Here is a 72,089-nt window from a genome sequence, read left to right as displayed (position 1 = left end):
AGATGTTTGATTGGGTTCATGTCCGGGCTCTGGCTCGGCTACTCAAGGACATTCAGAGACTTGTCGGGAAGCCACTCCTGCGTTGTCTTGGCTGTGTGCTTATGGGGGGTGGCAGGAGGCCTAGCGGTTAGAGGCAGGTAGCCTAGCGGTTAGAGGCAGGTAGCCTAGTGGATAGTGTTGGACTAGTAACTGGAAGGTTGCAAGATCGAATCCCAGAGCTGACAAGGTCAAAATCTGTCGTTCTGCCCCTGAACAAGGCGTTAACCCACTAAGCCGTCATTAAAAATAAGATTTTTTCTTAACCTTTTTGGGATAGGGGGCAGCATTTTCACTTTTGGATGAATAGTTTGCCCAGAGTGAACTGCCTCCTACTCAGTCCCAGATGCTGATATATGCATATTATGATTAGTATTGGATAGAAAACACTCTGAAGTTTCTAAAACTGTTTGAATGATGTCTGTGAGTATAACAGAACTCATATGGCAGTCGAAAACCGGAGAAAAATCCAACCAGGAAGTGGGACACACTTCCTACAGCTTCCACTAGATGTCAACCGTCTTTAGAACCTGGTTTGAGAATTCTACTATAAAGGAGGGGCTCATAAGAGCTCTTTGAGTCAGTGGTCTGGCAGAGAGCCTTGGTCTCATGACGCGCACTCCCGACAGAGTTACCTCTCGTTCCAGTGCTTTTCTGAAGACAAAGGAATTCTCCAGTTGGAACATTATTGATGTTTTATGTTAAAAACATCCTAAAGATTGATTCCATACATTGTTTGACATGTTTTGAAAGGACTGTAACAGAACTTTTTGAGTTTTTGTCTGGATGGAGTGTCTGCGCCTCATAAAGATGGATTACTGGCCTGAACACGCTAACAGCAAGTGGCTATTTGGATATAAATAATGGAACTTTATGGAACATATCAGTCATTTATTGTTGAACTGGGATTCCTGGGAGTGCCTTCTGATGAAGATCATGAAAGGTAAGGGAATATGTATGGTGTTGTTTCTAATATATTCCTCTTGCTGTTTTGGGTTCTGAGCTCCGTTCTCAGATGATGCTTTTTCCGTAAAGTTTTTTTTTTAAATCTGACATCTGTGAATAACACTTGTATCTTTTATCAATGTTTATTATGAGTATTTCTGCAAAATCACCTGATGTTTTGGAATCAAAACATTACTGCACGTAAGGCGCCAATGTAAACTGAGATTTTTTGATATAAATATGCACATTATCGAACAAAACATATATGTATTGTGTAACATGATGTCCTATGAGTGTCATCTGATAAAGATCATCAAAGGTTAGTGATTAGTTTTACCTATATTTCTGCTTTTTGTGACTCCTATTTTTGGCTGGAAAAATGGCTGTTTTTTTTTTGACTTGGCTATGACCTAACATAATCATATGTTGTGCTTTAGCTGTAAAGCATTTTTGAAATCGGACACAATGCGTAGATTAACAAGATGTTTATCTTTCATTTGCTGTATTCTGCGGAATGTTGTCGAGGGGTTCCCACTAGAAAGGTTAACTGACTTGCCCAGTTAAATAAATAAATAACAAATTATGGTCATTCTACTGCTGGAAGGTGAACCTTCGCCCCAGTATGAGGTCCTGAACGCTCTGGAGCAGGTTTTCATCAAGGATCTCTCTGTACTTTGCTCCATTCATATTTCCCTCGACCCTGACTATTCTCCCAGTCCCTGCCGCTGATAAACATCTCCACAGCATGATGCTGCCACTACCTTGCATCACCATAGGGATGGTGCCAGATTTCCTCCAGAATTCAGGCCAAAGAGTTCAATTTTAGTTTCATCAGACCAGAGAATCTTGTTTCTCATAGTCAGAGTCCTTTAGGTGCCTTTTGGCAAACTCCAAGCGCACTGTCATGTGCCTTTTACTGAGGAGTGGCGTCCGTCTGGACACTTTATGGGCTCCCGAGTAGTGCAGCGGTCTAAGGCACTGCATCTCAGTGCTAGAGGCATCACTACAGATCCTGGTTCGATTCCAGGCTGTATCACAACTGGCCATGATTGGGAGTCTCATAGGCCGGTGCACAACTGGCCCGGCGTCGTTAGGGTATTTAAAAAAATAAAATGATTGTTTAAATTTAACTGACTTGCTCAGTTAAATAAGGTTCAATCAAATAAATAAAAATTGGTGGAGTTCTGCAGAGATGGTTGTCCTTCTGGAAGGTTCTTCCATCTCCACAGAGGAACTCTGGAGCTCTGTCAGAGTGACCAAGGCCCATCTCCCCCGACTGCTCAGTTTAGCTGTGCGGCCAGCTCTAGGAAGAGTGTTGGTTGTTCCAAACTTCTTCTGTTTAAGAATGATGGAGGCCACTGTGTTCTTGGGGACCTTCAATACTGCATAAATGTTTTGGTACCCTTCCCCCAGATATGTGCCGCGACACTACCCTGTCGTCTCGGAGCTCTACGAACAACTCCTTCATCCTCATGGCTTGGTTTTTGCTCTGACATGCCCTATCAACTGTGGGACCTTATATAGACAGGTGTGCATTTCCAAATCATGTCCAATCAATTTAATTTACCACAGGTGGACTCCAATCAAGTTGTAGAAACATCTCAAGGGTGATCAACCGAAACGGGATGAACTTGAGTCTCAAAGAAAATACTGATGTAATACTTATGTAAATGTGATATTTCCCGAAATTGTTTTTATTTTTATACATTTGAAATAAAATAAAACATTTAAACTGTTTTGCATTGTCATTATGGGGTATTGTGATGTCATTATGGGGTATTGTGATGTCATTATGGGTTATTGTGTGTAATTTTAGAATAAGGCTGTAACGTAACAAAATGTGGAAAGAGTCCGTGTCTGAATATTCTCTGAATGCACTGTACACACAAATTGCAGCCAAAACAAAAAAATAAGGTTATTTGCATCAGATGTGGTAGTCTATTTATTTGTTTGTGTTTGTGTGTTTTTTTTCTCCCCAGGGTGGACGGTACTCCTCTAAAGCCAAGACTCTGCTGGGTCCTGATGGTGTAGTATGGTACAGCTGGAAAGATTCAGACTACTACTCTCTCAGGAAGACCTCTATGATGATACGACCTAGAACCTTCAGACCGCGCCTGTCACCGTGACGACAGCCCGTCGGGACCGTGGGAGACCTGCTGAGGTTGCTTCTGACGTCACCTTGGGATGAGACGAAGGACTGGAGAAGACACGAGGAGAACGCTGCAATGGGATTGTGTCCAACTGTTCATGGAGTCTAAGAGAGAGTGTATGTGCTTTCTTTCTACTTTTGAAATACTGTTCCCAGGAGCCCTCAGACAAACTGTCCTGCTCTTCCACTGGAGGGACTTACACAAACTGTCACTCTCTCCCACTGGAGGGACTTACACAAACTGTCACTCTCTCCCACTGGAGGGGCTTACACAAACTGTCCTCCTCTCCCACTGGAGGGGCTTACACAAACTGTCCTCCTCTCCCACTGGAGGGGCTTACACAAACTGTCCTCCTCTCCCACTAGAGGGACTTACACAAACTGTCCTCCTCTCCCACTGGAGGGGCTTACACAAACTGTCCTCCTCTCCCACTGGAGGGGCTTACACAAACTGTCCTCCTGTCCCACTGGAGGGACTTACACAAACTGTCCTCCTCTCCCACTGGAGGGACTTACACAAACTGTCCTCCTGTCCCACTGGAGGGACTTACACAAACTGTCCTCCTCTCCCACTGGAGGGACCTACACAAACTGTCCTCCTCTCCCACTGGAGGGACCTACACAAACTGTCCTCCTCTCCCACTGGAGGGACTTACACAAACTGTCCTCCTCTCCCACTGGAGGGACCTACACAAACTGTCCTCCTGTCCCACTGGAGGGACTTACACAAACTATCCTCCTGTACCACTGGAGGGACTTACACAAACTGTCCTCCTCTCTCACTGGAGGGACTTACACAAACTGTCATTCTCTCCCACTGGAGGGACTTACACAAACTGTCCTCCTCTCCCACTGGAGGGACTTACACAAACTGTCACTCTCTCCCACTGGAGGGACTTACACAAACTGTCACTCTCTCCCACTGGAGGGACTTACACAAACTGTCCTCCTCTCCCACTGGAGGGACTTACACAAACTGTCCTCCTCTCCCACTGGAGGGACTTACACAAACTGTCACTCTCTCCCACTGGAGGGACCTACACAAACTGTCCTCTCTCACTGGAGGGACTTACACAAACTGCCCTCTCTCACTGGAGGGACTTACACAAACTGTCCTCCTCTCCCACTAGAGGGACTTACACAAACTGTCCTCCTCTCCCACTGGAGGGACTTACACAAACTGTCCTGCTCTCCCACTGGAGGGACTTACACAAACTGTCCTCCTCTCCCACTGGAGGGACTTACACAAACTGTCCTCCTCTCCCACTGGAGGGACTTACACAAACTGTCATTCTCTCCCACTGGAGGGACTTACACAAACTGTCCTCCTCTCCCACTGGAGGGACTTACACAAACTGTCCTCCTGTCCCACTGGAGGGACTTACAAACTGTCCTCCTGTCCCACTGGAGGGACTTACAAACTGTCCTCCTGTCCCACTGGAGGGACTTACACAAACTGTCACTCTCTCCCACTGGAGGGACTTACACAAACTGTCCTCCTCTCCCACTGGAGGGACTTACACAAACTGTCCTCCTCTCCCACTGGGGGGACTTACACAAACTGTCACTCTCTCCCACTGGAGGGACCTACACAAACTGTCCTCTCTCACTGGAGGGGCTTACACAAACTGTCCTCTCTCACTGGAGGGACTTACACAAACTGTCCTCCTCTCCCACTAGAGGGACTTACACAAACTGTCCTCCTCTCCCACTGGAGGGACTTACACAAACTGTCCTGCTCTCCCACTGGAGGGACTTACACAAACTGTCCTCCTCTCCCACTGGAGGGACTTACACAAACTGTCCTCCTCTCCCACTGGAGGGACTTACACAAACTGTCATTCTCTCCCACTGGAGGGACTTACACAAACTGTCCTCCTCTCCCACTGGAGGGACTTACATAAACTGTCCTCCTGTCCCACTGGAGGGACTTACAAACTGTCCTCCTGTCCCACTGGAGGGACATACAAACTGTCCTCCTCTCCCACTGGAGGGACTTACACAAACTGTCCTCCTCTCCCACTGGAGGGACTTACACAAACTGTCCTGCTCTCCCACTAGAGGGACTTACACAAACTGTCCTCCTGTCCCACTGGAGGGACTTACACAAACTGTCCTCCTCTCCCACTGGAGGGACTTAGACAAACTGTCCTCCTCTCCCACTGGAGGGACTTACACAAACTGTCCTCCTCTCCCACTAGAGGGACCTACACAAACTGTCCTCCTCTCCCACTAGAGGGACCTACACAAACTGTCCTCCTCTCCCACTAGAGGGACTTACACAAACTGTCCTCCTCTCCCACTAGAGGGACCTACACAAACCGTCCTGCTCTCCCACTAGAGGGACTTACACAAACTGTCCTCCTCTCCCACTGGAGGGACTTACACAAACTGTCCTCTTGTCCCACTGGAGGGACTTACACAAACTGTCTTCCTCTCCCACTGATTTGCAACACTGTAAATACATACGTACTGTACATTCTGCCCTGATATTCCTCTGTCTATTATGTGAATACTTCCGTACATCTGTGAATGTCCGTTTCTGTCAACTGTCTTGTTACTGATTCATTCGATATGAGAACTACAGTCATGTGATAAGTCCTCCCTCATATTTGGAGCTAAATTCACACCACATTCATTGATAAAGGTAACCCAATTGAACAAATAACCCCCCCCCCCCAAAAAAAAAAAAATGTACTACGTAAATGTTGTAATTAAAATAAATTATATTTTCTTATGTGGAAAAAGTTAGTACACTCCTTCCTTTACCATCAAATAACGTGTCTCAAATTGGAATCAGGTGCACCAAAAAAGGTGACAAAGATTAGAACACCAAATCAAAATCAAATCAAATTGTATTTGTCACATACACATGGTTAGCAGATGTTAAATGCGAGTGTAGCGAAATGCTTGTGCTTCTAGTTCCGACAATGCAGTGATAACCAGCAAGTAATCTAACTAACAATTCCAAAACTACTGTCTTATACACAGTGTAAGGGGATAAGGAATATGTACATAAGGATATATGAATGAGTGATGGTACAGAGCAGCATACAGTAGATGGTATCGAGTACAGTATATACATATGAGATGAGTGTGTAGACAAAGTAAACAAAGTGGCATAGTTAAAGTGGCTAGTGATACATGTGTTACATAAGGATGCAGTCGATGATGTAGAGTACAGTATATTCATATGCATATGAGATGAATAATGTAGGGTAAGTAACATTATATAAGGTAGCATTGTTTAAAGTGGCTAGTGATATATTTACATCATTTCCCATCAATTCCCATTATTAAAATGGCTGGAGTTGGGTCAGTGTCAATGACAGTGTGTTGGCAGCAGCCACTCAATGTTAGTGGTGGCTGTTTAACAGTCTGATGGCCTTGAGATAGAAGCTGTTTTTCAGTCTCTCGGTCTCAGCTTTGATGCACCTGTACTGACCTCGCCTTCTGGATGATAGCGGGGTGAACAGGCAGTGGTTCGGGTGGTTGATGTCCTTGATGATCTTTATGGCCTTCCTGTAACAACGGGTGGTGTAGGTGTCCACCCTCCCAAGAGAACCTTGGGAGGGTCCAGCCTTCCATAAAGATTAGAACATCATTAGAGAACCTTGGGAGGGTCCAGCCTTCCATAAAGATTAGAACATCCTTAGAGAACCTTGAGAGGGTCCAGCCTTCCATAAAGATTAGAACACCATTAGAGAGAACCTTGGGAGGGTCCAGCCTTCAATAACGATTAGAACACCATTCGAGAACCTTGGGAGGGTCCAGCCTTCCATAAAGATTAGAACACCATTAGAGAGAATCTTGGGAGGGTCCAGCCTTCCATAAAGATTAGAACACCATTAGAGAACCTTGGGAGGGTCCAGCCTTCCATAAAGATTAGAACACCATTAGAGAGAACCTTGGTAGGGTCCAGCCTTCCATAAAGATGAGAACACCATTAGAGAGAACCTTGGGAGGGTCCAGCCTTCCATAAAGATGAGAAGACCATTAGAGAGAACCTTGGGAGGGTCCAGCCTTCCATAAAGATTAGAACACCATTAGAGAACCTTGGGAGGGTCCAGCCTTCCATAAAGATTAGAACACCATTAGAGAACCTTGGGAGGGTCCAGCCTTCCATAAAGATTAGAACACCATTAGAGAACCTTGGGAGGGTCCAGCCTTCCATAAAGATTAGAACACCATTAGAGAGAACCTTGGTAGGGTCCAGCCTTCCATAAAGATTAGAACACCATTAGAGAGAACCTTGGGAGGGTCCAGCCTTCCATAAAGATTAGAACACCATTAGAGAACCTTGGGAGGGTACAGAATCCTGGCTATGCTGTGGAGGGGGACTTGAATCCTGGCTATGCTGTGGAGGGGGGTGACTTGAATCCTGGCTATGCTGTGGAGGGGGGACTTGAATCCTGGCTATGCTGTGGAGGGGGTGACTTGAATCCTGGCTATGCTGTGGAGGGGGGTGACTTGAATCCTGGCTATGCTGTGGAGGGGGTGACTTGAATCCTGGCTATGCTGTGGAGGGGACTTGAATCCTGGCTATGCTGTGGAGGGGACTTGAATCCTGGCTATGCTGTGGAGGGAGGGGACTTGAATCCTGGCTATGCTGTGGAGGGAGGGGACTTGAATCCTGGCTATGCTGTGGAGGGGATTTCAATCCTGGCTATGCTGTGGAGGGGACTTGAATCCTGACTATGCTGTGGAGGGGACTTGAATCCCGCAAGAAAGCTCTTCAAACATGACACAGTTGAAGCAGTACTGTAAAGGAAAGTGGGAAAACATCCCTCCCAGTCGATGTAAGAGACTGATAGAGACTTACAAGAAACCGCAACATGAAGTTATTTCAGCCAAACGGCGGAAACACCAGCTGACGAAGGGTGTACTATTTTCCGTCTTAAGCTCCATGCTAAGCAGAAACTGCTCAACTTAAAACCCACGGCTTTAAAGAAACACAATACATACTGGGTATATTTAGTATTTAGCTATTTACCTTCTTCAACCATGAGGGCTAATAACATTGCATGTGTGTATGTATAAACAGTGATGTTTATGTACATTTGTCAGGGTAGGCCTATTGTACAGTATTTGACTTGTTGCTTTTACATTTCTATTCAAATTGACCTTTTAAACTATAAAGAGGTGGTTCACTTAAATGTTGATTGGACAGACACACACTACTGCATTGTGTGAGCTCTGATGACCCAGTTCCTACCTGACTTGAAGGCTTAGACACGGGGGTAAAGATATGCGTATGTGAGAGAGTATGTGTGTGTATACAGTTTGTGTTGTTCAGTCCTTAAGCTCTCTTCCCCTGATAACTTTATCTCCTCTGGCTTATCATAAGCCTCTATGTCAATGACATGGCGAGGGAGGGAGGGAGGGAGGATATGCACTGAGTATACAAAACATTAGGAACACCTGCTCTTTCCATGACAGGTCAAATCAAATCAAATTTTATTTGTCACATACACATGGTTAGCAGATGTTAATGCGAGTGTAGCGAAATGCTTGAATCCAGTGAATCCAGGTTAAAGCTATGATCTCTTATTGATGTCACCTTTTAAATCCACTTCAATCAGTGAAGTGGAGGAGACAGGTTAAATAAGGAGTTTTAAGCCTTGAGACATGAATTGTGTATGTGTGCCATTCAGAGGGTGAAGAACGGCAATGCTGCTGTTTTTTTTGTGTTTAAAAAAAACAAAAATGACCCCTTTGTCTCCCCAATTTCATGGTATCCAATTACTATCTTGTCTCATCGCTACAACTCCCGTACGGGCTCGGGAGAGATGAAGGTTGAAAGTCATGTGTCCTCCGATACAACCAAGCCGCACTGCTTCTTAACACAGCGCCATCCAACCCGGAAGCCAGCCGCACCAATGTGTCGGAGGAAACACCGTGCACCTGGCAACCTTGTGCCCGGCCCGCCATAGGAGTGCGCGATGCTGGTGCGCGATGAGACAAGGATTTCCCTACCGGCCAAATCCTCCCTAACCCGGACGACGCTAGGCCAATTGTGCATCGCCCCACGGACCGAGCCTGGGCGCGAACGAAGTCTCTGGTGGCGCAGCAAGCGCCCTTAACCACTGCGCCACCAGGGAGGCCTCTCTGCTGAGTTTTTCATGCTCAACAGTTTCCAGTGTATATCAACAATGGTCCACCGCCCAACGGACATCCAGCCAACTTGACACAACTGTGGGAAGCATAAATACCCATAAAACCTAGCGGTCAAACAGAAAAATGGTTCCAATTGTTTTTCCACCCTTCATAGGGGATTTTAGAAACACCTAAAACAAGGGTTGTGCTTTGTGTAGGCTTACGTGTTGATAGACGTGTACATTTCTTTAGGACAAGTTGGCTTTTATCAATATATTCGCCTGTAATTACCCTGCAGAAAATGTAACGCTAATTAGCTGCTAATGTGGCTATCATAAAGAACTACAAATACCATGATGATTTGGACGAGACTGCCGAACCGTGGCAAAGGTAAGAATCTATGGGTTAACTACTGTATCTAATATTAGCTAAATGTAGTAATGAATAAATTGGCTAAATGTATTTTTAAATGGTCAATTCTGTGAACTGTCTTGTGCAATTGTTAAATTGACACCTGTTAGCAAAGGTGTCAGCTGGAGATGATGTGCAGGAGCTTGCAGAGATTTGTAGTGTTTCATGATGTCTACTTTGATGCTAATTAGCATTTTTGAATCTGAGAGTAAATAGAGCCGAATATATTGATCAGAGAGTCTCCTTGTCCTAAAGAGATTTACATGGTTATTAAAACCTCACGCCAGGGTAAGCCTACACAAAACACAGCCCTTATTTCAAGTGTTTCTTCCCTATGGGAAAAATGAATGGTGTAAAAACGATTGGAACCATTGCCGTGTTAGACCTCTAGATGTTATGATTGGAGTCTCTTGGAGTCAACATGGGCCAACATCCCTGTATCTGGTGTGACCACCATTTGCCTCATGCAGCGCGACACATCTCCTTCGCATAGTGTTGATCAGGCTGTTTTATTGTGGAATGTCCCACTCCTCGTCAATGGCTGTGTGAAGTTGCTAGATAGGGGCAGGAACTCGAACACGCTGTCGAACACATCAATCCAGAGCATCCCAAACATGCTCAATGGGTGATATGCCTGGCGAGTATGCAGGCCACGGAAGAACTGGGACATTTTCAGCTTCCAGGAATTGTGTATAGATCCTTGCGACATGGGGCTGTGCTTTATGCTAAAACATGGTGATGGGGGCGGATGAATGGATTGACAATGGGCCTCAGGATCTAGTCACGGTATCTCTTTGCATTCAAATTGCCATCAATAAAATACAATTGTATTCGTTGTCTGTAGCTTATGCTTGCCCATACCATAACCTCATTGAGGACTCTGTTCACAATGTTGACATCAGCAAGCTGCTCGCCCATCTTGACAAAGGAGAAATGCTCACTAACAGGGATGTAAACAATTTGTGCACAAAATATGCTTTTTGTACATATGGAACATTTCTGGTATCTTTCATTTCAGCTCATGAAACATGGGACCAAAAAATCCTGTGTTGAATTTATAATTTTGTTTCCGTGTACTGTATATACACTACCATACAAAAGTTTGGGGTCACTTAGAAATGTCCTTGTTTTCCATGAGTTGCAAGATGAAAAGGAAATATAGTCAAGACGTCGACAAGGTTATAAATAATGATTTTAAAAAATGTAAATAGTAATTGTGTCCTTCAAACTTTACTATTGTCAAAGAATCCTCCATTTGCAGCAATTACAGCCTTGCAGACCTTTGGCATTGTAGTTGTCAATGTGTTGAGGTCATCTGAAGAGATTTCACCCCATACTTCCTGAAGCATCTCCCACCAGTTGGATTGGCTTGATGGGCACTTCTTACGTACCATACGGTCAAGCTGCTCCCACAACAGCTCAATAGGGTTGAGATCCGGTGACTGTACTGGCCACTCCATTATAGACAGAATACCAGCTGACTGCTTCTTCCCTAAATAGTTATTGCATAGTTTGGAGCTGTGCTTTGGGTCATTGTTATGTTGTAGAAGGAAATTGTCTCCAATTAAGTGCCGTCCACAGGATATGACATGGTGTTGAAAAATAGAGTGATAGCCTTCCTTCTTTAAGATACCTTTTTCCCTGTACACACAAGTCTTCCACTTTACCACCACCAAAGCACCCCCAGACCATCACATTGCCTCCACCATGCTTGACAGATGGCGTCAAGCACTCCTCCAGCATATTTTCATTTTTTCTGCGTCTCCCGAATGTTCTTTGTGATCCGAACACCTCAATCTTAGATTAATCTGTCCATAACACTTTTTTCCAATCTTCCTCTGTCCAGTGTCTGTGTTCTTTTTCCCATCTTAATCTTTTCTTTTCATTGGCCAGTCTGAGAAATGGCCTTTTCTTTGCAACTCTGCCTAGAAGGCCAGCATCCCGGAGTCGCCTCTTCACTGTTGACGTTGAGACTGGACAGAGGAACTCTGCCTAGAAGGCCAGCATCCCGGAGTCACCTCTTCACTGTTGACGTTGAGACTGGTGTTTTGCGGGTACTATTTAATGAAGCTGCCAGTTGAGGACTTGTGAGGTATCTGTTTCTCAAACTAGACACTCTAATATACTTGTCGTCTTGCTCAGTTGTGCACCGGGTCCTCCCACTCCTCTTTCTATTCTGGTTAGAGCCAGTTTGCACTATTCTGTGAAGGGAGTAGTACACAGCGTTGTACGAGATCTTCGGTTTCTTGGAAATTTCTCACATTCGAATAGCCTTCATTTCTCAGAACAAGAATAGACTGACGAGTTTCAGAAGAAAGTTATTTGTTTCTGGCCATTTTGAGTCTGTAACTGAACCCAGAAATGCTGATGCTCCAGATACTCAACTAGTCTAAAGAAGGCCAGTTTTATTGCTTCTTTAATCAGAAACAACCGTTTTCAGCTGTGCTAACATAATTGCAAAAGTTTTTTTAAATGATCAATTAGCCTTTTAAAATGATAAACTTAGATTAACTAACACAATGTGCCATTGGAACACAGGACTGATGGTTGCTGATAATGGGCTGTAAATATTCCATAAAGAATCAGTCATTTCCAGCAACAATAGTCATTTACAACATTTGATCAATTTTACAATAAGGCTGTAACGTAACAATGTGGAAAAAGTCAAGGAGTGAATGAGAGCAAGAGGGAATATAAAAATGAACACTACAGTTAAAAGCATTATACATGTACTGTCTAAAAAGGACTGTGTGTGTGTGAAGCTGAATTATGTCTTTTATAAAACCCTGCTCAGTCAGATTTGGAGAAGACCCTCTCTTCACTTCCACTAATTCCTGTCATAAGGTCAGAGTTCACCGGCCAGTTTCCTACCAGGGCTGCACTGTTGACCTTCCCACCACACTGTAGCACAAACACACACACACACAATAGTACTAACACACACAACAGTACTAACACACACAGAAACATAAAAAAGATCTATTTAACATCCATTTCTTAGAGCCAACCAAGCAGGAAAACTAAATCACTGACACTGCATCCCCCAATCACTAGTAACCCATCATACTGAACATTCCTTCCTGGAACAGCGACAGACGTTTCCCTGAGGTTGCCATAAGGATAGAACCTCTCATTCCTCATTCTATGACAGGAATGTTCCGGATATGTTCCTGGAAAGACAACACAGCAGCACCATGTTGAAGCAAAGTAACAACTGCAGAATAGAGGAGGATGTATAAATCAACATGTAGATGTACAGGTTGAGAACATTACATATAATGAATTTATATTATAACTTTATATGACTTTATGGCAACAAGAACAGTACATTATGGGTGACAAGGCCTCGCAAACACAGAGTTTTTGGTTTAAATAACCTTAACATCTGAAATGGAAAGGGATTTGGAAAACTGGGCCTGGCGACTGGCGATTGTATTGCATGCAAATAATTTCCCTTCTGTTTACAACTAAAGACTTTTAGACTGGGATTCATTTCCCAAAGTGCTTTTTTTGGCGATGTAACTATTAAAGGCAATGTTCACCAAGGCGTTGTAATCCAATCAGAGTGCTGGAGAGTATCAGGGAACATTCTAAATGTGACCGACCGGCTCGAGCTTATGTAGCAAAATTTTATTTTTTAAAATATTTTTTACATCGGATAAAAGTAGAGACTCAGAGCTAGAAAATGGTATATCATACACTACAGTTGAGGAACAATGGGGAAAGTAATTCTGCTTTGAAAGTTGATCAACTTGTAATTCTACTTTTGAGAAAATGACTCTTGAATTTTTATGGTACACCTACTGGACGGCTCTTCTTTGTCTACACCCATTCAGCATCGTTCACACCCTCTTAAGCCTTAGCCCCACCCATCTCTTTAAGGAGTCACATGTGAGGTCATGTGCTAAACAGAGTGAGTACGGTAGTGTATTAAACAGTGAGTACGGTAGTGTATTAAACAGAGTGAGTATGGTAGTGTATTAAACAGTGAGTATGGTAGTGTATTAAACAGTGAGTACGGTAGTGTATTAAACAGAGTGAGTACGGTAGTGTATTAAACAGTGAGTACGGTAGTGTATTAAGCAGAGTGAGTACGGTAGTGTATTAAACAGAGAGTACAAACAGTGAGTATGGTAGTGTATTAAACAGTGAGTGTATTAAACAGTGAGTGATTAAACAGAGTATGGTAGTGTATTAAACAGAGTGAGTATGGTAGTGTATTAAACAGTGAGTATGGTAGTGTATTAAACAGAGAGTATGGTAGTGTATTAAACAGAGTATGGTAGTGTATTAAACAGAGTGAGTATGGTAGTGTATTAAACAGTGAGTATGGTAGTGTATTAAACAGAGAGTATGGTAGTGTATTAAACAGAGAGTATGGTAGTGTATTAAACAGAGTGAGTATGGTAGTGTATTAAACAGTGAGTACAGTATTGTATTAAACAGAGTGAGTACTGTAGTGTATTAAACAGCCAAATATTTAATGACTAAAGGCTGGTTTATACTACATCTATCGATATGTCTGTAGAATGTTGTCGCTGTGACATCATACACATGTCTGTAGACAGTTGTCGCTGTGACATCATAGACATTCTATTGTCGTTCGACAGACCTGTCAGAGTTTAAAAAAAAGTATAAAACACAAAAACGACTGGTGGTCCGAAATAGCAATAAACCATTTAATTTATTATACATTGCCTAGTGAAAGTATTCACCCCCCCTTGGCATTTACAGAGTCTCCCACATGCCTTTTGGCGAACACCAAACGTGTTTGCTTATTTTTTTCTTTAAGCAATGGCTTTTTTTCTGGCCACTTTTCAGTAAAGCCAAGCTCTGTGGAGTGTACGGTTTAAAGTGGTCCTATGGACAGATATTCCAATCTCCGCCGTGGAGCTTTGCAGCTCCTTCAGGATTATCTTTGGTCTCTTTGTTGCCTCTTTGATTAATGCCCTCCTTGTCTGGTCCATGAGTTTTGGTGGGCGGCTCTCTCTTGGTAGGTTTGTTGTGGTGCCATATTCTTTCCATTTTTGAATAATTGATTTAATAGTGCTCCGTGGGATGTTCAAAGTTTCAGATATTTTTTTATAACCCAACCCTGATCTGTATTTCTCCACAACTTTGTCCCTGACCTGTTTGGAGAGCTCCTTGGTCTTCATGGTGCAGCTTGCTTGGTGGTGCCCCTTGCTTAGTGGTGTTGCAGACTCTGGGGCCATTCAGAACAGGAGTATATATACTGAGATCATGTGACAGATCATGTAACATTTATATTGCACACAGGTGTACTTTATTTAACTAATTGTGTGACTTCTGAAGGTAATTGGTTGCACCTAGCTAGCTAAACAATGAACCATAATCCCAACGTTACTACCGTGCATGAATCTGAAACTAGCCAAGTCAGTTAAGAACAAATTCTTATTTACAGTGACGCCCTACCCGGGTCAATCCCTCCACTAACCCGGACGACGCTGCCCTATGTGCGCCGCCCTATGGGACTCCCAATTCACGGCCGGTTGTGATACAGCCCGGGATCGAACTAGGGTCTGTAGTGATACCTCTAGCACTGAGATGCAGTGCCTTTAGACCGTTGCGTCACCCAGGAGCCCCAACAAACTGGCAGCGCTCGAAACCAACTAGTTTCAATGTTAGCTAGCTAGCTAACATTAGGCTATAACTAGCAATGCAAATGGTTTTCTGAGATACTGTACTAATAATATTACTACACAGATCGTACACTTAACGTTAGCTGGCGAGCAAGCCAGCTGACGTAAGCTAGCTAGCTAACAGTACGCTTTAACTTGCAATGAAAATGACTTTCTTACAAAATTAGAAATGTTTACTATCTTATTAAAATGTAGTTAGCTAGACTCTCTTACCGGTAATACATGGACGAACGCTTATCCCTCTCTGTCACGAATGCCATGGTTGCGCTTAGTTTGAAGATGTAATCCGCAGACACGAGTAAACAAAAGCCTTCTGTGTGTTCTCTTTTCGACTCCTTATATATTTGCAATCAAACGCCAGTTTTCTCCTACTCCTTAGCTATCACACTGTGCTTCCACCGGGCATTACAATGACGTCAAAACTTGGTCAACTTCTTCCGTGACAACTATACTGTTGTTGATTGCCGTTTCAGAAGAGTCTACAATGTCTGGTTCAATTAAAATGTTTGTTTTTTTTACCTAAAAAAAAGGGACTTCCTCATTGTCTGATTAAGTCCGAGTGTCCGAGAGAGTCAGCATGGCACGATCGTCCTCCAGAAAGAGGAGAGCATTAGCAACACATTGGAAGTTATTTGTGACATCTTTCAAAAAAACTGTGTTAGAAAGGATTATCTACACATACTGAGCAGCTCATGTTAGAGACAGAAGCGTGCTACATGGCAGACCAATCAGAACTCATCTCTTAGCATGTCCAGCCCAAACTAACTAGGTTCGTAATTTAAAACATTTTATTTTGTATTTACAGATGGCATACAAGTTTATTATTAAGACACTTGAAAGGTGACATGTTTCAGAAGGCATTTCTATCAAAAGAATGTATTTTTATACTCAAATGCCTCTCCTGTGAAGTAGTGACGTGTGACATACACCTAGTGCCCTGAAACGAGTCACAAATATAGATAACATGTTCACTTCAGCAATGTTTATTTTATATTTTGGTCCTAAAGTTAAAAGCACAGCCTCACTCTCCAAGCACAGAGAGATATCTGAGGTCATCTGCCTTTGGCCTAAAGAGCAGGAACTTCATCAAAGAAATCAGAAATACAGACATTGTCATCCTACAAGAAATATGGTATAGAGGAGACGGACCCACTGGTTGCCCCCTACTGTAGGTTATTGAGAGCTGGTAGTCCCTTCCACCAAACTACCAGGTGTGAAACAGGGAAGGGACTCAGGGGGAGTGCTAGGTTGGTACAGAGCAGACCTAACTCACTCTTAAATTCATCAAAACAGGAACATTTAGTATTTGGCAAGATATTCAAAAGGAAATGATTTCAACTGAGACAAATGTCCTCCTGTGTGTTACCTATATCCCCCCACTAGAATCCCCATACTTTAATGAAGAAAGCTTCTCCATCCTGGAGGGGGAAATCAATCATTTCCAGGCCCAGGGACATGTACTAGTCTGTGGCGACCTAAATGCCAGAACCGGACAAGAACCTGACACCCTCAGCACACAGGGGGACAAACACCTGCCTGCAGGTGACAGCATTCCCTCCCCCATATGCCCCCCTAGGCACAACTATGAGAACATAACCAACAAAAACAGGTGTAATTGAAGAATCCATAGACTCTAACCACTTCTGGGAAAATTGGAAAACACTAAACAAACAACAACAACAAGAATTATCTATCCAAAATGGAGACGTATGGGTAAACCACTTCTCCAATATGTTTGGCCTTATAACAAAAAACAGAAAAAATATATACATAATCTTAGAACCAACTATTAAAGACTACCTGAACCAACTGGATTCTCTTATTAAATTGAATGAACTTAAGGTCAAAATAAAAACCCTTCAACCCAAAAAGGCCTGTGGTGTTGATGGTATCCTCAATGAAATGATCAAATATACAGACAACAAATTCCAATTGGCTATACTAAAACTCTTTAACATCATCCTTAGCTCTGGCATCTTCCCCAATATTTGGAACCAAGGACTGATCAGCCCAATCCACAAAAGTAGAGACAAATTTGACCCCAATAACTATCGTGAGATATGCCTCAACATAAACCTTGGGAAAATCCTCCGCATTATCATTAACAGCAGACTCGTACATTTCCTCAGTGAAAACATGGTACTGAGCAAATGTCAAACCTCGATCTACTGCACAGATTCTGTCAGACCTGGCCCCGACAGTCATTCAAAAATAAATGTATCAATAAAGGTCCAGTCGCCATGACAACAAATACAAATTCCATCTTGACACCGTTGCCCTAGAGAACACAAAAAACGGAACATCCCTAAACATCAGTGCCTCAGGTAACTGAAAGCTGTGAACGATCTGAGAGACAAGGCAAGAAGGGCCTTCCTTCTATGCCATCAAAAGGAACATAAAATTTAGTTGGCTAAAAATATAGTTATAGAACCCATTGCCCTATATGGTTGAGGTGTGGGGTCCACTAACCAACCAAGAATTCACAAAATGGGACAAACACCAAATTGAAACTGCATGCAGAATTCTGCAAAAATATCCTCCGTGTACAACGTAGAACACCAAATAATGCAGGCAGAGCAGAATTAGGCCGATACCCAGTAATTATCAAGATCTAGAAAAGAGCCGTTAAATTCTACAACCACCTTAGAGGAAGCGATTCCCAAACCTTCCATAACAAAGCCATCACCTACAGAGAGATGAACCTAGAGAAGAGTCCCCTAAGCAAGCTGGTCCTGGGGCTCTGTTCACAAACACAAACACACCTTACAGAGCCCCAGGACAGCAGCACAATTAGACCCAACCAAATCATGAGAAAACAAAAAGATAATTACTTGACACATTGGAAAGGATTAACAAAAAAACTGAGTAAACTAAAATGCTATTTGGCCCTAAACAGAGAGTACACAGTGGCAGAATACCTGACCAATGTGACTGACCCAAACTTAAGGAAATCTTTGACTATGTACAGACTCAGTGAGCATAGCCTTGTTATTGAGAAAGGCCACCGTAGGCAGACATGGCTCTCAAGAGAAGACAGGCTATGTGCTCACTGCCCACAAAATGAGGTGGAAACTGAGCTGCACTTGTAAAGAACAAACACCACTGTAAATACAACCCATATTTATGTTTATTTATTTTCCCTTTTGTACTTTAACTATTTGCACATCGTTGAAACACTGTATATAGACAATATGACATTTGAAATGTCTTTATTCTTTTGGAACTTCTGTGAGTGTAATGTTTACTGTTATTTTATATTGTTTATTTCACTTTTGTTATCTATTTCACTTGCTTTGGTAACATTAAAGTATGTTTCCCATGCTGATAAGGCCCTTAAATTGAATTGAGAGAGGAAATTCAGATAGACGGATGAGCACTCTTTAGTGTTGCATAGGGAGTGTGTGTGTGTGAGGTGTTCTATACATGAGAGGGCATACTGAGTCAAATGGCTTTGTATGTGTGGAGGGAGGGAAAACACTGCCAGCAGTGTGTTTGCTTGAGTGGGAGGAGAACGGGGTGGCAGAGTGTGTGAATCACATGATCTCTCCGTCTCTGTCCTTCTCCCTCTCCCCTCTCTTTCTCTCTTATCTCTTTGTCTTCCCTATTTTCTCTCCGTCTCGTCATCTCTCCGTCTCCCCTCTTTCTCTCTCTCTCTCCCCTCTGTCTCTCCTCTCTCCCCTCTGTCTCTCTCTCTCCCCTCTGTCTCGCTCTCTCCCCTCTGTCTCGCTCTCTCCCCTCTGTCTCTCTCTCTCCCCTCTGTCTCTCTCTCTACCCTCTGTCTCTCTCTCTACCCTCTGTCTCTCTCTCTACCCTCTGTCTCTCTCTCTACCCTCTGTCTCTCTCTCTACCCTCTGTCTCTCTCTCTCTCTCTCTCCCCCCTCTGTCTCTCTCTCTCTCTCCCTCTGTCTCTCTCTCTCTCCCCTCTGTCTCTCTGTCTCTCTCCCCCTCTGTCTCTCTCTCCCCTCTGTCACTCTGTCTCTCCTCTACCCTCTGTCACTCTCTCTCCCTCTGTCACTCTCTCTCAACTCTGTCTCTCTCTCTCTCAACTCTGTCTCTCTCTACCCTCTGTCTCTCTCTACCCTCTGTCTCTCTCTACCCTCTGTCTCTCTCTACCCTCTGTCTCTCTCTGTCTCTCCCCTCTGTCTCTCTCTCCCCTCTGTCTCGCTCTCTCCCCTCTGTCTCGCTCTCTCCCTCTGTCTCGCTCTCTCCCTCTGTCTCTCTCTCTCCCTCTGTCTCTGTCTCTCTCTCCCTCTGTCTCTCTCTACCCTCTGTCTCTCTCTCTACCCTCTGTCTCTCTCTCTACCCTCTGTCTCTCTCTCTCCCCTCTGTCTCTCTCTCTCCCTCTGTCTCTCTCTCTCCCCTCTGTCTCTCTCTCTCCCCTCTGTCTCTCTCTCTCTCTGTCTCTCTCTCCCCCTCTGTCTCTCTCTCCCCTCTGTCTCTCTCTCTCCCCTCTGTCTCTCTCTCTCCCCTCTGTCTCTCTCTCTCAACTCTGTCTCTCTCTCTCCCTCTGTCTCTCTCTCTCAACTCTGTCTCTCTCTCTCAACTCTGTCTCTCTCTCTCAACTCTGTCTCTCTCTCTCCCCTCTGTCTCTCTCTACCCTCTGTCTCTCTCTACCCTCTGTCTCTCTCTACCCTCTGTCTCTCTCTACCCTCTGTCTCTCTCTACCCTCTGTCTCTCTCTCTCCCCTCTGTCTCTCTCTACCCTCTGTCTCTCTCTACCCTCTGTCTCTCTCTCCCTCTGTCTCTCTCTCCCCCTCTGTCTCTCTCTCTCTCCCCTCTGTCTCTCTCTCCCCTCTGTCTCTCTCTCCCTCTGTCTCTCTCTCCCCTCTGTCTCTCTCTCCCCTCTGTCTCTCTCTCCCCCTCTGTCTCTCTCTCTCCCCCCTCTGTCTCTCTCTCCCCCCTCTGTCTCTCTCTCCCCCCTCTGTCTCTCTCTCCCCTCTGTCTCTCTCTCCCCCTCTGTCTCTCTCTCCCCTCTGTATCCCCTCTCTAAATCACATTATCCAGAATAAGAATAATAAGACAAAGTGAAAACATCCAACCAAAATAAACAGGAAATATAACCATTTCATATATCTATATTATAAATAAAAGAGATATAATTAGAGGGTTATGAAACAACATTTAACATATTGTTCTGCATTGTGATATTAAAATATAACATCGTTATGTTTAACTCCTTGTGTAGTTAAAAGGCACAGGGTGATACTGTCTTCCAACTACATCATCCAGACACCAGTCCATCCTGTTTAAGGTTGTTGGTCCACGAAGCAGAAAGGAGACGAACAAGGTTTGTGTGTTTGTTTCCCTTTACAGGGTGGTAAACTGGCCCAGGGTTTGCTTCAGCTTCTCAGCAATCTGACCAATGAGAAGAAAACTACATTAACAATCATGCAACAGGAGACGAGAACTACATTAACCAGAGCATGCAATGGCAGATTACAAGTACATTAAACAGCATACAGAGACAACTACACTAACCAGAGCATGCAACAGGAGACGAGAACTACATTAACCATCATGCAACAGGAGACAACACCTACATTAACCAGAGCATGCATCTACAGTATTACTCTTTAGACTTGTGTGATATAGAGCACATGGATGTCTTTCAAAACTATATTGTCTTTTCAAACCATATTGTCTTTTCAAACCATATTGTCTTTTCAAACCATATTGTCTCTATTCAAACATATGATTCTTTCAAAACATCATGAATCACAATAACCTCCTCTCTCCCTTACCGTTTCATAGAACCCTCTCTCTCTCGTACCGTTTCATAGAACCCTCTCTCTCTCGTACCGTTTCATAGAACCCTCTCTCTCTTACCGTTTCATAGAACCCTCTCTCTCTCTTACCGTTTCATAGAACCCTCTCTCTCTCTTACCGTTTCATAGAACCCTCTCTCTCCCTTACCGTTTCATAGAACCCCTCTCTCCTTACCGTTTCATAGAACCCCCTCTCTCTCTTACCGTTTCATAGAACCCCTCTCTCTCTTACCGTTTCATAGAACCCCTCTCTCTCTTTACCGTTTCATAGAACCCTCTCTCTCTCTTTACCGTTTCATAGAACCCTCTCTCTCTCTTACCGTTTCATAGAACCCTCTCTCTCCTTACCGTTTCATAGAACCCTCTCTCTCCCCTACCGTTTCATAGAACCCCTCTCTCCCCCCCTTACCGTTTCATAGAACCCTCTCTCTCTCTTACCGTTTCATAGAACCCCTCTCTCTCTCTACCGAACCCTTCATTTCCTAGAACCCTCTCTCTCCCTTACCGTTTCATAGAACCCTCTCTCTCCCTTACCGTTTCATAGAACCCTCTCTCTCTTACCGTTTCATAGAACCCCCTCTCTCTCTTACCGTTTCATAGAACCCTCTCTCTCCCCCTTACCGTTTCATAGAACCCTCTCTCTCTTACCGTTTCATAGAACCCTCTCTCTCTTACCGTTTCATAGAACCCTCTCTCTCTTACCGTTTCATAGAACCCCCTCTCCCTCTTAGATAGAACCCCTCTCCCTCTTACTTTCACCCCTCTCCCTCTTACCGTTTCATAGAACCCCCTCTCTCCCTTACCGTTTCATAGAACCCCTCTCTCTTACCGTTTCATAGAACCCTCTCCCTCTTACCGGTTCATAGAACCCCCTCTCTCTCTTACCCCCCTTACCGTTTCATAGAACCCTCTCTCTCCCTTACCGTTTCATAGAACCCCTCTCTCTCTTACCGTTTCATAGAACCCCCTCTCTCTCTTACCGTTTCATAGAACCCCTCTCTCTCTTACCGTTTCATAGAACCCTCTCTCTCTCTTACCGTTTCATAGAACCCTCCTCTCTCTTACCCCCCTTACCGTTTCATAGAACCCCCTCTCTCTCTTACCGTTTCATAGAACCCCTCTCTCTCTAACAGTTTCATAGAACCCTCTCTCTCTCCCCCCTTACCGTTTCATAGAACCCTCTCTCTCTTACCGTTTCATAGAACCCTCTCTCTCCCTAACAGTTTCAAGAACCCTCTCTCTCCCTCTTACCGTTTCATAGAACCCTCTCTCTCTTACCCCCCTTACCGTTTCATAGAACCCCCTCTCTCTCTTACCGTTTCATAGAACCCTCTCTCTCTCTTGCCCCCCTTACCATTTCAACGAACCCTCTCTCTCTTGCCCCCCCCCTTACCGTTTCATAGAACCCTCTCTCTCTCTTACCCCCTTACCGTTTCATAGAACCCTCTCTCTCTCTTACCCCCTTACTGTTTCATAGAACCCTCCCTCTCTCTCTTACCCCCTTACCGTTTCATAGAACCCTCTCTCTCTTGCCCCCTTACCGTTTCATAGAACCCTCCATCTCTCTCGCCCCCCCTTACCGTTTCATAGAACCTGATCTGTTCTTCCAGGTAGAGCTGCATGACTCTGTTGTAGTCATAGATACGGTTGCTATGGAAGTGGTTCATCTCAGCTGTATGGAAACACAGATGGCAGGTAAGAGGTTGTGTTACACAGGTAAACGTGTGTGTGTGTGTTACCTTGTAGTGAGTAGCACATGATGCTGATGCGTTTGGCCATTGTCCCTTTATCCTGTGTGGTGATCTTCCCTGCTGCCACCATCTTGTCCCCTTCCCTCACCTTCTCTATAGCCGCCTACACACACACACACACACACACACACACACACACACACACACACACACACACACACACACACACACACACACACACACACACACACACACACACACACACACACACACACACACACACACACACACACACACACACACACACACACTTGATTTAGCTTGACCAGCACTCCTGGAGAGCGGATTTTGTACTTTTAGGACTATTCCATTGGTTCTACTGTTACGGGCCAGCTAAATCAAGCACAGCTCAACAAACTACTTCTTCAACTTAGTCGTGATCTGACGTGTATCAGGCTACAATACTTAATAATAATAATAATAGTTGACAGTAGTAGAGTAGTATCTGTTGTGTACCTTGTGTACTCCGATAGTATCAGGGAAGCAGCCTAGCAGCCCTTTGTATTCGTTGTTGGTTTCCATCAGGAAGTGAAGGTCTTTTCTGGGCTGAAAGAAATATACATCACAACAGTTTATTTTCACTCAGGGTCTGTAGTTCGACCTTCAGAGACAATGAGAGAATGAGGCAGAGGGAGAGAGAAAGAAGGGGGATGGATAGTAGAGAGACAGAGTGGGAGACAGGGAGAGAATGGCATAGAGAGACAGAGGCGGGATAGAGAGAGAGAGAGAGAGAGAGAGAGAGAGAGAGAGAGAGAGAGAGAGAGAGAGAGAGAGAGAGAGAGAGAGAGAGAATGTATTCAAAAGGAAGGAAGGAGGGAGAGAGACGAACAGGAAATGCCTCAGGGACAGGAAGAACATAGGTTATCTATGGGTGTGTGTGTGTGTGTGTGTATGTGTGTGTGTGTGTGTTACCTGCTCAGCTACGATCTGTGAGATCTCCTCGTATGTTTTCCCTGCAGCTGTGAGAGCATCTGTGAGTGTGGCCTCTCCTACACCACACACACCACACCACACCACACACACACACACCACACACACACACCACACACGACAGAGACCAAATTGATCATTATGCACAGTTTAGTGACAGTACTATGACAGTAGCCAGCACCACAGAGGATACATTTGAGGTGGCAGGGTAGCCTAGTGGTTAGAGTGTAGAGGTGGGAGGTAGCCTGGTGGTTAGAGTGTAGAGGTGGCAGGTAGCCTAGTGGTTAGAGTGTAGAGGTGGCAGGTAGCCTAGTGGTTAGAGTGTAGAGGTGGGAGGTAGCCTAGTGGTTAGAGTGTAGAGGTGGGAGGTAGCCTAGTGGTTAGAGTGTAGAGGTGGCAGGTAGCCTAGTGGTTAGAGTGTAGAGGTGGCAGGTAGCCTAGTGGTTAGAGTGTAGAGGTGGCAGGGTAGCCTAGTGGTTAGAGTGTAGAGGTGGCAGGGTAGCCTAGTGGTTAGAGTGTAGAGGTGGTAGGTAGCCTAGTGGTTAGAGTGTAGAGGTGGCGGGTAGCCTAGTGGTTAGAGTGTAGAGGTGGCAGGTAGCCTAGTGGTTAGAGTGTAGAGGTGGCAGGGTAGCCTAGTGGTTAGAGTGTAGAGGTGGCAGGGTAGCCTAGTGGTTAGAGCGTAGAGGCGGCAGGGTAGCCTAGTGGTTAGAGTGTAGAGGCGGCAGGGTAGCCTAGTGGTTAGAGTGTAGAGGTGGCAGGGTAGCCTAGTGGTTAGAGTGTAGAGGTGGCAGGGTAGCCTAGTGGTTAGAGTGTAGAGGTGGTAGGGTAGCCTAGTGGTTAGAGCGTTGCACTAGTAACCGGAAGGTTGCAAGTTCAAATCCCCGAGCTGTCAAGGTACAGATCTGTCGTTCTGCCCCTGAACAAGGCAGTTAACCCGCTGTTCCTTAGGCCGTCATTGAAAATAAGAATTTGTTCTTAACTGACTTGCCTAGTTAAATAAAGGTAAAAAAATCCTCATGGGAGTCAGTCAATACCTGTATAGCCACTGGTGTTGAAGACAGATGACAGGTTCTGAAAGGCTTTCCCAATCTTCTGGTACTCCTTACGCAGAGCTGAACACATCAAACAGACACCTGGTTTAATGCAGTACGACTTGGAGGGAGTTGTAGTTTTAACACAGTATGGCTAGGAGGGAGTTGTAGTTTTAACAGAGTATGGCTAGGAGGGAGTTGTAGTTTTAACACAGTATGGCTAGGAGGGAGTTGTAGTTTTAACAGAGTATGGCTAGGAGGGAGTTGTAGTTTTAACAGAGTATGGCTAGGAGGGAGTTGTAGTTTTAACAGAGTATTGCTAGGAGGGAGTTGTAGTTTTAACACAGTATGGCTAGGAGGGAGTTGTAGTTTTAACACAGTATGGCTAGGAGGGAGTTGTAGTTTTAACACAGTATGGCTAGGAGGGAGTTGTAGTTTTAACACAGTATGGCTAGGAGGGAGTTGTAGTTTTAACAGTATGGCTAGGAGGGAGTTGTAGTTTTAACAGAGTATGGCTAGGAGGGAGTTGTAGTTTTAACAGAGTATTGCTAGGAGGGAGTTGTAGTTTTAACATAGTATGGCTAGGAGGGAGTTGTAGTTTTAACAGAGTAGTATGGCTAGGAGGGAGTTGTAGTTTTAACAGAGTATGGCTAGGAGGGAGTTGTAGTTTTAACAGAGTATGGCTAGGAGGGAGTTGTAGTTTTAAGGGAGTTGTAGTTTTAACAGAGTATGGCTAGGAGGGAGTTGTAGTTTTAACAGAGTATGGCTAGGAGGGAGTTGTAGTTTTAACAGAGTATGGCTAGGAGGGAGTTGTAGTTTTAACAGAGTATGGCTAGGAGGGAGTTGTAGTTTTAACATAGTATGGCTAGGAGGGAGTTGTAGTTTTAACAGAGTATGGCTAGGAGGGAGTTGTAGTTTTAACAGAGTATGGCTAGGAGGGAGTTGTAGTTTTACCAAAGTATGGCTAGGAGGGAGTTGTAGTTTTAACATAGTATGGCTAGGAGGGAGTTGTAGTTTTAACAGAGTATGGCTAGGAGGGAGTTGTAGTTTTAACAGAGTATGGCTAGGAGGGAGTTGTAGTTTTAACAAAGTAGGGTTAGGGTTGAGACTGGGTGTGGACATGAAGTTGGGGTTTAGAATTTTCAGAGAGGAGTGTAGGTAGAGTTTGTAGTTTTTCAAGGCAGGAAGGGTGTGTGTGTGTGTGTGTGTGTGTGTGTGTGTTTCGCTCCTCACGGCCTGTGCAGCGTTTCCAGTGTATGTTCCCAACGTTCAGCAGGTCTTTAACTCCATCATCCATCTCTTTCGTGAACCTACTGAACAACTCACACTTCTGCTCCCTACACACACACACACACACACACACACACACACACACACACACACACACACACACACACACACACACACACACACACACACACACACACACACACACACACACACACACACACACACACACACACACACAGCCAGATAAGAACAGATGTCAAATAAGAGTCTGAAATCTGTGTGTGTCTATCTACCGTACGTACACTTCTATTATGTCTAACTCAGGAGCTTCAGGGTCGATGGTGGAGAAGACCATTGGTCCAACACACTCATCCTTCTCTGCTCTCCTCTTCCCGGTCTTCCACTCCTGACCAAACACATACGCACAGACAGACAGAGAGAGTGAAGGACTGCATGACTGTGTGTGTGTGTGTGTGTGTGTGTGTGTGTGTGTGTGTGTGCGTGCGTGTGTGTGTGTGTGTGTGTGTGTGTGTGTGTGTGTGTGTGTGTGTGTGTGTGTGTGTGTGTGTGTGTGTGTGTGTGTGTGTGTGTGCGTGCGCGTGCGTGTGCGTGTGCGTGTGTGTGTGTGTGTGCGTGTGTGTGTGTGTGTGTGTGTGTGCGCGCGTGTGTGCGTGTGTGCGTGTGCGTGCGTGTGCGTGCGTGTGTGCGTGTGTGTACCTTCTCGTCTCTGTATGTGAGGAAGAGTTGGAAGACGTCACTGTTGGAGACGACGGGATGACGACACATTCGACACATCCAGCCCTGCAGTCTCTCCATCCTCATCTTGATAAACTCCTCCTCAAAACGACCTGGATAGAATAATAATAATAATAATAATAATAATAATAATAATATTGCATTTGACGACTAATTGGTCCTTGGTCACTCCACCTGTTATCACTTAATAACAAACTTGTGTGCCATCTGTAAATACGAATACAAAATGTTAAATTAGGAGTCTAGTTGGTTTCGCCACAGAAAAAGACAGCAAGCTTTCCCGCTAGCCATGATTGGCTGAGATAATGAGTGGGCTGGACATGCAGAGAGATGAGTTCCGATTGGTCTGCCATACAGCATGTTTCTGTCTATTTGAGCCGGTCAGTATGTCTAGGTAATCCTGTCTAACGCATCTTTAAAAAAAATAAAAGGAAATATCTCGTGGTATAACTGCGTAAGCGTTGCTCTCTACTTTCAGGAGGACAGAGTTTAGAAATCAGGGGAATTAGAGTATGGTGGCTAAAGAGACCTGTCTCTGGATCACATCTTCCATCTAAGGGAAACCATGGCAACCGTGAGAGAGGGAGAAACGTCCATCCATGTATAAGGGTAAGAGAGTCCAGCTAGCTACATTTTCAGATATTACACGTTTCAACATTTTGTCAGAAAGTCGTATTCGTTTCATGTTAAAGTGTACTGTTAGCTAGCTAGCTGACGTTAGCTGACTAGCTCGCTAGCTAATATTACACGTATGCTCTGTGGGGTAATATTATTCGTATCTCAAAGCCATTTGGTTTGCTAGGTATTAGCCTAAAGTTAGCTAGCTAGTTAACATGGAACCTGTTCTTCAGCTTTTGGACAATTAAATTGTCATTTCCTGTATTATACTAATACTTATAATTATACTAAAAATTGTATTATATTAGACTGATACATTTACTTTATTGTATTATATTACACTAATACATTTACTTTATTGTTCATATTATTATAAACATTTTCTTTATATTACGGGGAGTGTTTAAATATAAGGGCTCTGTTATATTCTTAAAATATAAGGGCTCTGTTACCTTAAAATATAAGCCAGTAAAATATAAGCAGGTTGGGCTCTGTTATATTACGTTTAAATACCATGCATATCCTGTCTCTACGGACTAATAAAACCTGTTATAACATTTATAAGGGCTCTGTTATATTACGGTTAAAATATAAGGGCTCTGTTATATTACGGGGAGTGTTTAAATATAAGGGCTCTGTTATATTACGGTTAAAATATAAGGGCTCTGTTATATTACGGTTAAAATATAAGGGCTCTGTTATATTACGGGGAGTGTTTAAATATAAGGGCTCTGTTATATTACGGTTAAAATATAAGGGCTCTGTTATAAAAAATATAAGGGCTCTGTTATATTACGGTTAAAATATAAGGGCTCTGTTATATTACGGTTAAAATATAAGGGCTCTGTTATATTACGGTTAAAATATAAGGGCTCTGTTATATTACGGTTAAAATATAAGGGCTCTGTTATATTACGGTTAAAATATAAGGGCTCTGTTATATTACGGTTTAAATATAAGGGCTCTGTTATATTACGGTTTAAATATAAGGGCTCTGTTATATTACTGTTTAAATGTAAGGGCTCTGTTATATTACGGTTAAAATATAAGGGCTCTGTTATATTACGGGGAGAGTTTAAATATAAGGGCTCTGTTATATTACGGTTAAAATATAAAATATTAAAATATAAGGGCTCTGTTATATTACGGTTAAAATATAAGGGCTCTGTTATATTACGGTTAAAATATAAGGGCTCTGTTATATTACGGTTAAAATATAAGGGCTCTGTTATATTACGGTTAAAATATAAGGGCTCTGTTATATTACGGTTAAAATATAAGGGCTCTGTTATATTACGGTTAAAATATAAGGGCTCTGTTATATTACGGTTAAAATATAAGGGCTCTGTTATATTACGGTTTAAATATAAGGGCTGTTATATTACGGTTAAAATATAAGGGCTCTGTTATATTACTGTTTAAATGTAAGGGCTCTTGCTAAACATGTATTATGTTTCCACATTTTCTAGTCTTAGTTATTACACCCCTTTTCTAGCCGTAGTTATTACACCCCTTTTCTAGTCTTAGTTATTACACCCCTTTTCTAGTCTTAGTTATTACACCCCTTTTCTAGTCTTAGTTATTACACCCCTTTTCTAGTCTTAGTTATTACACCCCTTTTCTAGTCATAGTTATTACACCCCTTTTCTAGTCTTACCCCTTTTCTAGTCATATTATTACACCCCTTTTCTAGTCATAGTTATTACACCCCTTTTCTAGTCATAGTTATTACACCCCTTTTCTAGTCATAGTTATTACACCCCTTTTCTAGTCTTAGTTATTACACCCCTTTTCTAGCCGTAGTTATTACACCCCTTTTCTAGTCTTAGTTATTACACCCCTTTTCTAGTCGTAGTTATTACACCCCTTTTCTAGTCTTAGTTATTACACCCCTTTTCTAGTCGTAGTTATTACACCCCTTTTCTAGTCTTAGTTATTACAACCCTTTTCTAGTCGTAGTTATTACACCCCTTTTCTAATCTTAGTTAGTTATTACACCCCTTTTCTAGTCGTAGTTATTACACCCTTTTGATGATATTTATGTCCTCAGTTTGTTATGCCATGTTCTCTTCTGTTTTAGTTTATGTCTGTCAGTGTTTATTATGTGTTACTGTTAAACCCATTTCCTTCCTGTTAATTACATGGTACTGTTAAACCCATTTCCTTCCTGTTAATTACATGGTACTGTTAAACCCATTTCCTTCCTGTTAATTACATGGTACTGTTAAACCCATTTCCTTCCTGTTAATTACATGGTACTGTTAAACCCATTTCCTTCCTGTTAATTACATGGTACTGTTAAACCCATTTCCTTCCTGTTAATTACATGGTACTGTTAAACCCATTTCCTTCCTGTTAATTACATGGCACTGTTAAACCCATTTCCTTCCTGTTAATTACATGGTACTGTTAAACCCATTTCCTTCCTGTTAATTACATGGTACTGTTAAACCCATTTCCTTCCTGTTAATTACATGGTACTGTTAAACCCATTTCCTTCCTGTTAATTACATGGTACTGTTAAACCCATTTCCTTCCTGTTAATTACATGGTACTGTTAAACCCATTTCCTTCCTGTTAATTACATGGTACTGTTAAACCCATTTCCTTCCTGTTAATTACATGGCACTGTTAAACCCATTTCCTTCCTGTTAATTACATGGTACTGTTAAACCCATTTCCTTCCTGTTAATTACATGGTACTGTTAAACCCATTTCCTTCCTGTTAATTACATGGTACTGTTAAACCCATTTCCTTCCTGTTAATTACATGGTACTGTTAAACCCATTTCCTTCCTGTTAATTACATGGTACTGTTAAACCCATTTCCTTCCTGTTAATTACATGGTACTGTTAAACCCATTTCCTTCCTGTTAATTACATGGCACTGTTAAACCCATTTCCTTCCTGTTAATTACATGGTACTGTTAAACCCATTTCCTTCCTGTTAATTACATGGTACTGTTAAACCCATTTCCTTCCTGTTAATTACATGGTACTGTTAAACCCATTTCCTTCCTGTTAATTACATGGTACTGTTAAACCCATTTCCTTCCTGTTAATTACATGGTACTGTTAAACCCATTTCCTTCCTGTTAATTACATGGTACTGTTAAACCCATTTCCTTCCTGTTAATTACATGGTACTGTTGAACCCATTTCCTTCCTGTTAATTACATGGTACTGTTGAACCCATTTCCTTCCTGTTAATTACATGGTACTGTTAAACCCATTTCCTTCCTGTTAATTACATGGTACTGTTAAACCCATTTCCTTCCTGTTAATTACATGGTACTGTTAAACCCATTTCCTTCCTGTTAATTACATGGTACTGTTAAACCCATTTACCTCCTGTTAATTACAACCCATTTACCTCCTGTTAATTAAATGACAGACGTCATTTCCGGTCACAACTTGCAGGCTTGTTTTCAAATTGCTGTGCGTTTTGTTGCCAACCTATTTTGCTACCTGACAACTTTACGGGTTTCACTTTTTAATTACCGGTCATATATTTATTTTTTCCTCGACTTTTTCACTCCGGACGCTTTATCTGGACACGATTCGTCAGGACCTCCAACAGCCGAAGCTAAGTAGTAACATTAACATGATGCCTTCTAATTGCAGCCGCTGTGCTCGCCTTTACGGCGAGGATAGCTGTACTGCAAGCCCAGCTTCAGACGCAATCGTTAGGCAAGGGTAATTTCAGTGTAGGAAAGGATGAAACAGCGTCTGTGCCACCAGTAAGTACAGATAGTAGTATAAATCCCCTGGCACAGTCCCCGCAGCCGGACAACTTTCTCACGGTTTCTGGTAGGAAATGCTGTAGGAACGCTCAACCGGTGTCGCTCATTCAGCAGACAGAAACTTTCAACCGGTTCTCCCCATTAAGCAGCGGGTCGGTGTCAGAGGCCGAGTCTTCTCTGGTCTCTACTCCTCCCGTTACGGGGTCTGAGACGCCGAAGCTTCCCACCATTAGCTCTGACAAATTGAAAACTCTAGTCATTGGCGACTCCATTACCCGCAGTATTAGACTTAAAGCGAATCATCCAGCGATCATACACTGTTTACCCGGGGGCAGGGCTACCGACGTTAAGGCTAATCTGAAGATGGTGCTGGCTAAAGCTAAAACTGGCGAGTGTAGAGAGTATAGAGATATTGTTATCCACGTCGGCACCAACGATGTTAGGATGAAACAGTCAGAGATCACCAAGCGCAACATAGCTTCTGCGTGCATATCAGCTAGAAAGATGTGTCGGCATCGAGTAATTGTCTCTGGCCCCTCCCAGTTAGGGGAGTGATGAGCTCTACAGCAGAGTCTCACAACTCAATCGCTGGTTGAAAACTGTTTTCTGCCCCTCCCAAAAGATAGAATTTGTAGATAATTGGCCCTCTTTCTGGGACTCGCCCACAAACAGGACCAAGCCTGACCTGCTGAGGAGTGACGGACTCCATCCTAGCTGGAGAGGTGCTCTCATCTTATCTGCCAACATAGACAGGGCTCTAACTCCTCTAGCTCCACAATGAAATAGGGTGCAGGCCAGGCAGCAGGCTATTAGCCAGCCTGCCAGCATAGTGGAGTCTGCCACTAGCATAGTTAGTGTAGTCAGCTTAGCTATCACCATTGAGACCGTGTCTGTGCCTCGACCTGGGTTGGGCAAAACTAAACATGGCGGTGTTTGCCTTAGCAATCTCACTAGGATAAAGACCACCTCCATTCCTGTCATTACTGAAAGAGATCATGATACCTCACATCTCAAAATAGGGCTACTTAATGTTAGATCCCTTACTTCAAAGGCAATTATAGTCAATGAACTAATCACTGATCATAATCTTGATGTGATTGGCCTGACTGAAACATGGCTTAAGCCTGATGAATTTACTGTGTTAAATGAGGCCTCACCTCCTGGCTACACTAGTGACCATATCCCCCGTGCATCCCGCAAAGGCGGAGGTGTTGCTAACATTTACGATAGCAAATTTCAATTTACAAAAAGAAAATGACGTTTTCGTCTTTTGAGCTTCTAGTCATGAAATCTATGCAGCCTACTCAATCACTTTTTATAGCTACTGTTTACAGGCCTCCTGGGCCATATACAGCGTTTCTCACTGAGTTCCCTGAATTCCTATCAGACCTTGTAGTCATTGCAGATAATATTCTAATCTTTGGTGACTTTAATATTCACATGGAAAAGTCCACAGACCCACTCCAAAAAGGCTTTTGGAGCCATCATCGACTCAGTGGGTTTTGTCCAACATGTCTCTGGACCCACTCACTCTCACAGTCATACGCTGGACCTAGTTTTGTCCCATGGAATAAATGTTGTGGATCTTAATGTTTTTCCTCATAATCCTGGACTATCAGACCACCATTTTATTACGTTTGCAATTGCAACAAATAATCTGCTCAGACCCCAACCAAGGAACATCAAAAGTCGTGCTATAAATTCACAGACAACACAAAGATTCCTTGATGCCCTTCCAGACTCCCTCTGCCTACCCAAGGACGCCAGAGGACAAAAATCCGTTAACCACCTAACTGAGGATCTCAATTTAACCTTGCGCAATACCCTAGATGCAGTTGCACCCCTAAAAACTAAAAAAATGTCTCATAAGAAACTAGCTCCATGGTACACAGAAAATACCCGAGCTCTGAAGCAAGCTTCCAGAAAATTGCAACGGAAATGGCGCCACACCAAACTGGAAGTCTTCCGACTAGCTTGGAAGGATGGTACCGTGCAGTACCGAAGAGCCCTTACTGCTGCTCGATCGTCCTATTTTTCTAACTTAATTGAGGAAAATAAGAACAATCCGAAATTCCTTTTTTGATACTGTGGCAAAGCTAACTAAAAAGCAGCATTCCCCAAGAGAGGATGACTTGCACTTTAGCAGTGATAAATTCATGAACTTCTTTGAGGAAAAGATTATGATTATTAGAAAGCAAATTACGGACTCCTCTTTAAACCTGCGTATTCCTCCAAACCTCAGTTGTCCTGAGTCTGCACAACTCTGCCAGGACCTAGGATCAAGAGAGACGCTCAAGTGTTTTAGTACTATATCTCTTGACACAATGATGAAAATAATCATGGCCTCTAAACCTTCAAGCTGTATACTGGACCCTATTCCAACTAAACTACTGAAAGAGCTGCTTCCTGTGCTTGGCCCTCCTATGTTGAACATAATAAACGGCTCTCTATCCACTGGATGTGTACCAAACTCACTAAAAGTGGCAGTAATAAAGCCTCTCTTGAAAAAGCCAAACCTTGACCCAGAAAATATAAAAAACTATCGGCCTATATCAAATCTTCCATTCCTCTCAAAGATTTTAGAGAAGGCTGTTGCGCAGCAACTCACTGCCTTCCTGAAGACAAACAATGTATACGAAATGCTTCAGTCTGGTTTTAGACCCCATCATAGCACTGAGACGGCACTTGTGAAGGTGGTAAATGACATTTTGATGGCATCGGACCGAGGCTCTGCATCTGTCCTCGTGCTCCTAGACTTTAGTGCTGCTTTTGATACCATCGATCACCACATTCTTTTGGAGAGATTGGAAACCCAAATTGGTCTACACGGACATGTTCTGGCCTGGTTTAGGTCTTATCTGTCGGAAAGATATCAGTTTGTCTCTGTGAATGGTTTGTCCTCTGACAAATCAACTGTACATTTCGGTGTTCCTCAAGGTTCTGTTTTAGGACCACTATTGTTTTCACTATATATTTTACCTCTTGGGGATGTTATTCGAAAACATAATGTAAACTTTCACTGCTATGCGGATGACACACAGCTGTACATTTCAATGAAACACGGTGAAGCACCAAAATTGCCCTCGCTAGAAGCATGTGTTTCAGACATAAGGAAGTGGATGGCTGCAAACTTTCTACTATTAAACTCGGACAAAACAGAGATGCTTGTTCTAGGTCCCAAGAAACAAAGAGATCTTCTGTTGAATCTGACAATTAATCTTAATGGTTGTACAGTCGTCTCAAATAAAACTGTGAAGGACCTCGGCGTTACTCTGACCCTGATCTCTCTTTTGAAGAACATATCAAGACCATTTCGAGGACAGCTTTTTTCCATCTACGTAACATTGCAAAAATCAGAAACTTTCTGTCCAAAAATGATGCAGAAAAATTAATCCATGCTTTTGTCACTTCTAGGTTAGACTACTGCAATGCTCTATTTTCCGGCTACCGGATAAAGCACTAAATAAACTTCAGTTAGTGCTAAATACGGCTGCTAGAATCCTGACTAGAACCAAAAATTTGATCATATTACTCCAGTGCTAGCCTCTCTACACTGGCTTCCTGTCAAAGCAAGGGCTGATTTCAAGGTTTTACTGCTAACCTACAAAGCATTACATGGGCTTGCTCCTACCTACCTCTCTGATTTGGTCCTGCCGTACATACCTATACGTACGCTACGGTCACAAGACGCAGGCCTCCTAATTGTCCCTAGAATTTCTAAGCAAACAGCTGGAGGCAGGGCTTTCTCCTATAGAGCTCCATTTTTATGGAACGGTCTGCCTACCCATGTCAGAGACGCAAACTCGGTCTCAACCTTTAAGTCTTTACTGAAGACTCATCTCTTCAGTGGGTCATATGATTGAGTGTAGTCTGGCCCAGGAGTGGGAAGGTGAACGGAAAGGCTCTGGAGCAACGAACCGCCCTTGCTGTCTCTGCCTGGCCGGTTCCCCCTTTTTCCACTGGGATTCTCTGCCTCTAACCCTGTTACGGGGCTGAGTCACTGGCTTGCTGGGGCTCTCTCGTGCCGTCCCTGGGGGGGGTGCGTCACCTGGGTGGGTTGATTCACTGTTGTGGTCGGCCTGTCTGGGTTTCCCCCTTTGGGTTGTACCGTGTCGGAGATCTTTGTGGGCTATACTCGGCCTTGTCTCAGGATGGTAAGTTGGTGGTTGTAGATTTCCCTCTAGTGGTGTGGGGGCTGTGCTTTGGCAAAGTGGGTGGGGTTATATCCTTCCTGTTTGGCCCTGTCCGGGGTGTCCTCGGATGGGGCCACAGTGTCTCCTGACCCCTCCTGTCTCAGCCTCCAGTATTTATGCTGCAGTAGTTTATGTGTCGGGGGGCTAGGGTCAGTTTGTTTATCTGGAGTACTTCTCCTGTCCTATTCGGTGTCCTGTGTAAATCTAAGTGTGCGTTCTCTAATTCTCTCCTTCTCTCCTTCTTTCTCTCTCTCGGAGGACCTGAGCCCTAGAACCATGCCCCAGGACTACCTGACATGATGACTCCTTGCTGTCCCCAGTCCACCTGGCCATGCTGCTGCTCCAGTTTCAACTGGCCTGGGCCCTAGGACCATGTCCCAGGACTACCTGACATGAGGACTCCTTGCTGTCCCCAGTCCACCTGGCCATGCTCCTGCTCCAGTTTCAACTGTTCTGCCTTACTATTATTCAACCATGCTGGTCATTTATGAACATTTGAACATCTTGGCCACGTTCTGTTATAATCTCCACCCGGCACAGCCAGAAGAGGACTGGCCACCCCACATATGCTCTCTCTAATTCTCTCTTTCTTTCTCTCTCTCGGAGGACCTGAGCCCTAGGACCGTGCCCCAGGACTACCTGACATGATGGCTCCTTGCTGTCCCCAGTCCACCTGACTGTGCTGCTGCTCCAGTTTCAACTGTTCTGCCTTATTATTATTTGACCATGCTGGTCATTTATGAACATTTGAACATCTTGGTCATTTTCTGTTATAATCTCTACCCGGCACAGCCAGAAGAGGACTGGCCACCCCACATAGCCCGGTTCCTCTCTAGGTTTCTTCCTAGGTTTTGGCCTTTCTAGGGAGTTTTTCCTAGCCACCGTGCTTTTACACCTGCATTGTTTGCTGTTTGGGGTTTTAGGCTGGGTTTCTGTACAGCACTTTGAGATATCAGCTGATGTACGAAGGGCTATATAAATAAATTTGATTTGATTTGATTTGATTTGGTACTGTTAAACCCATTTACTTCCTGTTAATTACATGGTACTGTTAAACCCATTTACTTCCTGTTAATTACATGGCACTGTTAAACCCATTTACCTCTTGTTAATTACATGGTACTGTTAAACCCATTTACTTCCTGTTAATTACATGGTACTATTAAACCCATTTCCTTCCTGTTAATTACATGGCACTGTTAAACCCATTTACCTCTTGTTAATTACATGGCACTGTTAAACCCATTTACTTCCTGTTAATTACATGGCACTGTTAAACCCATTTACTTCCTGTTAATTACATGGTACTGTTAAACCCATTTACTTCCTGTTAATTACATGGTACTGTTAAACCCATTTCCTTCCTGTTAATTACATGGTACTGTTAAACCCATTTACTTCCTGTTAATTACATGGTACTGTTAAACCCATTTACTTCCTGTTAATTACATGGTACTGTTAAACCCATTTCCCTCCTTATTATGTGTTACTGTTAAACCCATTTACCTCTTGTTAATTACATGGTACTGTTAAACCCATTTACTTCCTGTTAATTACATGGTACTGTTAAACCCATTTCCTTCCTGTTAATTACATGGTACTGTTAAACCCATTTACTTCCTGTTAATTACATGGTACTGTTAAACCCATTTACTTCCTGTTAATTACATGGTACTGTTAAACCCATTTCCCTCCTTATTACATGGTACTGTTAAACCCATTTCCTTCCACTTTATTCACCCGGCAGCACTACTTGACCGTTCATGCACTTTTTATGTTTTGATTTCACCCTGATATGCGTTTTGTCCCTACTAACCCTATCTCCCGGCCGTATAAGCCGACAACATCCACCATCATATTCCCCCCTCGGTCTTTGCGTTGTGTGTAAAAAAAAAAAAAACAGATCATTGGATTTCTCTCATCACCTAATTCATCCACATTTTAATAGACGTACCATCGTGACATTCTGAACCAGTAAATTACAAAACCTCTTTTATACTAAACTTTAACATTTATATCTGTAATAATAATAATAATAAATGCCATTTAGAAGACACTTTTATCCAATGTGCCTTGCATACGTTTTGTGTGTATGGGCTGTCAGGGGAATCGATAAAACACCTCACTAGATGGCCATTGTCAACAGGCTCCAATACAGAACTATTTATGACCTCACTAGATGGCCATTGTCAACAGGCTCCAATACAGAACTATTTATGACCTCACCAGATGGCCATTGTCAACAGGCTCCAATACAGAACTATTTATGACCTCACTAGATGGCCATTGTCAACAGGCTCCAATACAGAACTATTTATGACCTCACTAGATGGCCATTGTCAACAGGCTCCAATATAGAACTATTTATGACCTCACCAGATGGCCATTGTCAACAGGCGCCAATACAGAACTATTTATGACCTCACTAGATGGCCATTGTCAACAGGCTCCAATACAGAACTATTTATGACCTCACTAGATGGCCATTGTCAACAGGCTCCAATACAGAACTATTTATGACCTCACTAGATGGCCATTGTCAACAGGCTCCAATACAGAACTGTTTATGACCTCACTAGATGGCCATTGTCAACAGGCTCCAATACAGAACTATTTATGCTTGAAGGATGACTTACACACAGCTCAATACATATTTTCTAAAGCCACGCTTTTTCAGACCACAAGACCTATTCAGGAAAAACGGAGGCGACGGTTGCCATGGAAGCCACTGACCTGTGACTTGTTTGTCAGGCAGCGAGGGGATGGGGATGGCGGAACCAAACTTCTCCAACAGGCGCTCATACAGCCAATCAAAATGCTTATACCTGTGATTGACAGGTCTGTTGGTCGTCTGTAGAAAACACAAAAAGAAGAGTCAGAGAAGTGTGTGTGTGTGTGTGTGTGTGTGTGTGTGTGTGTGTGTGTGTGTGTGTGTGTGTGTGTGTGTGTGTGTGTGTGTGTGTGTGTGTGTGTGTGTGTGTGTGTGTGTGTGTGTGTGTGTGTTATTAAACAACTAAATTGACCGACGTCAGTTCAATTACTTGAATTCCATTTAGTTTGTATTTTTTGTGAGCTCTGCGCGCCGGTAGAGAAATCAGATCAAGAACAAACTGTGGGCCGCTGGAAGTTGTAGTTTTCAACAGAAAATATTAAACTTAGTTCAGGGCAGAAAACGTGGTAATTAACTACAATGACTATAATCCATTGCGCCTGCCCTGCTCTTCCGGCCCCAGAAAGACACATGAGAGAGGAATGTACACAGCACAACGACAATAGGGATATTGACAGTTCGTTAGGTAGCTGTACCCGATTAATATTTGTAGTACTTGGTAATTAGCCGTCTTGAAAGTATGTCCTATCTACTTTGAAGAACAACTAAAATAGTTTTATCGTCAGACAGCTCTGCAGCATATTAGGTAGCTACTAGCTAGCTAGTTACTATTACATATTAGGTAGCTACAAGCTAGCTAGTTACTATTACATATTAGGTAGCTACAAGCTAGCTAGTTACTATTACATATTAGGTAGCTACAAGCTAGCTAGTTACTATTACATATTAGGTAGCTACAAGCTAGCTAGTTACTATTACATATTAGGTAGCTACTAGCTAGCTAGTTACTATTACATATTAGGTAGCTACTAGCTAGCTAGTTATTATTACATATTAGGTAGCTACTAGCTAGCTAGTTATTATTACATATTAGGTAGCTACTAGATAGCCAGCTAGCTAGTTACTAGCCTAGCTAAATAGGATGACTTGTAAATGAGGTTAGATGGTTGGCTGAGCAGAGATGACAAAAAAATATATAATAATAATACATTTTTTAAAAACTCAATAAGAAAATTGAAAGTTCTAAAAATGTGGCTTTGGAATTTCTACTAAAATTGCATTTCTATTAAAAAGCTTAAGCATATATATATTTTTTTTATACAAATCAAAACGGAAAAATTATTTATTTTTCACCGAACTGAAACGACCTCAAAAAGCACTAATCGCTCAGCACTAGTGTGTGTGTGTGTGTGATACTCACGTTGGGTGTGACCTGATATTCTATGTAACTCTTCAGCCCATACATCTTAGAGCCCTTTTTAGGATCAGCCACGACACAGTCAAGAGGAGACTGGGGATACAGCCACACTGGCCCCACATCTCCCATCTACGCGTGCGTGCGTGCGCGCACACACACACACACACACACACACACACACACACACACACACACACACACACACACACACACACACACACACACACACACACACACACACACACACACACACACACACACACACACACACACACACACACACACACACACACACACACACACACACACACACACACACACACACACACACAATTACTACATTGCTATTACCATCTTGAGTAACAAAGTTTCCCCCCCCATAAATGTAATGTGAATGTAATATAATGTAAATGAAGTGCCTTGTAAAAGTAATGTAAAGTAATGCAGATGGATGTCAAAGTAATTTATTGTAAAGTAATGTCAATGTAATGTTACTGTAATGTAATGTAAATGTGTAGAACAGATGGATGACTCACATAGATGGCCAGTCTGTCTTTGCCTTTGGGTGGTAGTTTAGCCAGGAGGTACACCTCTGGGTTGGGGATCTTAGAGAACGCAAACCTAGTGGAAGAATACGGACCTACAGTACCAGTCAAAAGTTTGGACACACCTACTCTTTCAAGGGTTTTTCTTTATTTTTACTATTTTCTACATTGTAAAATATTAGTGAAGACAATAAAACTTTGAAATAACACATATGGAATCATGTAGTAACCAAAAAAAGTGTTAAACAAATCAAAATATATTTTATATTTGAGATTCTTCAAAGTAGCCACGCTTTGCCTTGATGACAGCTTTGAACACTATTTTTTGAAAAGTTACCAGAATTTTTCAACCCTAGTGAAATGCAACATTTAAAAATAAATAAGGGTGAGTGTTTGTGTGTCTTACTTGTTGAGGGATATCTTCATGTGTGTGTGTGTGTTGCGGCCTGTCGCCTCTCCTTCCTCCTCCCCTGTAGTTTCTCCATAAACCCCTGTTGATCTGGCATCATCCCACTCTTCATCCCACTCACCATCATCGTCATCATCACCTTCACACGCACAAATGCACACGCACAAACAAGGACATTATAAAAATAAAAAAACTAATAAATGCAACATTACAAATACAACAACATTTACAAACATCTTGTTTGTCTTTGTGTGTCACCTGCATTCTGTTGAGTCTGCGCGTATCCCTGGGTGTCCCATCCCCCGGCTGTCTTGTTGGTGTAAGCTCCTCCCCCAGACCAAGGGTTGTCACCGTTAGCAACCTGCAAACAACAACAGCAGCAGTGAACTCTGGGAAATGTTTCAGAGCTGCTTAAAAAAAAAAGAAGACTGCTTCAGCCTGTTCTGTTTTAAAGGCTAAGTGGCTTGATGTTTTGAAGTGGCGTGACTCTGACCAAGGCATTCGTAATGGCTAAAGTGTGTGTGTGGTGCATGCTGTCCTGCTTTATACAGTTTTAATGGCTCAAGCGTGGCCAGAGAAGGTACCTGGATGTTTGTGTGTGTTTTAATGGCCCAAGCGTGGACAGAACTGGCCTTGGGCCTACAAAAGAGAAGCTCCAACGCCATGCTAACGACTATTTCCCCTTCCTGCCTGACTATAAACATCTCTCTCTCTCTTTTCAATTAAAGGGGCTTTATTGGCATGGGAAACATACAGTGGGGCAAAAAATATTTAGTCAGCCACCAATTGTGCAAGTTTTCCCACTTAAAAATATGAGAGAGGCCTGTAATTTTCATTGTAGGTACACTTCAACGATGACAGACAAAATGAGAGAAAAAAATCCAGAAAATCACATTGTAGGATTTTTAATGAATTTATTTGCAAATTATGGTGGAAAATACGTATTTGGTCACCTAAAAACAAGCAAGATTTCTGTCTCTCACAGACCTGTAACTTCTTCTTTAAGAGGCTCCTCTGTCCTCCACTCGTTACCTGTATTAATGGCACCTGTTTGAACTTGTTATCAGTATAAAAGACACCTGTCCACAACCTCAAACAGTCACACTCCAAACTCCACTATGGCCAAGACGAAAGAGCTGTCAAAGGACAACAGAACCAACATTGTAGACCTGCACCAGGCTGGGAAGACTGAATCTGCAATAGGTAAGCAGCTTGGTTTGAAGAAATCAACTATGGGAGCAATTATTAGGAAATGGAAGACATACAAGACCACTGATAATCTCCCTTGATCTGGCGCTCCACGCAAGATCTCACCCCGTGGGGTCAAAATGATCACAAGAACGGTGAGCAAAAATCACAGAACCACACAGGGGGACCTAGTGAACGACCTACAGAGAGCTGGGACCAATGTAACAAAGCCTACCATCAGTAACACACTACGCCGCCAGGGACTCAAATCCTGCAGTGCCAGACGTGTCCCCTGCGTAAGCCAGTACATGTCCAGGCCCATCTGAAGTTTGCTAGGGAGCATTTGGATGATGCAGAAGAAGATTGGGAGAATGTCATACGGTCAGATGAAACCAAAATATAACTTTTTGGTAAAAACTCAACTCGTCGTGTTTGGAGGACATTAATGCCGAGTTGCATCCAAAGAACACCATACCTATTGTGAAGCATAGGGGTGGAAACATCATGCTTTGGGGCTGTTTTTCTGTAAAGGGACCAGGACGACTGATCCGTGTAAAGGAAAGAATGAATGGGGCCATGTATCGTGAGATTTTGAGTGAAAACCTCCTTCCATCAGCAAGGGCATTGAAGATGAAACGTGGCTGGGTCTTTCAGCATGACAATGATCCCAAACACACCGCCCGGGCAACAAAGGAGTGGCTTCGTAAGAAGCATTTCAAGGTCGTGGAGTGGCTTAGCCAGTCTCCAGATCTCAACCCCATAGAAAATCTTTGGAGGGAAAGTCCGTGTTGCCCAGCAACAGCCCCAAAACATCACTGCTCTAGAGGAGATCTGCATGGAGGAATGGGCCAAAATACCAGCAACAGTGTGTGAAAACCTTGTGAAGACTTACAGAAAACATTTGACCTCTGTCATTGCCAACAAAGGGTATATAACAAAGTATTGAGATAAACTTTTGTTATTGACCAAATACTTATTTTCCACCATAATTTGCAAATAAATTCATTAAAAATCCTACAATGTGATTTTCTGGATTTTTTTTCTCATTTTGTCTGTCATAGTTGAAGTGTACCTATGATGAAAAGTACAGGCCTCTCTCATCTTTTTAAGTGGGAGAACTTGCACCATTGGTGGCTGACTAAATACTTTTTTGCCCCACTGTATGTTATTGCCAAAGCAAGTGAAATAGATCAGAAACAAAAGTGAAATAAACAATATAAATGAACAGTAAACATTACAGTAAAGACATTACAAATGTAATTTTATGTATATATACAGTGTTGTAACAAAGTACAAATAGTTAAAGTACAAAAGGGAAAATAAATAAGCATAAATATGGGTTGTATTTACAATGGTGTTTGTTCTTCGCTGGTTGCCCTTTTCTTGAGGCAACAGGTCACAAATCTTGCTGCTGTGACGGCACACTGTGGTATTTCACCCAGTAGATATTGGAGTTTATTGAAATCATATTGTGAAATATGTGTCTCTAATATGGTCATACATTTGGCAGGAAGTGCAGCTCAGTTTCCCCATCATTTTGTTGACAGTGTGCACATAGCCTTCTTCTCAAGAACCAGGACTGCCTACGGCAGCCTTTCTCAATAGCAAGGCTATGTTGGTCACTGAGTCTGTACATAATCAAAGCTTTCTTTAATTTAGAGACAGAGACCGAGTCCCTCTCTTTCTCTCTCAAGCCCCATAACTTATTGTAATGAAGTAGTGTGTACCTGAGTGTTTGTGCTGTTGCTGGACTCGGGGCTGTAGGCATCCGGATAGGTAGCCGTCTCTGGTGTTGTGGATGACACCGCACCAACCTGAGAGATGAGGGGGGATTGTAATAATCATCCACATTTTGACTTTATCTTTACCCCCCTAAGGACAAAGACAGTAGTCATGGCTATCTTTCCCATGTGTGCAGGATGAAAACATCACTGTTTGTACTACAGGGATGACAGTAAACATACTTTGCAAAGACACAGTGTTGCTTTAGCGTCACACTGTTAGCAACGTTTAGTCAAGTTTATTTTGGCGTGGTACTCGGGATCTTCAAAACATTTTCCAGAGTTCAACTTTGATCTTTGCTACGGCTCCCCAGTGATGTCACGTTTGTCAAAAAAATAAATGCGGTGTGATGGGGTCTCACAAAGACTACTCGACACCTCCCACACACACACACACACGCACGCACACACACACACACACGCGCGCACACACGCACACACACACACACACACACACACACACACACACACGCACACACACACACACACACACACACAGCTGGAACGATAAACTGCCTTCCTCTTACCGAAGCATTTTGTGTTACCGAGTTGGTAATCTACCCTGCACTGTAGAGACTGCTGCCCTATGTACATACTCATGGAACACTGAGAAACTAAATGCATTCAACTGAAATGTGTCTTCCGCATTCAACCCAACCCCTCTGAATCAGAGAGGTGCGGGGGGGGCTGGGGAACAGTGGGTTAACTGTCTTTCTCAGGGGCAGAACGACACATTTTTACCATGTCAGCTCGGGGATTCGATCTAGCAACCTTTCAGTTACTGGCCCAACGCTCCTACCCGCCAGGCTACCTGGTCACTTTAATAACATTTACATACTGTTTTACCCATTTCATATGTATAAGACTGTATTGTAGTCCAGTCCCATCCTATATAACTACTGCTGTACACCCCTTTTCTAGTCACATACTGTCCATGTACTGTCCCGAACTCTGACATTGCTTGTACCAATATTTCTTAATTACTTTCTTTTAATGTTTTGGATCCGTGTGTATTGTTTTATATTGTTAGGTATTACTGCACTGTTGGAGCTAGGAACATAGGCATTTAGCTAGGTATTACTGTACTGTTGGAGCTAGGAACATAGGCATTTAGCTAGGTATTACTGTACTGTTGGAGCTAGGAACATAAGCATTTAGCTAGGTATTACTGTACTGTTGGAGCTAGGAACATAAACATTTAGCTAGGTATTACTGCACTGTTGGAGCTAGGAACATAAGCATTTAGCTAGGTATTACTGTACTGTTGGAGCTAGGAACATAGGCATTTAGCTAGGTATTACTGTACTGTTGGAGCTAGGAACATAAGCATTTAGCTAGGTATTACTGTACTGTTGGAGCTAGGAACATAGGCATTTAGCTAGGTATTACTGTACTGTTGGAGCTAGGAACATAGGCATTTAGCTAGGTATTACTGTACTGTTGGAGCTAGGAACATAAGCATTTAGCTAGGTATTACTGTACTGTTGGAGCTAGGAACATAGGCATTTAGCTAGGTATTACTGCACTGTTGGAGCTAGGAACATAAGCATTTAGCTAGGTATTACTGCACTGTTGGAGCTAGGAACATAAACATTTAGCTAGGTATTACTGCACTGTTGGAGCTAGGAACATAAGCATTTAGCTAGGTATTACTGTACTGTTGGAGCTAGGAACATAAGCATTTAGCTAGGTATTACTGCACTGTTGGAGCTAGGAACATAAGCATTTAGCTAGGTATTACTGCACTGTTGGAGCTAGGAACATAAGCATTTAGCTAGGTAGTACTGTACTGTTGGAGCTAGGAACATAGGCATTTAGCTAGGTATTACTGTACTGTTGGAGCTAGGAACATAATCATTTAGCTAGGTATTACTGCACTGTTGGAACTAGGAACATAGGCATTTAGCTAGGTATTACTGCACTGTTGGAGCTAGGAACATAATCATTTAGCTAGGTATTACTGTACTGTTGGAGCTAGGAACATAATCATTTAGCTAGGTATTACTGCACTGTTGGAGCTAGGAACAGAATCATTTAGCTAGGTATTACTGTACTGTTGGAGCTAGGAACAGAATCATTTAGCTAGGTAGTACTGTACTGTTGGAGCTAGGAACATAGGCATTTAGCTAGGTATTACTGTACTGTTGGAGCTAGGAACATAAGCATTTAGCTAGGTATTACTGTACTGTTGGAGCTAGGAACATAGGCATTTAGCTAGGTATTACTGTACTGTTGGATCTAGGAACATAATCATTTAGCTAGGTATTACTGTACTGTTGGAGCTAAAAACACATGCATTTGGCTAGGTATTACTGTACTGTTGGAGCTAAAAACACATGCATTTGGCTAGTTATTACTGTACTGTTGGAGCTAAAAACACATGCATTTGGCTAGTTATTACTGTACTGTTGGAGCTAAAAACACAAGCATTTGGCTAGTTATCACTGTACTGTTGGAGCTAAAAACACATGCATTTGGCTAGTTATCACTGTACTGTTGGAGCTAAAAACACATGCATTTGGCTAGTTATCACTGTACTGTTGGAGCTAAAAACACAAGCATTTGGCTAGTTATCACTGTACTGTTGGAGCTAAAAACACAAGCATTTGGCTAGTTATCACTGTACTGTTGGAGCTAAAAACACATGCATTTGGCTAGTTATTACTGTACTGTTGGAGCTAAAAACACAAGCATTTGGCTAGTTATCACTGCACTGTTGGAGCTAAAAACACATGCATTTGGCTAGTTATCACTGTACTGTTGGAGCTAAAAACACAAGCATTTGGCTAGTTATCACTGTACTGTTGGAGCTAAAAACACAAGCATTTGGCTAGTTATCACTGTACTGTTGGAGCTAAAAACACATGCATTTGGCTAGTTATTCATGTACTGTTGGAGCTAAAAACACTTCTGTTGATACTAAATATTTTGGAAGTATTAAGGTTTAGTAACGCAGAACTATTTATATCTTTGTAGAACATGCGAATGACGTTGATAAAATGTTCACCGAATCCAAAAGGTTTACGCGTCCTAAAGAGAAATTCATGTTCAATTGAGTCAAAGGTTTTACAGAAGTCCCCCCAAAAAGACAACCACATCTGAGTCAATTGCATCTGAATAGTCTATAAGGTCCAAGACTAAACGAATGTTAGAGTTTGTGACGGCTCTTCATAAATCCTATTTGAGTCTCATTTATAATGGTATCTATTCCTTTCTTTAAACTTTTGTCATAAAATTTGTAAAATCAATTTGTAATCAATATTTAATAAAGTAATTGGTCTCCAATAGACATGTACGGAGTGTGTGTCAACGGACATGGAGATGAATACATCCTTATTGGACGTGACTGCCCCGTGTCTGCCCCTCCTCCTGTTTGTTGTGATGCGGAGTTTGCCGACTGCCAGCTGTACGTAAATGGACAAATCCCTTTAGGACTCCGTGTGTTGTGGAAAGGTAAACACTGATTGTTTCAAGCTAACGTTAGCGAACAGAAGATGGACGTTCAGTGGGCTCTGGGTTCAGTTCACTTTCATTTGCTAGAGAAATAAATTAAATACAAACATGAAAAATTACTGCTACTTTTAATAACTCTGCTCTCGTACCTGCGTACATGGTCAGAGCTCTGCGTAGATGGTACGCAAAATGTGTGCATGTTGGTAGGTCTGATAATAATTTAGCGAGGTATTTGCCTGTCCCTGTTTCGCTGTCTGTTGCTATGTTAGCGAGCCACTTTCACCCCCATCTCCCCACTGTGCACAGAGGAGGGAGTGATGCATTCTGAGAAGCACAAGCATATGACCGTTGCTAAATATGCAAAATACTGTTTTGAAAGCAACTACTGTTGTTCTGGATACAGAGAGAAGAGTCACAGCTTTCTGTGACTATATTGTTTATTTGTCACCTCTAAATATTGAGTTCATGGCACCACTTTACAACCAGAGTAGGCTGTAGTTTTAAAATGTAAAATTTAAAATTTAAAATGGTAACCAAATAGGCCTACCAGAAAACATGTATCCATTAGCTAAAGCAAAGCTATACATGCCCTGGCACCACAGACAGCCTACAGTTGAAATTAGAAGTTTACGTACACTCTGGAAAATTCCAGAAAATAATGTCATGGCTTTAGAAGCTTCTGATAGGCTAATTGACATAATTTTACATAATTTGAGTTAATTGGAGGTGTACCTGTGGATCTATTTCAAGACCTACCTTCGAACTCAGTGCCTCTCTCCTTGACATCATGGGAAAATCAAAAGAAATCAGCCAAGACCTCAGAAAAAAAATGTAGACCCCCACAAGTCTGGTTCATCCTTGGAAGCAATTTCCAAACGCCTGAAGGAACTACGTTCATCTGTACAAACAATAGTACGCAAGTATACACACCATGGGACCACGCAGCCATCATACCGCTCAGGAAGGAGATGAACGTACTGTCTCCTAGAGATGAATGTACTTTGGTGCGAAAAGTGCAAATCAATCCCAGAACAACAGCAAAGGACCTTGTGAAGATGCTGGAGGAAACAGGTACAAAAGTATCTATATCCACAGTAAAACGAGTCCTATGTTGACATAACCTGAAAGGCCGCTCAGCAAGGAAGAAGCCATGGCTCCAAAACTACCATAAAAAAGCCAGACTACGGTTTGCAACTGCACATGGGGACAAACATCTGACTTTTTGGAGAAATGTCCTCTGGTCTGATGAAAAATAGAACTGTTTGGCCATAATGACCATCGTTATGTTAGGAGAATAAAGGAGGACACTTGCAAGCCGAAGAACACCATCCCAACCATGAAGCATGTGGGTGGCAACATCATGTTGTGGGGGTGCTTTGCTGCAGGAGGGACTGGTGCACCTCACATAATAAATGGCATCATGAGGACGGAAAATGATGTGGATATATTGAAGCAACATCTCAAGACATCAGACAGGAAGTTAAAGCTTGGTCACAAATGGGTCTTCCAAATGGACAATGGCCCCAAGCATACTTCCAAAGTTGTGGCAAAATAGCTAAAGGACAACAAAGTCAAGGTATTGGAGTGGCCATCACAAAGCCCTGACCTCAATCCTATAGAAAATGTGTGGGCAGAACTGAAAAATTGTGTGCGAGCAAGGAGGCCTACAAACCTGACTCTGTTACACCAGCTTTGTCAAGAGGAATGGGCCAAAATTCATCCAGCTCATTGTGGGAAGCTTGTAGAAGGCTACCCGAAACGTTTGACCCAAATTAAACAATTCAAAGGCAATGCTACCAAATACTAATTGAATTCATGTAAACTTCTGACCCGGGTAAATTCAGTCCAGTCAATTCAGAAAGTAAAGCAGATTCCAAATCCAAATGTTCCTAATTAAAAAGCATTGAAGAGAATTGGAATTTCAGTGTACTTCCTTAATTGACTGGAATGTATATTGAGTTTAACCCAAACCTGGGACCTTAATGCAGGGAAACTTAAATCTGTTTTACTAAATTTCCACCAGTATGTTAAAATGTGCAACCACAGGGAGAAAAAAAAACTCTAGACCACCTTTACTCCACACAGAGACACGTATAAAGCTCTCCATCGCCGCCCATTTGGCAAATCTGACCATAATTCTATCTATCCTCCTTCCTGTTTGCAAAAAAATTAAAGCAGGAAGCACCAGTGACTCGGTCAATAAAAAAATTGGTCAGATGAAGCAGATGCTAAGCTACAGGACTGTTTTGCTATCACAGACTGGAATATGTTCCGGGATTCTTCTGATGGCATTGAGGAGTTCAACACATCAGTCACTGGCTTCATCAATAAGTGCATCGATGACATCGTCCCCACAGTGACTGTATGTACATACCCCAACCAGAAGCCATGGATTACAGGCAACATCAGCATTGAGCTAAAAGGTAGAGCTGCCGCTTTCAAGGAGCGGGACTCTAACCTGGAAGCTTATAAGAAATCCTGCTATGTCCTCCGATGAACCATCACTTTGAACATTAGCTCCCTGTCTCTCACAGTACGTTAATGTTACTGTCTGTTTCTCCCAGAACATTAGCTCCCTGTCTCTCACAGTACGTTAATGTTACCGTCTGTTTCTCCCAGAACATTAGCTCCCTGTCCCCCACAGTATGATTGTATTAACTAACTGTTTCTCTTAATTAATCAAGGTTATGTGGGCCAGCGCTGAGGTCAATTCTATTCCAATTCCAAAGTGTCAATACCGGACTAAGATTGAATCGTACTACACCGGCTCCGACGCTCGTCGGATGTGGCAGGGCTTGCAAGCTATTACAGACTACAAAAGGAAGCACAGCCGAGAGCTGCCCAATGACCCGAGCCTATCAGACGACCTAAATTACTTCTGTGCTCGCTTCGAGGCAAGTAACACTGAAACATATGTAACGGATGTGAAACGGCTAGCTTAGTTAGCGGTGTGCGCTAATAGCGTTTCAATGGTTACGTCACTTGCTCTGAGACCTAAAGTGGTAGTTCCCCTTGCTCTGCAAAGCGATGGGTAACTTCTGTGGCTGTTGTTGATGTGTGCAGAAGGTCCTGGTTCGCGCCCGGGTACTGAAACATACATGAGAGCATCAGCTGTCCCGGATGACTGTGTGATCACGCTCTCCGCAGCCGATGTGAGTAAGACCTTAAAACAGGTCAACATTCACAAGTTTGCAGGACCAGACAGATAACCAGGACGTGTACTCTGAGCATGCGCTGACCAACTGGCAAGTGTCTTCAATTACATTTTCAACCTCTCCCTGTCTGTAATACCAACATGTTTCAAGCAGACCACCATAGTCCCTGTGCCCAAGAACACTAAGGTAACCTGCCGAAATGACTACCGATCCGTAGCACTCACGCCAGGCTGTGTCAGAGGAAGGCCCTAAAAATTGTCAAAGACTCCAGCCACTCTAGGCATAGACTGTTCTCTCTGCCGGAGCACCAAGTCTAGGTCCAAGAGGCTCATAAACAGCTTCTACCCCCAAGCCATAAGACTCCTGAACATCTAATCAAATAGCTACGCAGACTATTTGCATTGCCCCCCCTCCCCCCACCCCACCTCTATTACACTGCTACTATTCTCTGTTATTATCTATGCATAGTCACTTTAACACCTGTACCTACATATACATATTACCTCAATTACCTCGACTAACCGGTGCCCCTGCACACTGACCCTTATATATAGCCTCGCTATTGTTATTTTACTGCTGCTCTTAAATTATTTGTTACTTTTATTTCTTATTCTTATTTTTGTATTGCTTTAAAAAAACTGCATTGTTGGTTAAGGGCTTATAAGTAAGCATTTCACTGTAAGGTCTACACATGTTGTATTCGGTGCATGTGACAAATAACACTGATTTACTTTACAGATACGTAGTGAATTATTCACACTGTTATGGTGTGTAATCCGTAATGAACAGACACACACTCACCTGTAAGTAGTCTTCTGGCACCAGCCCACTTTCTCCTCTGGAGTTCTGAGCCTCTATCCATCCTCCACCAACATTCTACAAAGAGAGAGGAGGGGCAGAGAGAGGGAGAGGAAGAGAGAGAAGGGGGAGAGAGAGGAAGTGAGAGAAGGGGAGAGAGAGGAAGAGAGATAAGGGGAGGGAGAGGAAGAGAGAAGGGGAAAGAGAGGAAGTGAGAGAGAAGGGGAGAGAGATAAGGGGGAGGGAGAGGAAGAGAGAGAAGGGGAGGGAGAGGAAGAGAGAGAAGGGGGAAAGAGAGGAAGTGAGAGAAGGGGAGAGAGAGGGAAGAGAGATAAGGGGAGGGAGAGGAAGAGAGAGAATGGAGAGAGGGAGAGGAAGAAAGAGAAGAGGGAGAGAGAGAGGGGAGAGAGAGCGGAAGTAAGAGAAGGGGAGAGAGAGGAAGAGCGATAAGGGGGAGACAGAGGGAGAGAGAGAAGGGGGAGAGATGGGGAGAGGAAGGGAGAGGAAGAGAGAGAAGGGGGAGAGAGAGGAAGTGAGAGAAGGGGAGAGAGATAAGGGGGAGGGAGAGGAAGAGAGATAAGGGGAGGGAGAGGAAGAGAGAGAAGGGGGAAAGAGAGGAAGTGAGAGAAGGGGGAGGGAGAGGAAGAGAGAGAATGGAGAGAGGGAGAGGAAGAAAGAGAAGAGGGAGAGAGAGAAGGGGAGAGAGCGGAAGTAAGAGAAGGGGAGAGAGAGGAAGAGCGATAAGGGGGAGACAGAGGGAGAGAGAGAAGGGGGAGAGATGGGGAGAGGAAGGGAGAGGAAGAGAGAGAAGGGGGAAAGAGAGGAAGTGAGAGAAGGGGAGAGAGATAAGGGGAGAGATGGGGAGAGGAAGGGAGAGGAAGAGAGAGAAGGGGGAAAGAGAGGAAGTGAGAGAAGGGGAGAGAGAGGAAGAGAGAGAATGGGGAAAGAGAGGAAGTCAGAAGGGAGAGAGAGGAAGAGAGATAAGGGGGAGGGAGAGGAAGAAAGAGAAGAGGGAGAGAGAGAGAAGAGAGAGAAGGGGAGAGAGCGGAAGTAAGAGAAGGGGAGAGAGAGGAAGAGCGATAAGGGGGAGACAGAGGGAGAGAGAGAAGGGGGAGAGATGGGGAGAGGAAGGGAGAGGAAGAGAGAGAAGGGGAAAGAGAGGAAGTCAGAAGGGAGAGAGAGGAAGAGAGATAAGGGGAGAGGGAGAGGAAGAGAGAGAAGGGGAGAGAGCGGAAGTAAGAGAAGGGGAGAGAGGAAGAGCGATATAAGGGGGAGACAGAGGGAGAGAGAGAAGGGGAGAGGAAGAGAGAGAATAGGGAGAGGGAGAGGAAGGGAGAGAAAGGGGAGAGAGGGAGAGGAAGAGTGTGAGAGAGAGAAGAGGAATGAGAGTTATTCATCTGGACAGTCTGGACAGAAAAGCGTGAAATGTAACGCTGTAGTATTTCAGGTGACTTTGGCCAGCCAGTCAGATCCTGTGTGTACCTGATTGAGGACGGTGACAGTCTCTCCTTCTCTGACTGTCAACTCGTTATTTCCTGGTTCAGCACTGAAGTCATATATCACCTGGGCCTGAAACAGAGCACACACAGTGATGACCTCGGGACCACTCTGAATGGTACTGTAGGACGTAGTCATAGGACACAGTGATGACCTCAGGACCACTCTGAATGGTACTGTGTACACACACACACACACACACACACACACACACACACACACACACACACACACACACACACACACACACACACACACACACACACACACACACACACACTGCCTCCCTCTCGAAAACAGTGGCGCTACAACCTACAAAAAGCAGTTCACAGTAGAGACTGGAAGATAAACATGTAAATACATACATAGGTGTTGTTTAATCTGTCTCTGCACATGGCATCAATCCGTTTATTGTATGACATTGGTTCAGTTTATAAACATGTTCTCTTTCAGTCATATTACTCTGAAATCTAAACTACACTTCAATGAAACCCCCCCCAATGGCGCATATTCTGTATGACAAAAAAAAGAAGCTAAATTAGCGTTGTCTACCATTCAATAAAGCGCACCATGACATGCTGAAGAAACTCTCCTACCTGCATTGCCATCGTTGCAGGATTTACAGTCGTTTTCCACGCAAAAACGTCACCGTGAAAACACCCGCATCAAAACAATCCCAACGTAAACAAAGCAGACGAGGCTACTCCAGCTCAAAACGATCCACTCTGGCGTATCTTCTTACAACTATGTTGTTACAACGTGCGTGCTATTCTGCAGAGACGATTTCTCAATGTTCTAGGACGACAATTGCCTCATTTTCACACAACAGAATAGTTTGTTAGTAATTTTGTATCCCCGCGGTAAATAGCGACAGGGTGAGGAAAGGGGCCACTTCCTCCGAGCAGAAATGTAGAACAAGTAACAGGGGTGTGGATACGTGCCGCGTTCAAGTACTCGTCGGAAACTACGAAACTCAGAAATGTCCGACTTGCTAACCTGTTGTACATATATACGTGCCGCGTGTTCAACCTATTAACAAGTCGGACATTTCCTAGTTTTGTATTTTCGAATAGCACATGAACGTGGCAACAGTCGGACAGACAATTGTGTTTATTTTCCTTTAGCTGCTCGGTCATAGGTTTGACTGAGTAAATACACCGAGTAAAGACAACCATTCACAGATCAGGAACTCTCAACTTCTTAGTAAGAGATGGAAACTATGTCAACAAGTCAAAGGGGAAATATTAGCCTAAATTATTTGTGACCTTGTTAAGAGAGGTAATTCATATTGACTGAGTGATAGTCAATATTATAAGGTAATTATAGGCAATAATCATGGGTTCTGGTGAGACCTTTCAAATGCAATAAACTAATGATATGAACTATGAACTAAAGACCATGTGTGGATATTCTCCATCCGGTCACAGTCTGAGCTAACAGGTAGGCTAGGCTAGCAGGTAGGTAGACTTGGCCAACATGCAGGTAGGTTAGGCTAACAAGCAGGTAGACAAGGCTAACAAGCAGGTAGACTAGGCTAACAGGCAGGCTAGGCTAATAAGCAGGTAGACTTGGACAACATGCAGGTAGAAAAGGCCAACAGGTATGCTAACAAGCAAGTAGCCTAGGGCCAACAGGTATGCTAACAAGCATGTAGGCTAGGCCAACAGGTATGCTAACAAGCAGGTAGACTAGGCCAACAGGTAGGCTAACAAGCAGGTAGAAAAGGCCAACAGGTAAGCTAACAAGCAAGTAGGCTAGGCCAACAGGTATGCTAACAAGCAGGTAGACTAGGCCAACAGGTATGCTAACAAGCAGGTAGGCTAGGCCAGCAGGTATGCTAACAAGCAGGTTGGCTAGGCTAACAGGTATGCTAACAAGCAGGTTGGCCAGGCTAACAGGTAGGCTAGGCCAACAGGTATGCTAACAAGCAGGTTGGCCAGGCTAACAGGTAGGCTAGGCCAACAGGTATGCTAACAAGCAGGTTGGCCAGGCTAACAGGTAGGCTAGGCCAACAGGTAAGCTAGGCTAACAGGTAGGAAGGATAGTCCTAGTAGGTCTATTAGTCTACTTGTTATAAGCATGTATGAATCTTCATGTCTATTTAATAGGCTGTGTTGTGTCGTTTTTTTTCTATGCGTCAATCTGTCAAATGCTGTTTTACAGAAGAACCGCAAATTAAAGGGTGTTTCCGAGATGGCTGTTCCAATCAGTCCGTGTCTGTATTTGATACTGTAGCTTGTGTCATGGGCGGCGCTACAATGCCACGGGGCTGTGAACGGCACCGCCTCTGAACAAAGCGACTCTGTTGTTAACAGCTGAACCTGTCGGTCTGTGCAGGATTGAATGGGCGAAGTGCGCCCTCTAGTGGTGGATAATTAAAATATATTATTATCTTTTTCTCTCTCCATCTCCTCTCCCCTCTCATTCTCACCTCTCCTACGTCACGTTTGTATTAATTGAACCAGCTAATGCTAACATGCACTCAACCACACCAGAGAAAGATAATTAACTCCCTCTCTCTCCTCTCCTCTCCTCTCCTCTCCTGTTCTCTCTCTCCTCCCCTCTCTCTCCTCTCCTCTCCTCTCCTCTCCTCTCCTCTCCTCTCCTCTCCTCTACCTTTCCATCCTTTCCTCTAGAACAACAAACTGAAATAAATGGCAGAAACAGGGGATTAACCTGAACTTGTCTGGTTTGTAGCCAAACTGCCTGTTTTTTACTCCAAGTTGTGATATGATGGGTTCTGTTGTCTGCACAAAACCATTTAAATTAATATTACTTACAAATATATATTATATACATTTTTGTTATTATTCTCCAGATCTGTGCCTTGACACAATCCTGCCTTGGAACACTACGGCAAATTATTTTGACCTCATGGCTTGGTTTTTGTTCTGACATGAACTGTCAACTGTGGAACCTTATATAGACCTGTTTTCACTTTGTCAATGTGGGGTATATTGTGATGTCATTATGGAGTATTGTGATGTCATTATGGGGTATTGTGATGTCATTATGGGGTATTGTGATGTCATTATGGGGTATTGTGATGTCATTATGGGGTATTGTGATGTCATTATGGGGTATTGTGCATAGTTTGCTGAGAACAAAATCTATTTGATCCATTTTAGAATAAGGCTGTAACGTAACAAAATGTGGAAAAAGTCAAGGGGTCTGAATATTTTTCCGAAGGCACTGTACATTCATATTATAAAAGTTCCATTATAACAAGTAGATTTGTTATAAGGGTCAAGTCAATAATTACTGTACTAAGGTGTGGGGTTTCAAAAAGGGGGGAGAGGGTCATTCCCTCACGACGCCAGGACAGCGGAGTCAATCACCACCTTCCGGAGACACCTGAAACCCCACCTCTTTAAGGAATACCTAGGATAGGATAAAGTAATCCTTCTCACCCCCCCCCTTAAAATATGTAGATGCACTATTGTAAAGTGGCTGTTCCACTGGATGTCATAAGGTGAATGCACCAATTTGTAAGTCGCTCTGGATAAGAGCGTCTGCTAAATGACTTAAATGTAAATGTAAATTCCAACTTTTTTTTTGTTTGCCTTGGGGAGGGTCGTGTGGCTATGTCATGTAGCTATGAACCTTCATGTCCTGACTGCTATGTCATGTAGCTATGAACCTTCATGTCCTGACTGCTATGTCATGTAGCTATGAACCTTCATGTCCTGACTGCTATGTCATGTAGCTATGAACCTTCATGTCCTGACTGCTATGTCATGTAGCTATGAACCTTCATGTCCTGACTGCTATGTCATGTAGCTATGAACCTTCATGTCCTGACTGCTATAAAATGTATTTCTACTCAACAGTCTAAACAACAGGAACAAGTTTTTTTTTAAACATATGGGCCCTATGCTTCTTAAAAGTTTCAAAATGCATTATCCACATAATAATACTTTAAATACCTGGTGTTGTACTCGTGTCATGCAGGTGAAGGAGGACCCAAACGCGACTTAACAGAAACAGAGTTTATTAATGCTCAAAACCGAATAACTGAAATCCTCTAGATAGTAGAGGGGAAAACAACTGGAGAAGCGGCCACAGACTGCAGGTCGCCGGGTAGGCGCAGGCCGTAGTCAACTGAGACACCTGCTCACACGCAGCGTCTGAAGAAGGCACAAAACACGACAGGACAGGGTGATACACAATCACGGCAAAAAACACGACAGGACAGGGCGAAACGCAATTACAGCATGGAATACAAAACAAGGAACCGACGGAACAGGAACGGATCACAAAGGAATAAATAGGGAGTCTAATCAGGGGAAAGGATCGGGAACAGGTGTGGAAAGACTAAATGATGATTAGGGGAATAGGAACAGCTGGGAGCAGGAACGGAACGACAGAGAGAAGAGAGAGCGAGAGAGTGAGAGAGGGAGGGGAGAGAGAAGGATAGAACCAAACAAGACCAGCAGAGGGAAACGAATAGCATGGGGAGCACAGGGACAAGACATGACAATGAATGACAAACATGACAGTACCCCCCACTCACCGAGCGCCTCCTGGCGCACTCGAGGAGGAATCCTGGCGGCAACGGAGGAAATCATCGATGAGCGAACGGTCCAGCACGTCCCGAGACGGAACCCAACTCCTCTCCTCAGGACCGTAACCCTCCCAATCCACTAGGTATTGGTGACCCCGTCCCCGAGAACGCATGTCCATAATCTTATGTACCTTGTAAATAGGTGCGCTCGACAAGGACGGGAGGGGGAGGGAAGACGAACGGGGGTGCGAAGAAAGGGCTTAACACAGGAGACATGGAAGACAGGATGGACGCGACGAAGATGTCGCGGAAGAAGCAGTCGCACAGCGACAGGATTGACGACCTGGGAGACACGGAACGGACCAATGAACCGCGGAGTCAACTTACGAGAAGCTGTCGTAAGAGGAAGGTTGCGAGTGGAAAGCCACACTCTCTGGCCGCAACAATACCTTGGACTCTTAATCCTGCGTTTATTGGCGGCTCTCACCGTCTGTGCCCTGTAACGGCAAAGTGCAGACCTCACCCTCCTCCAGGTGCGCTCACAACGTTGGACAAACGCTTGAGCGGAGGGAACGCTGGACTCGGCAAGCTGGGATGAGAACAGAGGAGGCTGGTAACCCAGACTACTCTGAAACGGAGATAACCCGGTAGCAGACGAAGGAAGCGAATTGTGAGCGTATTCTGCCCAGGGGAGCTGTTCTGCCCAAGACGCAGGGTTCCTGAAAGAAAGGCTGCGTAGTATGCGACCAATCGTCTGATTGGCCCTCTCTGCTTGACCGTTAGACTGGGGATGAAACCCGGAAGAGAGACTGACGGACGCACCAATCAAACGACAGAACTCCCTCCAAAACTGTGACGTGAATTGCGGACCTCTGTCTGAAACGGCGTCTAACGGGAGGCCATGAATTCTGAATACATTCTCAATAATGATTTGTGCCGTCTCCTTAGCGGAAGGAAGTTTAGCGAGGGAATGAAATGTGCCGCCTTAGAGAACCTATCGACAACCGTCAGAATCACAGTCTTCCCCGCAGACAAAGGCAGACCGGTAATGAAGTCTAAGGCAATGTGAGACCATGGTCGAGAAGGAATGGGGAGCGGTCTGAGACGACCGGCAGGAGGAGAGTTACCCGACTTAGTCTGCGCGCAGTCCGAACAGGCAGCCACGAAACGGCGCGTGTCACGCTCCTGAGTCGGCCACCAAAAGCGCTGGCGAATAGACGCAAGAGTGCCTCGAACACCGGGATGACCCGCTAACTTGGCAGAGTGAGCCCACTGAAGAACAGCCAGACGAGTGGAAACAGGGACGAAAGGAGGTTACTAGGACAAGCGCGCGCGACGCAGTGTGCGTGAGTGCTTGCTTAACCTGTCTTTCAATTCCCCAGACTGTTAACCCGACAACACGCCCATAAGGAAGAATCCCCTCGGGATCAGTAGAAGCCACAGAAGAACTAAACAGACGGGATAAGGCATCAGGCTTGGTGTTCTTGCTACCCGGACGGTAAGAAATCACAAACTCGAAACGAGCGAAAAACAACGCCCAACGAGCTTGACGGGCATTAAGTCGTTTGGCAGAACGGATGTACTCAAGGTTCTTATGGTCTGTCCAAACGACAAAAGGAACGTCGCCCCCTCCAACCACTGTCGCCATTCGCCTAGGGCTAAGCGGATGGCGAGCAGTTCACGGTTACCCACATCATAGTTGCGCTCAGATGGCGACAGGCGATGAGAAAAATAAGCGCAAGGATGAACCTTATCGTCAGACTGGGAGCGCTGGGATAGAATGGCTCCCACGCCTACCTCTGAAGCGTCAACCTCGACAATGAATTGTCTAGTGACGTCAGGAGTAACGAGGATAGGAGCGGACGTAAAACGTTCTTTTAGAAGATCAAAAGCTCCCTGGGCGGAACCGGACCACTTAAAACACGTCTTGACAGAAGTAAGAGCTGTGAGAGGGCAGCAACTTGACCGAAATTACGAATGAAACGCCGATAGAAATTAGCGAAACCTAAGAAGCGCTGCAACTCGACACGTGACCTTGGAACGGGCCAATCACTGACAGCTTGGACCTTAGCGGAATCCATCTGAATGCCTTCAGCGGAAATAACGGAACCGAGAAAAGTAACGGAGGAGACATGAAAAGAGCACTTCTCAGCCTTTACGTAGAGACAATTCTCTAAAAGGCGCTGTAGAACACGTCGAACGTGCTGAACATGAATCTCGAGTGACGGAGAAAAAATCAGGATATCGTCAAGATAGACAAAAACAAAAATGTTCAGCATGTCTCTCAGAACATCATTAACTAATGCCTGAAAAACAGCTGGCGCATTGGCGAGACCGAACGGCAGAACCCGGTACTCAAAATGCCCTAACGGAGTATTAAACGCCGTTTTCCACTCGTCCCCCTCTCTGATGCGCACGAGATGGTAAGCGTTACGAAGGTCCAACTTAGTAAAGCACCTGGCTCCCTGCAGAATCTCGAAGGCTGATGACATAAGGGGAAGCGGATAACGATTCTTAACCGTTATGTCATTCAGCCCTCGATAATCCACGCAGGGGCGCAGAGTACCTTCCTTCTTCTTAACAAAAAGAACCCCGCCCGGCCGGAGAGGAAGAAGGCACTATGGTACCGGCGTCAAGAGACACAGACAAATAATCCTCGAGAGCCTTACGTTCGGGAGCCGACAGAGAGTATAGTCTACCTCGAGGAGGAGTGGTCCCCGGAAGGAGATCAATACTACAATCATACGACCGGTGAGGAGGAAGGGAGTTGGCTCGGGACCGACTGAAGACCGTGCGCAGATCATGATATTCCTCCGGCACTCCTGTCAAATCGCCAGGTTCCTCCTGAGAAGTAGGGACAGAAGAAATGGGAGGGATGGCAGACATTAAACACTTCACATGACAAGAAACGTTCCAGGATAGGATAGAATTACTAGACCAATTAATAGAAGGATTATGACATACAAGCCAGGGGTGACCCAAAACAACAGGTGTAAACGGTGAACGGAAAATCAAAAAAGACATAGTCTCACTGTGGTTACCAGATACTGTGAGAGTTAAAGGTAGTGTCTCAAATTTGATACTGGGAAGATGACTACCATCTAAGGCAAACATGGGCGTAGGCCTGTCTAACGGTCTGAAAGGAATGTTATGTTTCCGAGCCCATGCTTCGTCCATGAAACAACCCTCAGCCCCAGAGTCAATCAAAGCACTGCATGTAGCACCCGAACCGGTCCAGCGTAGATGGACCGACATAGTAGTACAAGATCTAGATGAAGGGACCTGAGTAGTAGCGCTCACCAGTAGCCCTCCGCTTACTGATGGGCTCTGGCCTCTTACTGGACATGAAATAACAAAATGTCCAGCAACTCCGCAATAGAGGCACAGGCGGTTGGTGATCCTCTGTTCCCTCTCCTTATTCGAGATGCGAATCCTCCCAGCTGCGTGGGCTCAGTCTCAAAGCCAGAGGGAGATGGTTGCGATGCGGAGCAGGGAAACACCGTTGATGCGAGCTCTCTTCCACGAGCCCGGTGACGAAGATCTACCCGTCGTTCTATGCGGATGGCGAGAGCAATCAAGGAGTCCACATCTGAAGGAACCTCCCGGGAGAGAATCTCATCCTTAACCACTGCGTGGAGTCCCTCCAGAAAACGAGCGAGCAGCGCCGGCCGTTCCACTCACTAGAGGCAGCAAGAGTGCGAAACTCAATGGAATAATCCGTTATGGACCGTTCACCTTGGCATAAGGAAGCCAGGGCCCTGGAAGCCTCCTCACCAAAAACTGAACGGTCAAAAACCCGAATCATCTCCTCTTTAAAGTTCTGGAATCTGTTAGAGCAATCAGCCCTTGCCTCCCAGATAGCTGTGCCCCATTCTCGAGCCCGGCCAGTAAGGAGTGAAATGACGAAAGCAACCCGAGCTCTCTCTCTAGAGTATGTGTGGGGTTGGAGAGAGAACACAATCTCACACTGCGTGAGAAAGGAGCGGCACTCAGTGGGCTGCCCGGAGTAGCAAGGTGGGTTATTAACCCTGGGTTCAGGAGGCTCGGCAGGCCAGGGAGTAACAGGTGGCACGAGACGTAGACTCTGGAACTGTCCAGAGAGGTCGGAAACCTGAGCGGCCAGGTTCTCCACGGCATGGCGAGCAGCAGACAATTCCTGCTCGTGTCTGCCGAGCATGGCTCCTTGGATCTCGACGGCAGTGTAACGAGCGTCTGAAGTCGCTGGGTCCATTCTTTGGTCGGTTCCTACTGTCATGCAGGTGAAGGAGGACCCAAACGCGACTTAACAGAAACAGAGTTTATTAATGCTCAAAACCGAATAACTGAAATCCTCTAGATAGTAGAGGGGAAAACAACTGGAGAAGCGGCCACAGACTGCAGGTCGCCCGGGTAGGCGCAGGCCGTAGTCAACTGAGACACCTGCTCACACGCAGCGTCTGAAGAAGGCACAAAACACGACAGGACAGGGTGATACACAATCACGGCAAAAACACGACAGGACAGGGCGAAACGCAATTACAGCATGGAATACAAAACAAGGAACCGACGGAACAGGAACGGATCACAAAGGAATAAATAGGGAGTCTAATCAGGGGAAAGGATCGGGAACAGGTGTGGAAAGACTAAATGATGATTAGGGGAATAGGAACAGCTGGGAGCAGGAACGGAACGACAGAGAGAAGAGAGAGCGAGAGAGTGAGAGAGGGAGGGGGAGAGAGAAGGATAGAACCAAACAAGACCAGCAGAGGGAAACGAATAGCATGGGGAGCACAGGGACAAGACATGACAATGAATGACAAACATGACAACTCGATGCTTACTGGGCCATTATTTAATAATACAGTAAATGCTAACTGTGGTATGAGAGTGCTGAGCCTCCAAACAAAGCCAGTCACAAAGCCTCAGGGCCACATTCAGTAACAGATAGACTAGAATAGAAGCACCTGCATTGCTTGCTGTTTGGGGTTTTAGGCTGGGTTTCTGTACAGCACTTTGAGACATCAGCTGATGTAAGAAGGACTATATAAATACATTTGATTTGATAGATCAATAATCCTTATTATTTTACATGTCAAAGAGGCATGTTTGAATCGACTATCTGAACGTTACAACATGTTGCTGCCTTCAAAGCACCATTATTTAAATTATATTCTGTTTGTTGTGACAATAACTCCAGATCACCTCCAGCTCTAGCTTTGAAGCACCAGAGTTCTCCATACCCTGGGCCAGAGTTGCTCATACCTGACGGGCCCTGGGCCAGAGTTCCTCATACCTGACGGGCCCTGGGCCAGAGTTCTCATACCTGACGGGCCCTGGGCCAGAGTTCTCCATACCCTGGGCCAGAGTTGCTCATACCTGACGGGCCCTGGGCCTGAGTTCCTCATACCTGACGGGCCCTGGGCCAGAGTTCCTCATACCTGACGGGCCCTGGGCCAGAGTTCTCCATACCCTGGGCCAGAGTTGCTCATACCTGACGGGCCCTGGGCCAGAGTTCCTCATACCTGACGGGCCCTGGGCCTGAGTTCCTCATACCTGACGGGCCCTGGGCCAGAGTTCCTCATACCTGACGGGCCCTGGGCCAGAGTTCTCCATACCCTGGGCCAGAGTTGCTCATACCTGACGGGCCCTGGGCCAGAGTTCCTCATACCTGACGGGCCCTGGGCCTGAGTTCCTCATACCTGACGGGCCCTGGGCCTGAGTTCCTCATACCTGACGGGCCCTGGGCCAGAGTTGCTCATACCTGACGGGCCCTGGGCCAGAGTTGCTCATACCTGACGGGCCCTGGGCCTGAGTTCCTCATACCTGACGGGCCCTGGGCCAGAGTTCCTCATACCTGACGGGCCCTGGGCCTGAGTTCCTCATACCTGACGGGCCCTGGGCCAGAGTTCCCTATACCTGACGGGCCCTGGGCCTGAGTTCCCTATACCTGGCGGGGCCTGGGCCTGAGTTCCCTATACCTGGCGGGGCCTGGGCCTGAGTTCCCTATACCTGGCGGGGCCTGGGCCAGTTCCATACCTGATGCACAGGGCCAGACCATGCGGGCCGTGACCAGAGTTCCCTATGCCAGCCGTGACCAGTGCCTATGGCCTAGCACAGCCGTGACCATGCGTATGCACAGCCGTGACCATGCGTATGCACAGCCGTGACCATGCGGATGCACAGCCGTGACCATGCGTATGCACAGCCGTGACCATGCGTATGCACAGCCGTGACCATGCGTATGCACAGTGGCAAGTGGCGGAATAAGAATTACTTGTCAAGCTTAGAACGGAGAAAATAATAATAATATAATAAAAATGTATGCAGTGGTGGAAAAAGTACACATTTGTCAAACTGTAGTAAAAGTAAAGATACCTTCATAGAAAATGACTCAAGTAAAAGTGAGTCACCCTGCTAAATTTTACTTGAGGAAAAATCTAAAGGTATTTGGTTCTAAATATACTTAAGTATCAAAAGTAAATGTAATTGCTAAAATATACTCCAGTATCAAAGGTGCAGAATGAAAGTATAAATCATTTAAAATTCCTTATATTAAGGAAACCAGATGACACCCTTTTTAAATGTTTATTTCTGGATAGCCAGGGTCACACTCCAACACTCAGATATCATTTACAGATAGCCAGGGTCACACTCCAACACTCAGACATCATTTACAGATAGCCAGGGGCACACTCCAACACTCAGACATCATTTACAGATAGCCAGGGGCACACTCCAACACTCAGACATCATTTACAGATAGCCAGGGTCACACTCCAACACTCAGACATCATTTACAGATAGCCAGGGTCACACTCCAACACTCAGACATCATTTACAGATAGCCAGGGTCACACTCCAACACTCAGATATCATTTACAGATAGCCAGGGGAACACTCCAACACTCAGACATCATTACAGATAGCCAGGGTCACACTCCAACACTCAGATATCATTTACAAACGAAGCATTTGTGTTTAGTGAGTCTGCCAGATCAGAGGCAGTAGGGATGACCAGGGATGTTCTCTTGATAAGGGTGTGAATTAGACAATTTTCCTGTCCTGCTAAGCATTCAAAATGTACCGAGTACTTTTCGGTGCCAATGTATGGGAGTAGCAAGTAAAACTAAAAGTTGTCAAAAATATAAATAGTAAAGTACAGTTACCAAAAAAACTAATTAAGTAGTACTTTATAGTATATTTACTTAACCCTTGTGTTGTCCTAAGTGTCAAAAAATGACCCCTAATTGAGATTGTGTGCTACTGATTGAATTCAGACAAAACTAAAACTTGTGCATGTGCAGCATCTCCCCTCCATGACCCCACACACACACACACACACACACACACACGACTCAAGTTCACAGACAAAATAAAAACAATTTCAGACAAAATAAACATTTCTTGAAAGCATTGTTTACTAATGGGGAATGCAGTCAGAGGCTATAAAGGTGCTGCAGATGACAGTCCCCCCAGTTCTCGCTTTACTGAAGCCATGACTGCGTGTTTCAGTGCCCAACAGGTCGTAGATCTCATTTGATCAGATGTCCAGGAGGAACAAGAGAACAATGATCTAGAAGAGGAGGAGGTATCTGAAGAAGAAGAAGAAGAAGAGGGAAGAATACAACCCAGAGCACGATGCATCATCTTCAGATGAAGACGAAATCCCCCAAGCTGAAAAAGAGACATTTTTGTCAAAGAACAGCAAAATAACATGGTCCTTGTCACCATATGACAACCAGGGCAGGATGGCAGCACAAAATGTCATAAGGATGACTCCAGGGCCCACAAGAAAAGCAGTTGCCCAGGGCATCGCCTCAACATTCTACATATTCATCACACAGCCATCGAAAAAAAATCATCCTGGAGATTACAAATTTGGAGGGTTTCTGTAAATATGGAGACAACTGGAAAAGGATGGATGAGATTTACCTGCGTGCCTACATAGAGCAGCTAATCGTAATGGGTGTGTATAGGTCCCGAGGCGAGGCTACCTGTAGTCTCTGGGACGCAGAGAGTGGAAGGGAGATTTTCTGTGCCACGATGCCACTGAAAGTCGTTCACACTTTCTTAAGAATGCAACAATTTATAACCGTGAGACCTGCAAGACTTGTGAGAGACAAACTGGCGGCCATTTCACAAGTGCTGCAGAGGCTGCTGTGACGGGGGAGACGCTATCATCTTTGAATGTGTGGGGTTACAAGTGCCTTTCAAGCCTGAGCTCCCCCCTGCACTCCTCGCACCAAGGGGGAGAGAGGTCTTCTCATCAAAGTTTGCCTTCACCCCCACCACCAATCTAGTTTCTTACCTCCCAAAGAGGAACAAGAATGTGGTCCTCCTGACCACACTGCACAAAACGGCTGAGATCCGTGAACGTGAGGACAGGAAGCCAGCCATCATCCTGGACTACAACCACAACAAAGGAGGCGTGGACAACCTGGACAAGGTGATTGGAACTTACAGCTACAGGAGAATGACTGCCCCTAGTCATCTTCCATAACATCATTGATGTGTCCTCATACAATACCTTTGTGATATGAAACAAGATCAACCCTACCTGGATGCCTTATAAGTGGAACAAGAGGAGGGTGTTTCTGGAGAAGATGGGAAAGGCACTTGTAACCCCACACATTCAAAGAAGGGAGCGACTCCCCTGCACAGCAACCTCTGCAGCGCTTGTGGAAGCTGTTCAGGTGGCTGAATCGTGTCTGCAGCTGGCTGGGGCAGGCAGGATTCTGCCAATTCTGCCCACCAAACAAGGACTGTAAAACAAATACTATGTGCTGCACAGGTGATAAATACATCTGCAAAGTCCATGCACACACACTTGCATACTGTCCTACATGTGCTAATTATATAACGACACAAGGTGAGACCCAGATGCAGACACAGGAGGCAGATGGTTTGAGCTCTGATATTTATTGTAGTCCAAGGGATAGACGAAAGGCAGGTCGGGGACAGGCAAGAGTTCATAGCCAGGGCATAGTCCAAAATGGTACAGGGCGGCAGGCGGGCTCGAGGTCAGGCAGGCTCGAGGTCAGGGGCGGGCAGAGTGGTCAGGCAGGCTCGAGGTCAGGGGCGGGCAGAGTGGTCAGGCAGGCTCGAGGTCAGGCTCGCTCAGTCAGGACAGGCAAGGGTCAAAACCAGGAGGATAAGAAAAAGAGAGACTGGGGAAAAACAGGAGCTGAGAGAAAAATGCTGGTTTACTTGACAAACAAGACGAACTGGCACAGACAAACAGAAAACACAGGTAGAAATACCCAGGGGATAACGGGGAGGATGGGCGACACCTGGAGAGGGTGGAGACAAGCACAAGCACAGGTGAAACAGATCAGGGTGTGACAAATTAGAGTTGATTGATTTATGTTCTTCACATTTTTGTTTTGTATCTTATCTTATTGTTGTTGTTTTTACACCTTGTTGGTGGGGGAAATGGTGTAACGATATTTGTCTTCCTCTGACGAGGAGTATGACAGATCGGACCAATGTGCAGCGTGGTAAGTGTTCATAATTTTTTATGAAAAGACACTGAACACGAAAATACAAAATAACAAAGTGAAAGAACGAAACGAAAAAACAAAACAGTTCTGTGAGGGTGGAGACAAGCACAAGGACAGGTGGAACAGATCAGGGTGTGACAAATTAGACAACGATCGACAGCTGCCTCTGATTGAGAACCATACCAGGCCAAACACAGAAATACAACATAGAAAAAAGAACATAGACTACCCACCCCAACTCAAGTCCTGACCAAACTAACACAAAGACATAATAAAGGAACTAAGGTCAGAACGTGACAAATGGTTAAAAAAAATGGGAGAAGACAAGTATTTTGTAGTTGAATTCCTCATTGTACAGTATATAAGAATATATCACTATGTTGCCAAAAAAGTTATGTTATTGTTTCTCTTCAATAAAATGCATTCAAATCTTCTTTCTGGACATTTCTGCTACTTTAGGCTATACAAGTACAAGCTATACAAGTTATCCCTTGCTAACCAATGTATGTTTACACCTATGCAGACCCTTTATCAATAATAATAATAAATAAACCTCTACTTTAGTAAAGAAAATAAGTATGACAGGTGTGTTGTAATAGAAACTAGTGTTGTCCTCTGATTAAATGCAGTCTTTCTGTATCGTGAAGAAGGGTAACCTCTGATTAAATGCAGTCTTTCTGTATCGTGAAGAAGGGTAACCTCTGATTAAATGCAGTCTTTCTGTATCGTGAAGAAGGGTAACCTCTGATTAAATGCAGTCTTTCTGTATCGTGAAGAAGGGTAACCTCTGATTAAATGCAGTCTTTCTATATTCACAACGTTTGTGATGAACGACAGGTTGTTTCTTCATGCAAAATAGATTTGGGTTTTAAAATTCAATTAAGCTGCTTTATTTGAAGGGTTTAGGGAAGGCGGGTCATTTTTGACCCTTAGGACAAGGGGAGTATACAGAATGTTAAGACTACACAAGGGGAGTATACAGAATGTTAAGACTACACAAGGGGAGTATACAGAATGTTAAGACTACACAAGGGGAGTATACAGAATGTTAAGACTACACAAGGGGAGTATACAGAATGTTAAGACTACACAAGGGGATTATACAGAATGTTAAGACTACACATGGGGAGTATACAGAATGTTAAGACTACACAAGGGGAGTATACAGAATGTTAAGACTACACAAGGGGAGTATACAGAATGTTAAGACTACACAAGGGGAGTATACAGAATGTTAAGACTACACAAGGGGAGTATACAGAATGTTAAGACTACACAAGGGGAGTATACAGAATGTTAAGACTACACAAGGGGAGTATACAGAATGTTAAGACTACACAAGGTTTACGATGAGTATATAGAATGTTAAGAACTAAAAGGGGATTATAAGAATGTTAAGACTACACAATTGGGTATGAATGTTAAGACTATTCAACAAGATGTTTTGTCATTATACAGAATGTTAAGACTACACAAGGGGAGTATACAGAATGTTAAAACTACACAAGGGGAGCATACAGAATGTTAAGACTACACAAGGTGAGTTATACAGAATGTTAAGACTACACAAGGGGTTATACAGAATGTTAAGACTACACAAGGGGATTATACAGAATGTTAAGACTACACAATGGGGATTATACAGAATGTTAAGACTACACAAGGGGATTATACATAATGTTAAGACTACACAAGGGGAGTATACAGAATGTTAAGACTACACAAGGGGAGTATACAGAATGTTAAGACTAGACAAGGGGAGTATACAGAATGTTAAGACCACACAAGGTTTACGATGAGTAGCTCTGGATAAGGGAGTCTGCTAAATAACTAAAATAGAAATAGAAAATGTACTCTAAGCAGATTGGGTCTGTTATGGTGAAAACTATTCAACAAGATGTTTTGTCATTTGTACTTACTGTAATTTTTTACTTAAGTACTTTATACCCACTGAATATATGTTGAAAATGTGAAATTGTGTGAGCAATAATTATATCGCTTTTCGATGTTATCGTGTTTCCATTGTGAATTAACACCACATATCTTTAACAGGCTATATCAGTCATTTGTTAAGACAATAATCTGTATAGAGTACAACCATTTATTAAATTAGAGACACGTGTGAAACAGACTGAGATGATGGGAAATATGAATGAGAGATGACTGATCTTCTTCTGTTGGAAAATTTGGCTGCATTTTTGCTGTGAGCACGTTTGTTTTTTAGAGACAGGTGCAGAATGAACGAGAGGTGCAGAATGAACGAGAGGTGCAGAATGAACGAGAGGTGCAGAATGAACGAGAGGTGCAGAATGAACGAGAGGTGCAGAAGAATGAACGAGAGGAGCAGAATGAACGAGAGGTGCAGAATGAACGAGAGGTGCAGAATGAACGAGAGGTGCAGAATGAACGAGAGGTGCAGAATGAACGAGAGGTGCAGAATGAACGAGAGGTGCAGAAGAATGAACGAGAGGTGCAGAATGAACGAGAGGTGCAGAAGAATGAACGAGAGGTGCAGAAGAATGAACGAGAGGAGCAGAATGAACGAGAGGAGCAGAATGAACGAGAGGTGCAGAATGAACGAGAGGTGCAGAATGAACGAGAGGTGCAGAATGAACAAGAGGTGCAGAATGAACGAGAGGTGCAGAATGAACGAGAGGCGCAGAAGAATGAACGAGAGGCGCAGAAGAATGAATGAGAGGCGCAGAAGAATGAATGAGAGGTGCAGAATGAACGAGAGGTGCAGAATGAATGAACGAGAGGTGCAGAATGAACGAGAGGTGCAGAAGAATGAACGAGAGGTGCGTTCCACCTGGCCACCTTGCTACTACATTCATCAGTTCACTCGTTTTTGGGAGGATGCTTTTATGGCGATGTGGATACACAAGAATGACCTTTCTAAAGTATGTCTGTCACGGCTGTTTGAAAGGAGAGGAACATGGTGCAGCGTGGTGAGCGTATATTTTATTTTTAAAAATGACACCCTGACCAAACAAAACAACAAACACTACAAAAACAAACCGTGAAGCTAACTGCTATGTGCCCTAAACAAACGTCAACTTCCCACAAAGACAGGTGGGAAAAGGACTACCTAAGTATGGTTCTCAATCAGAGACAACTATAGACAGCTGTCCCTGATTGAGAACCCTACCTGGCAAAAACATAGAAATACAAATAATAGAACATAGAATACCCACCCCAAATCACACCCTGACCAAACCCAATAGAGACATAAAAAGAATCTCTAAGGTCAGGGTGTGACAATGGCTTATTAAATGCTTGCAAAAAAATCCTATAAGATTATATTTTGGGGGAAAATAATATCTGATGAGCCAATCTGTACTTTCTGCATAAAAAAATCCCACCTTTTTAAAAACAATACGCCATTCTCTTCAAAATGCAGTGCGTCAAATCTTCAAACAGAGCAATAGCATCTATCTATCTCTCATTCCATTTCCCATTATCTCAGTCTTTTATTTACACAATGGTTTCACTTTCACACGTACCTCTCATTTATCAAATGACTGTACTTTACATGGACGATTGTTGTAACAAAGGCTCTGGTGTGGTCACCAGAGATATGTCGAGATATGTGGCATTAATTCACAATGGAAATACAATGAAAAAAAAAAAAAAGATTAAATCATTACTCTCACAATTTCACACATTTTCTACATATATTTTCCTTATTCACAGCGCTACACTTGACAAGCAGTTCCCTTATTCAACCACTTGGCACTGTGCGTAAGCATGTTCATGGCTGTGCGTAAAAAAATCTGCTCATGCAAAAACGTTCATATTGATAAATCTCACACTGCGTGGAAATGATCCCACATATGGTTTACGCACATATTTGTGTCTACAAATGATTGGGAAATGAGGCCCCGGGTGTGTATTCACTAGGAACCAAATGGAATCAAACAGAACCAAATGGAATCAAACAGAACCAAATGGAATCAAACAGAACCAAATGGAATCAAACAGAACCAAATGGAATCAAACGGAATAAAACAGAACCAAATGGAATCAAACGGAACCAAATGGAATCAAACAGAACCAAATGGAATCAAACATAACCAAATGGAACCAAACGGAATCAAACGGAATAAAACAGAACCAAATGGAATCAAACGGAATAAAACAGAACCAAATGGAATCAAACAGAACCAAATGGAATCAAACAGAACCAAACGGAATCAAACAGAACCAAATGGAATCGAACAGAACCAAATGGAATCAAACAGAACCAAATGGAATCAAACAGAACCAAATGGAATCAAACAGAACCAAATGGAATCAAATGGAATCAAACGGAACCAAACGGAATCAAACGGAATCAAACAGAACCAAATGGAATCAAACAGAACCAAATGGAATCAAACAGAACCAAATGGAATCAAACAGAACCAAATGGAATCAAATGGAATCAAACGGAACCAAACGGAATCAAACGGAACCAAACGGAATCAAATGGAATCAAACGGAATCAAACAGAACCAAACGGAATCAAACAGAACCAAATGGAATCAAACGGAACCAAAAGGAAGAAACGGGGAAGGACACATATTCACTCCATTGCAAAACGGTTTACTACAGTGTGTACTAATGAATACACCCCAGGTGTAGCCAACCTGTGTGTTTGTACTCCCAGTTGTGATATGATGGCTTCTTATTATTTGTTACAATAAAAATATTAGATTTTCCCCCAGTGGTAACTTATTTTCTAGACTCATGGTTTATATGTGCGTGTGTGTGTGTGTGTGTGTGTGTGTGTGTGTGTGTGTGTGTGTGTGTGTGTGTGTGTGTGTGTGTGTGTGTGTGTGTGTGTGTGTGTGTGTGTGTGTGTGTGTGTGTGTGTGTGTGTGTGTGTGTGTGTGTGTGTGTGTGTGTAGGGCTAAGATTCAATCAGATCAAGCGTTAAGCTGTGATAACCGACACCCACATAGCTGGTGTTTTGGCGGTGTTGGAGGTCTAACTGAGTTAGGTGTGGCTGCTCATGTGGTCATTGTCACGAAGCCAAGCTTTACAAGTTCACAATGAGAAAGTTTAGGTTATATAGAAATGACACTCATATTGAAAAATATTAAAGGAAAAATTTAAGATTTGTACCAGCCTAATCGAGGTGTAGATTACATCTCACATTCCAGTGTTCGAATTTGTAGAAAATCAAATCAAATCAAATCAAATGTATTTATATAGCCCTTCGTACATCAGCTGATATCTCAAAGTGCTGTACAGAAACCCAGCCTAAAACCCCAAACAGCAAACAATGCAGGTGTAAAAGCACGGTGGCTAGGAAAAACTCCCTAGAAAGGCCAAAACCTAGGAAGAAACCTAGAGAGGAACCGGGCTATGTGGGGTGGCCAGTCCTCTTCTGGCTGTGCCGGGTAGAGATTATAACAGAACATGACCAAGATGTTCAAATGTTCAAAAATGACCAGCATGGTCAAATAATAATAAGGCAGAACAGTTGAAACTGGAGCAGCAGCACAGTCAGGTGGACTGGGGACAGCAAGGAGCCATCATGTCAGGTAGTCCTGGGGCACGGTCCTAGGGCTCAGGTCCTCCGAGAGAGAGAAAGAAAGAGAGAATTAGAAAGAGCATATGTGGGCTGGGGTTTCTCTTAACCCATAAGAGTCTAACCACTTCAGACCCTTCAGTCTCGTGAGGCCTGTGAGTGTCCTAGAGGGAAACAACTGATGTGTTCAGGAGAGTCTCATCACTTCATAGAGGGGGTCATAATAGTTGTAGGCCATCACCGTGCGGACGCTACAGACGACTTAGTGTTGAAGACTGATGTTCGGGTCGTCTCATAGTCTGATACACACCGCTCTAGCTCGGTCACCTTTCACCACAGATGGGACATCTCCTGGTCTGATACACACAGCTCTAGCTCGGTCACCTTTCACCACAGATGGAACGTCTCATGGTCTGATACACAC

The 72,089-nt window shown here is 43.9% G+C and overlaps 2 protein-coding genes across 2 annotated transcripts in view; one reads left to right on the top strand and one right to left on the bottom strand.

Moving 5' to 3' along the window:
- LOC124045362 (angiopoietin-related protein 7) overlaps positions 1-3,419 on the top strand; it is a 58,675-nt gene extending 55,256 nt beyond the window's left edge. Inside the window, exon 8 of the mRNA XM_046364657.1 lies at positions 2,961-3,419. Coding sequence (XP_046220613.1) covers positions 2,961-3,107 — 147 coding nt within the window. The 3' untranslated portion in view covers positions 3,108-3,419. The remainder of the gene's footprint in view (positions 1-2,960) is intronic.
- Positions 3,420-20,193: 16,774 nt separating this feature from the next.
- On the bottom strand, positions 20,194-52,823 carry LOC124046761 (sorting nexin-9-like). Its single transcript, XM_046367502.1, has 18 exons — positions 52,764-52,823; positions 52,153-52,239; positions 50,674-50,748; positions 43,211-43,297; positions 40,554-40,656; positions 40,293-40,434; positions 39,878-39,962; positions 39,345-39,470; positions 38,047-38,164; positions 26,721-26,851; positions 26,306-26,409; positions 26,007-26,110; positions 24,777-24,854; positions 23,725-23,801; positions 23,269-23,358; positions 22,801-22,915; positions 22,642-22,733; positions 20,194-20,651 (listed from the first exon to the last, which is right to left on the bottom strand). Exons 1-18 carry the CDS (start codon positions 52,773-52,775, stop codon positions 20,604-20,606), a joined length of 1,674 nt encoding a protein of 557 aa, XP_046223458.1. The 5' UTR covers positions 52,776-52,823; the 3' UTR covers positions 20,194-20,603.
- Between the last annotated feature and the right edge of the window lie 19,266 nt (positions 52,824-72,089).

The sequence above is a fragment of the Oncorhynchus gorbuscha genome, linkage group LG10 (genome assembly GCF_021184085.1).
Source record: "Oncorhynchus gorbuscha isolate QuinsamMale2020 ecotype Even-year linkage group LG10, OgorEven_v1.0, whole genome shotgun sequence".
NCBI lineage: Eukaryota > Metazoa > Chordata > Actinopteri > Salmoniformes > Salmonidae > Oncorhynchus > Oncorhynchus gorbuscha.
The sequence above is the reverse complement of the archived record's forward strand: the minus strand, read 5'-3'. Positions and strand labels throughout refer to the sequence as shown.

Excerpts from the sequence above, each read along its gene's own strand:
- LOC124046761 (XM_046367502.1), bottom strand. Across the intron at positions 26,410-26,720 it reads TCACATACAGAGACGAGAAG|GAGTGGAAGACCGGGAAGAG; the intron begins GTACACACACGC and ends GTGTTTGGTCAG. Across the intron at positions 26,111-26,305 it reads GAGTTAGACATAATAGAAGT|GGAGCAGAAGTGTGAGTTGT; the intron begins GTACGTACGGTA and ends GTGTGTGTGTAG.